We start from the raw sequence: 72,089 nt of genomic DNA on the forward strand, positions 1-72,089 counted from the left end.
GCCATCTCCTCATATACCATATACATAGACACATATAAAATCACGCTACGAACAAGCTCATGGCCTCAAAATTCCCAACGGAGGTCTCGTTGACCGAGTCAACCTCCGACACCTTAATTCCAATTTCCCAACCCAAGCCCCAAAATGCATCTGAGTGCATTGGGAATCAAACTAGATATACACACAAGTTCTAAACGACCATCCGGACCTCTCGAAATCGATCAATTTCCAAAAATGGTCCGTTTACCCAGAAGTCAACTTTGAGTCAACTCTTTTTCCCTTTAAGCTCAAACTTCACAAAAGGTCGCCCGAACCAAACCTAAACACCTCGGGAAGCATGTTAACGGTCCCCTCGAGTCAAAAGGGTCAGAAATGCAATAATGACCAAACGGGTCGTTACATAGTGCTGCTTATAGATTTATGTCATTGAATGATTATTCTATTTGTGAATCTAGAGATGCAGAATTTTTTTGGCATGTCTTTCCTTTGAAAAATAATGTGCCTAGTGATGTGAAATGCTTCTGCATCTGTGCCTGTTAATTCTCATGTTGTGTCTTCTTCTAATGTTGTTGACAATAAGCATGAAATTGAACTTAGAAGAAGTAAAAGACGTAGAATTGAGACTAGCTTTGGTCCTGATTTTATTACAGCTTTCTGGATTGAGAATTGTCATACTGATATTTCAAACGATGAATTAGTATCTCTCTACTTAATGGAAGAAGATCCTAAGACTTATGATAAAGCAATGAGGTCAATAGATGCTATGTTTTGGAAGGAGGCCCTTAAAAGTGAATTAGACTGTATAGTTTCTAATCACACTTGGGACTTGCATGATTTTCTTAAAGGTTCTAGACCCATAAGTAGCAAGTGGATATTTAAAAAGAAATTGAGACCTGATGGTACAATTGATAAATATAAGGCTAGACTTGTAATTAGGGGCTTTAACCAAAACCAAGGTGTTGATTACTTTGATACCTATTTTCCTGTGACTAAAATAGCGACCATTAGAACTCTTATTTCCTTAGTCGCTATTCATAGTTTTGTGGTAAACCAAATGGATGTTAAAACGGCTTTTCTAAATGATGATTTAGAGGAAGAGATCTATATGACTCAACCTAAAGGTTTTGTCGTCCCAGGACAGGAAGATAAAGTATGCAAATTTAGAAAGTCCTTGTATGGCCTAAAGCAGGCACTTTAGCAGTCGTATGAAAAGTTTAATGGCACATTAGTGGCTGATGGTTTTGTTGTGAATGCGTCTGATACCTGTATTTATTCGAAAATGATAAGATCAGATTGTGTGATTATATGTTTATATGTGGATAACATGTTAATCTTTTCCCCTAATGTGAATGTTGTCAATGAGACTAAGAATTTTTTGTCTTCTAAGTTTGAACTGAAAGAATTTGGAGAAGCATATGTGATTTTAAGAATTAAAATCCAAAGAACTGTTAATGGTTTTTCTTTGTGTCAGTCTCATTACATTGAGAAGATGTTGAAGAAGTTTGATTGTTTTGGCATTGCTCCAGTAAGAACTCCTTATGATCCTAGCATACACTTGAAAAAGAATAAAGAATCCAGTGTTTCTCAAATTGAATATGCTAAAATGATTCGGAGTGTAATGTTTTATACTCGGCCTGATATAGCTTATGTTGTTAGTAGATTGAGTAGATATACTCATAATCCCAGTAGTGAAAATTGGAATGCTCTTCATCGTTTGTTAAGGTATTTGAGAGGTACTATGGATTGGTGTTTGCATTTTAATAAATTTCTTGTTGTTTTAGAAGGTTTTTGTAATGCAAACTGGGTAACTAACAATGATGAAGTTAGCTCCACTAGTGGCTATGTGTTTAAATTGGGTGCAGGTGCTAGTTCATGAAAGTCTTCAAAATAGACTTGTATAGCACGTTCTACCATGGAATCTGAGCTTATTGCTTTTGGAAGCTGAGTGGTTGAGCAATCTTTTGGCAGATGTGTCAATGTGGAGAAGACAAGCTTTCACCAGTCTCTTTAAATTGTGACTCACAAGCGGCAATTGAAGTTGCAAGGAACAGTGCATACAATGAAAAAATGTGACATATTCGCATCAGACATGATGCAGTTAAACAGTTGTTGAAACTTGATGTCAATTTCGTTGGAATATGTAAAGTCCGAAAAAAAAATTGACGGATCCTTTAACCAAGGGTTTAGCAAGGAAAATAATCCTTGAAACGTCGAGGGGGATGGGGTTAAAGCCTGTGGATTGAGGTAATATGATGGATACCCTTTTGTGGTCAAACGAAGACATATAGGCCATCAATATACACAAAATTTCTTATCCCTATGGCGTGTAGTAGTGTTTATAAGGTTGAGCTTTTTTACTCTTAATGATTCCATAGCCTTAAGGTGGTCTATGTTGAGATAGACTTGATGGAATCACCTACGTGATTTAAAGGTGTGGTCGCCATTTATGAAAGACTTAGGCCATCTTTCTAGAGCACTCACTAGACCCAAGATGTTGTGCATGACCATAAAAGCACTTTTGTGAGTATCGCAGAGTTTGCATAAAACTAAGGATATAGTATGTGTTATGGAAGTCTGAACTGATGTCCATTTAGTTCAATAGTACTTCAATTTTTGGATATTTATTTTTGCCTCATTTCACTACGTGTTAATTCAAATCGAAAGATATTAACACTTAAGTACATGTTCCTTCTCTTTGCCAAGAAATTGTTCATGTCCTTTATCTTTGCATTAGTGGGGGATTGTGAGTATTATGTAGAGTAATGTTTTTGTTGGTAATGAAAAGTCAAAGTTCCTTGTATGCTATTTTGTCTTTCACTTGTCTTTTGTCCTCATGAATGCAAAATGTCCCTCATAGATGGTGGAAAATCCTTCTTTCCACTTAATAATGAAAAGTCCTTTATTGGGTTGGTAAATGGGCTAGAATAAGAGAGTAGCCTCACACACATGAGAATTGGGCTTCGTAGGCAAAATGGGTTGATTTGCTCCTCGCGCGAAGTATACGTGAGGCCCAATTCAAATCTAGTTTTGCAAAATATTATTTTTGCTATTATGAGCTTACCCGAAGTTGTCCAAATACACTTACCAAATTATTGTCTAAATTCATCCCTTAAAATTAATGGACAGTCAAATCCTACTATTCTCGTCATAATATCCCTAATTTGTTGGCTGACAGTATTTCCCCATTACACAAGATTAATTGGCTGATATTATTTCCTTAATTAATTCGTTTTAACGAGTAGCCGTTTTTTTATCTTGGTCTTTACTACCCAAACGTTGTCATCCACCTATATGTATCTGTTGAGATTTCTTTTGTGCAATCATCCCAAAAAAAATACTATCTTTCTTTCTTCTTCTCCGAATAGTTTCTAGGCAATATTTTTGTGCAATCTCCAAACATTCAACTACAAGTGCACGTATTTGGAAGTGACTGTGGAACCTTGAGGTGCGTGCGGCTACAATGATTTGCATCACTGTCGGGCCGAAATCGCTTTAAAGGAAGTGACTTGCCACGACACAGTTTTATGATAAGTTATTTACTGTTTTAAATTTCTAGTTTGAATCAATATTGTACTACTTTTTACTAACAATAACCACTACACAAAATTAATTGGCTGATATTATATCCTTAATTAAGTCATTTTAACGTGTAGCCATTTTTTATCTTGGTCTTTACTACCCAAACGTTATCATCCACCAATATGTATCAGTTGAGATTTCTTTTGTGCAATCATCCCAAAAAATACTATCTTTCTTTCTTCTTCTCCGAATAGTTTCTGGGCAATATTTTTGTGCAATCTCCAAACATTCAACTACGAGTGCACGTGTTTGGAAGTGACTGTGGCACCTTGAGGAGCGAGTGCACGTGTTTGGAAGTATCTTCACTTCTTTCATCCCCTTGTCAATTTCACCACCTACAAAAAAATGATAAGGAAAAATGATTTAGAAAAGCTTTCATAAAAGAATTTAATCTCTACAATGCATACATACTAATGATGACAAGAGTAGAAATAAGGAAACGACTAAACCCTAAAAGCTCTCTTCTCCCTCTTCTCTTTGGAGAAACATGGCAACTTGAGTTTCATGGAAAACTTGGCCTCTCCGCAACCTCCCATGGTTGTGGGAGAGACAATTCGTAACAATAATCCTCAAGCATCATATGCTGCAAGCCTAAAACCCAAACCAAACTTGCAATCTTTACCAAAAACCAAGCTGAAACCTATCAAATATATTCATGGACAGCCTACTGTTCAATTTACTTTGAAGGAGGTAGAACAGTACAGTTCACGATTAAGGAAGGCTTACATCAAGCTATCATCCTAAAATTCTCATATGGTCATCCCGATATGCCTGAACTTCGCAATATTATTCCTAAGAAACTAGGCGCGCATGGAAACTGTATTATAGGCTGGCTTACTTATAGGCATATCCTGGTAAGGTTCACTTTATATTAAGATTACTTTATGGCTATTTTGGTTGATTAGCTCCATACATAGTAATGGACAAGATTATATGTATCGAGTTTTCCCTTAGACTCTATGATTTAAACCTAATGAGGAATCCTCTAGGACTTTGACAAATGCTAAGGATGATGCAAAGAAAGCTACAAGACAGTAGTGTGCTACAGAGAAGCCTAGTGCTATGCAAACCGATAATAAGTTTGCAGCACTAGAAGAGAGGGAAGTTGATCCTGAAGCTGTTGTGGAGCTTGTTGATGTTGACCAAGGTGATTTTGGTAAACAATGAGTTACAACTGAAGTTCCAGTTAGGTAGAACAACACTGATGCACCTCAACTATTAGTGGAAAATCCTGAAAGGCCATTGAATATTAATGCTCCTATTTACATTCCTAGTAAGAAGAGGCATTCAACTGGTAATACTAAGCAATGGGTGGCAAATACTTTTTATAAACCAGTTGAACAAATGGAAACCATTTCTGAAAATCCAGTTGAATATATGGTAACTACTAACCAATAATGTGAAACGGTCCCTTCAACTACTTATGCTGCTGATGTTGTCAGTGGTGGGGAGAGGAGATTGTGGAGTGAACAAATGGAAGAGAATGTTGAAGATAGAGAAATTCAAGGAATTAAAGAGGTGGGCCAACAGCAGTCTAGTGAGTCAATCACGTCTTCACAACAAGTACACAACATGTTTAAAGTAGTTGATGCAAATGAGATGAGCAAGGATAATGCAGTGGCTAACACTATACACAATCAAGAGATTCAGCATACTCAAGGTTTGAACAAAGTGCAGAACAATGCAGAGGTATTAGTTCCTGTTGGCAGTGTTAATGCAAACAGTCAAGAGGTGAATAATTTTCCCGATGCAACACCAGGGAAATCAGTCCATGAATAATTTTAATTTCCCGATGCAACACCAGGGAAATCAGTCCACTCACAACAGGAGATTGCACAGAGTAATGAGGAAGGGGATGTTGAACTTGAAGCAATAGTTGTGAGGAATTATGCATCTCCAAGTGGTGCAGATATGCAGATCAGGCCACCTGATAATTATCCTGGAAATTTAAGCAGCAAAAAGAAGCCAGATAGTGGTTTAAAACAAGCACAATCAAGTGCCAAGATGACTGCACCAGCATAGATTGCACAGCAGTAGGAAAATGGCGGTAGTGCAAGTGTTAAATCTGGTGCTACTAAATAGCCTGTGCACCATGAAAATGCTTCTAATAAAAAGAAGCAAAAGCAGGTTGCTAGTTCACATGCAAATACTTGGAAATTGCAAGTAGCGATATATGGGAATAGTAAGAATGACCTGGATGAGGAATCTACACAGTACTCTCAACAACAAAAATCACGAACACAACAGCAACAAATAGGCAACACAGCATCATGGAACAATAAGTGCCTAGAACTTGCTATGATTATTTGGTTTACTAACTAAACCTAGTTTGTGGTCTCCTAGAGAACTACTCTACGTGGCATAAGAATCAAGTAACTAGTGAGAACTTGAGGTCCTATAATATGATATTGGCTAAAGGTAACAACAAAGACAAGGAAGATAGCCAATCAAAATCATATGACATAGAAGTAGCTGCTGGAGAATGTTTCATATAGTATCTTAGCATTTTCTTTCAAGTATTTTATATTCCTGCTTATACAAATTTGTGGATTTATTGATATATAATAAGTACTTGGGACTGCTACCAGCAAAATGCAGAAATTCAGAATGTTGGCAAGTATCTGTGCCTCAACTGGAAAAGGAAAAAACGGCAAGAAAGAAACAGTTTTGCAGCAGTTGCTTTCAGGAGCATAAGAGGTTGTGCAAGCATAAAAGTCACAGAAGCTGGTTTTTGGTTATTCTATGATCAAAATCTAGTTAAGTCTTAAAATTTCCAGAATTATAATTAGATTTAATAATCCATTAGCAATTTGTAGCACCAATTTAAGTCATCATTGAAGACTTAAGTTGGTCGTTAGTTTAATTCTTTCATTTTTTATTAACCTTTTTGGCTACATTTGTAAGGACCTTTGAAGTTGTTCCGAGAAAAATTTATAAAATTAGCCCTAGGCACCAAAGTTCCTATTGGACTTTTTTTTTCAGAAAAAAAAAGAGGGAGAGATATTGCTACTATAAATCTTAAACAGGAATACGACAAAGACAAGGACAACACGTCAATTTCACATAAGTAGCATAAATGAATAGAACCAAAGAACCATACTCTATGTTTGTAATGATGGTATGCCCAGGAAATTCCTATTCTTTCTGCATACCTATTTGACTTTTAAACAAAATTGTCTATGTTGTGCAAGTCTTTTATGCAAGGAAATTTACACACAGCAGAGGTGGTGCAGCTGGTTTTTTTAGTTTGCAGGATAGGAGAAATGTAAATACTATTTATATGCAGGTTACTCATAAAAATTGGAAAGCATGCAACTGCAGCTATTTTAAAACTGCAGAACTGCAGGTTGCATATATGGATAGGATACAGGCTGATCACAGCCAGATTTGTCAACTACTTGGTGCACTAAGGATGCAGACTTGGGACATTAATTAGCTGATTATTACATAAGGAAAACAACACAAGCAACATAGGACATTGCAGAAGAGATGGCTATAGAGAAAATGCAACTGAGCTATGCACCAAGGGGCCAAACTTCGGACACCACTTAGCTGACAATATATACAACAACACACAAATGTGCATGCAACTTATCAGCAACTTTTTTTCCAAGCTTTAGTTTAATTTTACCACGTTCATTGTATAGCAATTTGTAGAACCAATATAAGTCAGCTATATCGCAACAGAGAAGAAGTCAGACTAACCTTAATTGTTGCTAGCTGCTTGTGGTGTAGACGTAGCTTCTCCCGGTGAAGCAGCACACAATGCTACTAGCATGTCTGGACTAATTAATCCTGCACGTTGGAGTTTTTCAACTACTTTTGCAGTAATGTCTGCAGTAACTTCTGCTCGCATAGTTCTCTTTTGTTCCTCCATTTGTTCCTCCATTTGTTCCTCCATTTTTTGGATCCTTTCTTGCATTTCTTGCACTACATCATTTGTGGCATTTGAAGTTGGTTCAAAAGTTCCAGCTTTTCCTTTCAAAGAAGTCTTTGTAACCCCCCGTCCATATAGTCTTAGACGTCCCGGATGTTCTGGACCCATAACGGCTGAGTATGTATCAACAGGCTGACTACCATCTATGCCTAGTTGTGTTTCAATTTCCTCCATTTCAACCTAACAAAGAAAATCCAACAACCGCATTCAAGTAAACAAAAACTAACAATAAATAATTTATTTCAATAAAAACTTGCAATACGTAATATACATACAATTTTACTAGTTGTGTCTTCATTTGACTCCTTGTACAAGCGCCTGGGTTTCCTTGCTCTTGTTTCCACAAAGATCTCCTTAAGTGATACATTTCCCTTGGTTTTTTCCTAGTCACATCAAAATGGATATTAAAAATCGCTTAAAATGACAAGTTAAGACTTAATAAAAAAATAAGAGAACACACCAATTTATTGCGGACTACAGCGAAACTTTTTTTACCGACTATGTGCGGATTCAACAACTTCTTCCGATTCTCAGTATTTGTTTTAGACATTTTCTGCAAATAAATAAATCAATTAAATGTATTAACTATAAAAATAACCAGTAAAAACTATTACAGCCACAACCAAGCTCAAAATAGACAGTTATTCGCATACAACATCAGCATAGAAAGCTAGTAAGTCAATTTTATCCTAAAACAACTAAACAGTAAGAGCAGTTTTCCTTTTTTTTTTCCCCTCAAAAGGCCACTGGGATGGCTCATTCCAATTGAAATTTTTTTTTCAAGTAATCAAATACTGTGTTGTAATCTGAAAACTGCAGCATCTATATCATGATATGTAGCTTGTTAGGATAAATCCATTCCAGCTGGTTATATAACATCGAAATCTTAATACCACCACTAGATCAATCCTACAAATTATCAGATAATCCACTCAAAACCAATGTGTTATCTACATGTAAAAACTCAAAAGATCTGTACAAGATTGAATTGTTGAAATGTAGTCTCTCAATCAGATGCACCTTTCCTGATGAATGTTCTCCTGATCACCATCCTGGTTTCTAGTGTTGACATTTCTCTATTCATCTTCTTTGTACTAGATTTTAGGATCTTAAGCTTTTCCCAAATCCCATACACAATGTGGCTAGGAATGGTCTGTCTCCAGGAAAATTGGATTGCTTCTTTGAGAGGACATTGTTTCAGCGATACATTTAATAATCTGGATGGTTTTGGGTGAAACTGCTTGATTATGTCAAGATTAATAATAGTAGAGTATGATGGCTATCCAGATTGAGAAGTCTTTTTGCAGCAGTTTCCTTGATATTTCATACAAATACTATTTCTTTTTCTATACTATTTATAATATCTGGCAGTCCTTTAAAAAAATCCAAGATTTCTCTCTTTCTACATAGACTGTCTTCCTATGTGATTTTTGTTCCATCCTCAAGCAAAAAATACATTCACAGAACAAGTGGTCTCTTGTTTCCGCCAACTATATCTATGACACATAAAGATTGCAACAGAGACAAGAAGATAAGAAGAGAAATTACAAGAAAAAAGAAAGCAGTAGCAGTAGTGATACTGCAATAGAGAAGAGAAAGGTAAAAAAAACCTACAACGACAGCCATATAGCAGCAAAGAAAGAGAAGACAGAGAGACAGAAGAGCACTTGCACCAGAGAAGACAGAGAGACAGAAGAGCACTTGCACCAGAGAAGACAAATGTATTCTGGAAATATATTTTACCTGGAATTTCTTAGACTTCCAATATTCGAGGAGCTCTTTAAATTGACATTCCGGAATATGACCTGACCTTTTTGCCATTATGATTTCATCAGTGACTTTTGGTTTGTAACAAAGTTTCTTCAAGTCACTTTTATGCCTTCTCCAAGCAGCATGAATTGCTTTCAAAGTCCACTTTTTGCCAGCTTCAGGAATATCATATTTCTCCTACAATTTTGTGTCATTTTGTTAGCAAAAACAACACTTTTAACAGATACTTAAATATTGAAACCTTCAAACCTTGGTATATGTCCATAAATCATCTTTTGTGTCCATTTTCCTCCAATCAAGTATATCAAATGGGCAAAGGGTCGCAGTCCTCGCTAATGTACCGAGGAAGCTACCAAACGCTATTACAACATCTTCAGTGGGACCAATAGGTTGATTGAGCCTATTCAGTAGGATCAATTTACGCTCATGTCGGCTATGCACCCTATGCATTTGCGTTCTACCTCTTTTTCTTTTATGAGTCGAAAGGCCTAAAGTTAAAAGAAAATACAAGAAATTAGAAGTCATGGATGAATTTCATAAGTTCGTAAGCTATGTGTTACCTTCTTCAGATTGTTCATTTGTGGGAGGAATTGTAGAATCGACAGGCTGTTGCTCCTCGACGGGCTGCTGCATCTCAATGGGCTGTTACTCCTCTACATGTTGCTCTTCTACAAGTTGCTCATTTTGGTTAGATTGTGGTGCTACTGGCTGCTGTTCTCCAATTAATTCTAGCAGGTGCTCTCTCTCTGACCTTATAGCTTGAACAGTTTCGTTTGTGGTTAATAACTGCCGTTTTTTATTTGCTAAGGATAACAATGAACCCGTTTTAGCATATGTTCTGCTTTGAGCTCTTTTGTTTCTTTTTGAAGGCCCTTGTTGACTCATGACTATCAAGATCTGTGTAAATCTAAGACTGAAAAGTGAGAAAATCTGGAGGACAAAAATAATAAGCATGATACATATTATTAAAAATCTGATATAATACATGATGAAGATTCTGCAGGATATCCTTGTACCAACAAGACACATATGGTTTAACCTCAAATGGCAAGTATTCCTTGACTAACAGCTATCTTGCATTACTAGGCGACAGACAAAAAATAGGAGAAGCTTAGCTGATATGGAGCAAAGTCTTGTTGCCAAAGCATAGAATACTAATGTATCTAGCTACGAAGCAAAGACTGCTTACAAGGGCCAGACTGATGATAATGGGGATTGCATGTGAGAAAAATCTCGAAAGAGAACTTACTGAAGAATATAATCATATACTACTGTTAGAAGAACAATTCTGGAAATTAAAGTCGCGCATTTCTTGGCTGATCAAAGGTGACGCTAACAGTCGCTTTTTTCACATGTCCACACTACAACGTCGTAGGAAAAATCGTATTACGGCCCTTAAAGATAGTGGGGGAAACTGGTGTTATGACCACACACAAATCAAAAATACTATAACCACTTACTTTCACCAACTATACACTACTGACCATATCTCCTCACCCAAAGTCGATCCCTCCGAGTCATTCACTGGCCTAACCAGTGAGGATGCTAACCATATTAATCGTGCTCTTTCCAACAATGAGGTACGTCATGCTTTACATTCATTTAAACCCCTTAAAGTCCTGGGCCCGGATGACTGCACCCTCTGTTCTTTCAAAAATACTGGAATGAAACTGGTTCCTCTACTCTAACCTTCTGTCAGAAAGTTAGCAAGCTTTATCCAGACTTAGCTGGGGATAACAATGCAACTGCAGCAGGTTCACTAAATTCTACAGAAGGTCAACACCAAACACTGGAGCAAGTTTAAAAGAGAAGTACTGGCAGCAAGCCATGGAGCTGTGCTATATCACACTTGGCAAGCTAGAAATGCCAAGATATTCAAGGGACAAGATATAAATATAGAGTTTACAATTCAACAGCTAAAGCTGGAGTGATAGCAAGAATAAGTAAGTATAGAAGTCAGAAAATAGCAAGGCAATGTACTGGTTTTTTTGGACAGAACTTGTAACTAGAAATTGAGGCTATGTTCTGCTTAACACCATCTGGGAGTTGAGGGAACTAGTTCTTCTTAGGGGTAACTATGAAATCTATTGGTATGATAATATTTCCAATGTATTGCCAAAAAAAAAAAAAGTTTATGCAGGAGCAAAAGCTTAATGAGTTTTTTGGATGATTTAATGAATGAGGAATATGCTCAATACATAAGTTGAGAGCAGCTTGGCATGAAGTTTGAGTCAACAGAAGATAAAAACATGAAAAAGTTCAAAGGTCAAATTAAAGATAGACCAAATATTTTGAAGTCCAACATAATTATAACAAAGGAAAGGAAAAATTCTCTGCGCATCTGTTTACGCAGAAGAAAAGAGATATCGTTTATCAATAACATCATAACAAAGTTTTGCTTCTTGTTCCTAGATTTGAAGGAAAATAACTGAGAGATAGAGTGAAAGACTAGAACCTGAATTTTTGTTGGACTCTTGTGAAGTTACAGATTCCTCAGAGATATTGCAGAAATATGGATACTACATATGAATATAAGAAAAACAGAATTAATAAGTTTCTCATTAATAAAAATAATTTTCTCAAAATGACTATACGAAAGAAAGATTACATAATGTATCATACAGTTTGTGCACTAATTTAGAGACAAACATGAAGATAAGCACATTAACAGAAAGAGAATAAGAGATAGTAAACGGAGTCCAATTTTCAATTCACATCATTATAAAAGGGAATTTATTATTAACTACAAAAATTGATGAAGGGTATATATTTGTACAAGTTCAAAATATCCTTTGTCAATCATCAGGCTCCATCCAATCCCAATCGGTATCATCGAAGTCAGCCTCCTCTTCCGATGTTTCCATAGATACATCTTGTGAATGTTGTGCAAGGGAAGACACATCAATGATATCAACAGGGAGATCTTCTCTCGACCATCTGACATCGACATCGAGTAATCTTTCTGATGAGTCAATGTCATCATTAGGCTCCCTCCAAAATGTTTCTTCAATATTAGGACAATTCTCTTCATCTAATTCATATAAATCAACTGGGACTTTATTTCTTGCATAATAAACCCCTTTCTCAATTGGATCCTCCACATAAAAAACTTGATGCACTTGAGATGCTAGTACAAAAGGGTCTCCGTGCTGCATTTTTTATTGAAGTATACCCGAGTCAACCCATAGCCATCGACTTCATTATGAAACCAATCACATCTAAATAGTACAACACTAAAACAACCCCAATAATAAATCTCAATGATATCTTGAATAACTCCATAATAGGTAACCATTCCATCAACGGGATTTTGGTCTCTAGCACTAGCAAAACTATCAGTTGTTGCTGACAAACTCACTCCACTATTTTGAGTCTTGCATGAGGCATCCCGTTTCATCGTATGAAATTGGTATCCATTGATGAAATATCCAGTATATCTTCTGGCCACTACATTAGGCCCATAAGATAGCCATATTATATGATTAGGCACTTCAACTTTTTTAACTTTCTCTTTTAACCAATCACCAAATTCTCGACTATGAATTCGTGCTTTTGCCCATGCATTTCCTCTACCACGTTTATCAATTATACTCTTATGTTCCCTGCAAGCATGTATGTTATATTAATCATTAGGTATATAAAAATGAAATTTAAAACACATTATCATAATAAATAAAGTTCAAAATTCAAATGACTATTTTTTCTTACTTGGTAAACGTCTCTACTTGTTCATCTCCAGTATTGAACAAAGCATACCGATGTGCTTCAACCCACTGATGACTATCCATGTCAAATGTCTTGCCTTTCCTTTTCTTCTTACTTCCAATTGGATGGCCTGTCTTAGGAAATATATGTGAAAAATCATTTCCCTTTTTTGAACATCTTCATCCTCGGTCTGATACCTACTAAATCTTGTCTTCACCCCATCATGTAGGTATCTTGAACAAAAGGTCAAACACTCTTCGGCCAGAAAACTCTCCACTATTGATCCTTCTGGATTAGATCGATTCCGAACGAACCCCTTGTACTTACACATGTTTCTCTCATTGGGATACATCCAACGCAAATGAACCGGACCCCCAAGCTTAATTTCATCTACTAAATGGATAGGCAAATGTGTCATTATATCAAAAAAGGTTGGAGGAAAAATCTTTTCAAGGTCACATACTATATCTATGATTTCAACCTTCATTTTATCAAGATCTCTTCTTCTTATAACCTTACTACATATGGTTCTAAAATAATTCCCCAACCTAATCAAGGCCAAAGACACATTCTTGGGTAATACTTTTCTAACCGCAACTTGAAGCAAGTACTGCATTATGAAATGGGCATCATGGATCTTATATCCTGATACTTTCATCTCCTCCATTTGCACACGACGTGATATATTAGAGGCACACCCTTTTGGTAATTTGACATTTTTTAAAACAGTGCAAAACAACCTTTTCTCCTCTGGTTTCATAGAGAAACAAGCTTTAGCCTGATGAATTTTACCATTCTTATCATCTTTTAATGGTTGAAGCTCCTTGCGTATCCCCATCTCGTGCAAGTCATAGCGAGAATTTACATGATCTTTGGACTTTCCAGGTACATCTAACAAAGTCCCAAGCAAACTATCACATATATTCTTCTCTATGTGCATCACGTCAAGATTGTGCCTCAATTTGTTATGTGCCCAATATGACAATTTAAAAAATATGGATCTTTTCTTCCATGGACCATCACTCTTCCGAGCCCTTTTCTTTCGGCCCTTCCCAAAGACATTATTGAATTCACGTAGCTCTTCAAGCACTTCTATGCCTGATAAGGGAGTAGGTGCAGTTTTATGCTCCTCTTTACCATCAAATGATTTCTTATCTCTTCGGAATGGATGATCAGGAGGTAAAAATGCTCGATGACCCAAGTAACACATCTTACGACTATGTTTGAGATATTGAGAGCAAGTATCATAATTACAGGTGGGGCATGCCCATTTCCCCTTGGTGCTCTATCCGAAATGCATTGCTAGTGCTGGAAAATCACTAACTGTCCACAATAAAGCTGCACACATTAGAAATGTTTGGTTAGTTTCAGCATCATATGTTTCCACTCCCATTTCCCATAGTTCCTTCAACTCTTCAATTAGTGGTTGTAGGAACACATCTATATCATTTCCAGGAGATGATGGACCTGGAATGATCATTGACAACATTATATACTCCGGCTTCATGCAAATCCATGGTGGCAAATTATAGTTCATTAACATAACTGGCCATGTACTATGGGAAATGCTCATGGTTCGGAATGGATTGAAACCATCACTTGAAAGACCCAATCGAACATTACGAGGATCTTTAGAGAAATCCAAGTGCAATGAATCAAAATCCTTCCAAGCTTCCCCATCAGCAGGATGTCTTAAATTCCCATCTTTGGGTCGTTCAGTAGCATGCCATCTCATGGCTACAGATGTTTTAGAACACATAAATATCCTCTGAAGCCTAGGCTTTAAAGGGAAGTACCTTAAAACCTTTGCTGGGATTTTAGTGTTCTTATTAGTCAAATCATCACGAACATTCTTCCATCTAGAAGAACCATACACAGAGCAATTATCTATCTTCGCATTGTCATTCCAAAATAGCATGTCGTTAGGGCATGCATGAATTTTCTCATAACCAAGACCCAAATCTTTTATCACCTTTTTTGCCTTGTTGAAAGACTCGGGTAGTTGAGCAAATGGAAATGCCTCTTTTATCAAGTCTAACAAGTTTGAAAAGGCTACATTACTCAACCCGTGAATGCATTTAAACAAGTACAACTGAATGGTGAAACTCAACTTAGAAAAATTCTTACACCCCGGGAACAACTCTTGTTTCCCTTCCTCAACTAATTTGAAAAATCTCTTTGCATCTCCAGATGGTCCCTCTCTCACTCCTTCATGCCTCAGATCACCTTCTACATTCCTAAAAGTATCATAAAGTAGTCCATCGATATCGTCATGCATGTCGGAAGTTTCATCATCATTGGTTGGATGCGGCATATTTGTTGAAGAAAACCCTTCCCCATGGAAAACCCATTTGGTGTATCCATTAACAAATCCATTACCAAACAAGTGATTCTCCACCACTGTTCGAGTATGCCAATACCGATTAAAACACCTTTTACAAGGGCATAGTATTTCATTTCCTTGAGAAGCTCGTTCAAATGCCTTATCAAGAAAATACTTCACTCCACGATCATACTCATTGGTGGATCTTCGGAGATCCATCCAACTTTTATCTATAGTATCCATTGAATATCCTACATGCCACGAGCATAACATCAAAATCAAAATTCAAATAGCAAATTTCAGCAGAAATGCATACAAAAAGAGAAAAGTATCAATTTCCCCATCAACCCAATGTTTTGCTTTGAAGAATGATCCAAGAAAAAGAACAATTCCATGGTTAGACTACATAGAGATCACATTTTTATCAAATCCACAAACAAATGCAAAAGATTTTTTTTCCCACAAACATTTAGTTCTCTGGTTTGAAGAATGATCCAAGAAAACCGGAAAAAAAAAAATCCACAGCTAGACTACATAAAGATCACATATTTATCATATCCAGAAACTAAAATCCACAAACAAATGCAGAACATATTTTCTTTCTACAAAAACCCAGACTTTCAAGAATGATTCAACAAAATGGAAGAAACACAACAATTCCATTGCTAGACTACATAAAGTTCCCATTTTTATCAAACCCACAAACAAAAACATGCAAATGCAGAAGAACCTTTAAAATCCACAAACAAAAACTTGCAAATGCAGAAGAACCTTTCTTTCCTTAAAAATCCAGTTCTCAACTTTGAAGGATGATCCCAAGAAAATGGAAGTAAAAACAACTCAACAACTAGACTACATAAAGATCACATTTTATCACGCCCATAAACTAAAATCCACAAACAAATGCAGAAGATTTTTTGTTTCCACAAAAACCCAGTTCACAAATTTCAACAATGATCCAAGAAAATGAAAGAAAAAGGTAAATTCTACAGCTACACTACTTAGATATCCCACTTTGTTTTCACATCCAGAAACTAAAATTCACAAACAAATGCAGTAGATATTTTGTTTCCGCAAAAAAAAAAAAAAAAAAACGAACCCACAGTTCACAGATTCAAGAAACTGTAAGCAAATCAACAATTCCATAGCTAGACTACGTAAAGTTAACATTTTTATCACACCAAGAAACTAAAAATCCACAAACAAACTCATAGAATTTCTGATTTTTAAAAATACTACAACAATAATACATGTCAAGAGGGGAAACTTAAATTTCATGGAGCAAACCTGTAGATGCAAAAACCAAGAAGACTAATTAGCTGAAGAAAAGGATGAATTTTGCTAGAGAAACTTCAACTGAGAATAAATTAGTGTCATTGCTAGAGAAAACCCATATTGTTAAAAGCTTCAACTGAGAAAGAAATATTTCATGGTATGTTTCAGTGATATGTTTATTCATATACGGTATATTTTTTTGTCATTATTTTTTATTAAAAAATGGGGGTTTTGGCGGGTCCAATAGAATAAGTGGAGGGAAAATAATGGGGGGAAATATTGGGGGAACTAAACTGTCCCAATAGCTAAATTTTCTTATATGACTGTTGCAATAGAATCATCTATTGCAACGGTTCCAATACCCGTTACTAAATGTACGTCTATAGCATCGGTTATCTGACTAACGCGACTGTTTAATTTTATAAATGTGTTGTTAGGTCAAAGTGTCTTTGCAACGGTTAAAACCGATGCAACATATATTCTATTGCAACAGTTGAGTAACTGTTGCTAAAAACCCGTTGCTATAGGCCTATTTTCTAGTAGTGTTTAAAGGAAGTGACTTGCCATGACACGGTTTTGTGATAAGCTATTTACTGTTTTAAATTTCTGGTTTGAATCAATATTGTACTTTGTTTTACTAGCAATAACCACTACACCATGTGGCAAACAGATGGAAAAAAAATTGCTAGCCAGCAAAATATTTGATTGAATCTTTACGTGGACTTCGATGATACTCTATACATTGAAAAGAATCGATTTGTTTAAAAATAAAATCCTCAATTCAACTTCATCCTCTGACAGACAACAATTCAAGTCTCGTCTGAGCAAATTAGGAAAATATATTGAAACAAACTTCCGAAAAGCTTGTAACTCATATGGTTTTAATGTTAATACATACGTAAATTAGAATTATTAATCAAAATTCAATTGTATATTAAGTTCTAATTTGTAGATTAATTGATATGATTCCCTGAAAATTAAAAATTACCACATTACATGGTCGTACACTATGGAACAGATAATTGCCATACCAAAAAAAGTTAAACTGTCACTTACCTGGTTTGGGAAGAGAAATAGACAACGAAATTCGGATTCGGCATAACGATTCTGAAAGCATGGTTTGTGCGCGGCTTTTTTGTTTTAGTGTTTAATTAGTAAGGTAATTAGGTTATTAAGAAGGATATTTAGGTAATTTAACATTTAAGTTTAAGAGTTCATGTTTTTAATGTAGTACTAGTCTCTATAGACGTGCATTGCCACGTGGCCTTTAGAAATTTTCATTTATTAGAAATTTTGTGTAAAAGATAGTAAATCTTAACTGGATTAATATTTTAAAAAAACATGTAGTCGAACTATGCAATAGTAATATAAACGTGCTTTGCACGCTATTTCCTGTCATTCTCTCTCATCGCAAAAAATATTAGATAATATTATTTCTATTTATATACATTTATTTCATGAGGTACGAAAATGTTAGTATAATATAAGATTGTATCCACTTAATACTTCTTTGAAATTGGTTTTGTTGATAACTAAGATAATCCAATATTAAGGATTAAGTGACCATATATTAATTAACTGTCATTTAAAAATATAAAAGTGTTGAAAATCATTTATAAATAATCTCTTTTTTTGTAGGTTAAGTATTATAAATATTAAAATTACTACTAACAAACAAAAACAATTTAGAAAGTCGCCAGCTAAGCTATTCTCAAAAGCAAAGAAGAAAGTGGAAGATGGCAAAACCATTGGCATTCAGACTTGAAGTTGATTTTTGCCACCATAAGCTTAATAAAGGTAATTAGGAAAATTAGAATTATCTTTAGAATGCAGGTGCTAAGAAACTTAATAGATAAAAAAAGCAAGCAGTAAATCTAAAATATTCAACCCGAAATAAACATGACCATTATGGTTAGAAGCGGACCAAAAGCTTGGCTGCATGGTAGACTTGTGATGGTTTGGGATTCTCCAAAATAGGTTATAGTTGACGTGATAGCAAAAATTCTTTATTTAATTAGTTTGGAATTTCAGAAGTATAATTTGTTTAAAACTCTACTTTTAACTTAAATTTTTATTTACTAAAACAACCAATAGAAATATGGCAGAAGTAGACAAGAGGGTATATAAGTCATTTAATATTTGAAAAATATTTTGATCAACCAACATTTATATTCACGCTTTTAAAATAATATAGATAGATAGATAGATAGATAGATGTTTTTAAACTAATGCATGCATATCACAAGTTCTCAGTAATGTTCAGAGTTTCAAGTTGCTTTCTTCCCTACTACTCTAATGTTCAGAGTTTCAGGTTGCCTTCTTCCCTACTACTCTTTACTTTATTGCTTTTACTTACATGGTCTTGCCTTACATACTCGGTACATTTATCCGTACTTATGTCCTATTGATGGGACACTGTGTTTCATGCCCGCAGGACCAGATAGCCAGCAGGAGGATCTTCTTGGTAGGCGGCCCCAGATTAACGTTGTTGGTCACACTCTGCTCTTTCAGGAGTTGCTTTTGTGATGACCCAAATCATGGATCGTGCGGACACCTACACAACCCCACCTGGTGGGCGAACCCTTCCCAAACTGAACCCTCTAATTTCACACTCTTAAAAATAATAAGCTAGCCACTTCCAACAAGCTTACAATAAAAGAACAGAAAATAACAAAAAAAAATACTTTATTAAATACACCAATCCGAAAACCGGGTCTAGACTCGTACAAGAGCGTTCTAAATTTACAACTTGAGATGAAATACAACCTTAACTAAGTACAACTTCTATTGGAGTGAGAAATAGCAGAAATCTTGTAATGAACTCGGTGAGATCCTCGAGAGCTATCAGAATCTCAGATATCAACCTGTAACAACTCCACACCTAAGAAGGGTGTAGCCAGAGTAGTATCAGTACAACACACGTACTGCTAAGCATCATAGGCCGACAATGATTAGTACAACATATATAATAAGTAGAAATCAATAATTGGGCAAGACAGGAGCCAACAAGGAAGTCATACAATCAACACACGAATCACAAAACCTATTATACGAGAGTCTTACTATGCTCAGATCATATCCCTATCCAAATTCTCTACATGGATATATATGCTAATCTCGCCTAGATGTCTTCTATACAACCGACAATCAATGTACACGTCGCAATCATGAGTAAACAGGATAAGAGGAAAAAACCATGATAAGGTAAATGCAGTGCATATGAATGTGATGAAATGCAATGTAATGGCCAGTATCTTAACCTGTAAACACATGCTCTAGACGGAATCTCGACGTCTAGGCAGTCATGACCCGCGGGGGACCCATGGCGTTAATGTACCACTCGCTCCGGAATAGATCTCGGATCACGAGCACACATACCTTTCTCTCCGGAACAGACCTCGGATCACGGATACAAATACCTTCCGCTCCGGAACAGACCTCGGATCACTGATTCATATCATACTTTCCTCAAAAGTGTCACAATTTTCTTCCATAGTTGCCATAAATCTTTCATCAATCAATTTTGAACCATTTCCATCATGTATGAATGAATGAATGCAATAATGCTAAATCAATGTAGTCAATGCCAGTGAACATACTATGGGAGTCATAAACACTGTAAGCAAATCAAGACTTGTAATAGTCACTACAACCATGGGAATGGAATCAACAATGTAGTACAATCACTATAGAGAATCTATCATATCACCTCACTTCCAAACATAACAAGTACACCATAAGCTATAATGCGTAAAATAACGGCGACAAGCCCACATAATCAGAAATCATACCAACCTAAGAATATATTCGTCCCAACATCATGTCTGAAGACCAAATCATGCTTTCTCCCGTCAATACTACACATACATATGTTAAACTAATCAAGTCTAACTAAGTAAGTCGTAGCCTACCTTGTAGCCAAACAAGTGCCACGAACGTCCACTTGAACTCCACCTTCTTTTTTTGGGGAATTTACCGAGGAAAAAGAGGTCTACCAAGATAATTAGATCATGTAAGTAACACGTAGGGAATTATTCAGTTTACTACAACTCTAAAAGGATTTGAAGAAACCCAAGGGCTAACGCCCCATGTGCACAAGAGCAAAATCAGAACTTTTCCTTTGAACTAGCTTACTAGGTCTTCCAATGATTAATAACCTAACTTTCATAGTTATCTAACCACATATAAGCTATCAATTCCCTTTTATTCCCAAAACCCCCAATTTCAAGAAGAACCCTACACTAACCCATTTTAGAAATCCAAAATAAGATTAGAGATAAAAGTAAGAAAATGTTTTCCCCAAGCTAAGCATAACTCATTAACCTCAAACAACCTAGGGTCTTACAAGTCGCAAGGTTTTTCCCATAACCCTCAATCCTAAGCATGGAGATTCAACAATAGAAGATAAGGGACATGAATGAAAGAAGTGAGATAAAGTTGCCTTACCCTTTCCAATGACCATTGATTTGCTCTGGAAATTCTCTCTAGCTAGCTCTAGAAGAGTATAGGTGTAAAACAAGGTACAATCCCGAAATGGAGAAATATAAACTAGGTCAAATTCAGTGATTTTCGCGGAGGCAAACGGAGAATCGCTAAGGCTACCTACTTCAGCGAAGAAAGGATCCGCTAAGGTGAACTCACTTAAATTGCCAATTCTTACTGAAGCAGATGAAGTATAGCGGATGCGGGCCAGCAAGAGCGGCCCGACGAATGCTGGTGCGGAACAACTGAACCCATAAGTCCTGAGTTGATTTAATTACCTTTTCAACTCGGCTTTAGGCCACCCTTACCCGTAACCCCATGCGTTACAATTATCGGTGCGAACTCAAATAAGGGGTATTTAGGGAAATGAATGAGGAAGTCCGTAACGACCAAACGTGTCGTTACATTAGATACCAATTAACCAAACCCATCGGGACCCGAACCAATGGCTCGACTAGACTAGAACCAGTGACTCGACTAAGTCATAAATCATATTCTAGAACTAATGCAAATCAACGAAACTTTGAAAAAAGATGCATTTACCTCCGATGTTGACTTCGGCTAAACTTCTTCATTTCTTAACTTAAGAACTTTCAATTTTGCTAAAACTGATCCGAAACTCCCTTGATTGCCTTGATAACCGCGCCACTCAACCCTGCAAGTCATAAATACCAAGATGAAGCTATGAGAAGGGAATTTTAGGAAAAACAACCATAAAAGCTCAAAATGATCAAGCAGGTCGTAACAATGGGTAAGCTAAATTTATGTCAAAATTATAGTTTTTACCTTCGGAGCTCGGGATTGGGTTTTGGGTTGACTTTTTGGAACCCAGACATTAGTATAGGAATATGGGTTTCCATGGATTCACATTCTTACATAGATATCGTATTTGAACAGATTATGATCGTTCGGAAGCTCAAAGTAAGGGCAAGGCCATGGATTGACTCTTCGAACTTCAGATTTAAGGCAAGTTGAGACTTACTAGACTCTTTATAAAGTGCTTGTGTTGGCTAATTTAATTAAGGGGCGTAATGGAGAATTGAGGGTCTTGTACTCATGAGGTGACGAGCACTTGTGCGGGTACCGATGTCATGTTATAGGTAATTAATGAAAATAGAATAAACTTGTGAAGTAAAGAATTTCAAGCTTATAGAAATTGGTTAGTAGTGTTAAATCTACTTGTTTGGTATGGCTGTCGATGATATCGGTTTGTGATAGCCATGTTTGTTTAATATTTGTGATATAGATTCAGGATGCATTCATCATTCCACTTCTCGTCCAAATCATTAAAAAGGAATTATATTTGGCATTGATATGATACTATGCAATTTCTTGTTGTACACATATCCATTTCATACATTATATGATATCATGGGCATGCTATTGATGAATCATAAGGAATGGTCCGTAGAGACCCAATTGAATATGGTACTTGGTTGGAGTGATGATGATATGCTAGCGCATCAGCTGGATGCCCGATGTGATCTAGGAGATCTAGGATTCTGGGTAAGTATATGGACCTCATGAATGCCCATGGATCACATGAAACCTACCACAGGAGCATGTGTATACTGGTGCATATTGGTCATTGCATTACATTACATTGCATTACATACCATCCTTACTTTATTGCATTACCATTATGTCGCTTTTATGTGAATTATTGGAAATAACTAAGCTTTATGACTTGATTAAAGTGTGGACTTCCTAATCTTAATTGCCTACGTGCTTATCAACTGTATAATTTGTTACTAACAAAGTGTGGAGGTGAGTATCGGAAGGACCAACCCTTGTCAACGCTTCATACCCTTTAACTCAATAGGCCAATAATATGAACAGGCATATTAATGCTTCCATAATAACCATTTAATACCTATTATAGGAACCAAAATCATCCTAGTAGCTACCGATATAATAATATTAGCCGGCACATGAGAAAGCACATTCAGTTGATTTTGATTCCATGCACCTGGTGAGAACTCTGAGGTGTTTATCATTAAACTGATTTATTCCCATGTTACTTTATTTTTTTAAATCAAACTTGGTGTTTTCCAAGTAATGGTTTCATTTGTTTCTTTTTTTCTTGTTTTGTTCTTTCTGATAGCAAGTTTTGGTTAGTTTCTGTAAGACTATTTTGATTTTAATAAATTGTCACCAACTGTTTAGTGGACTTTGCTATAAAAAAATAAAAAAATAAAAAGAGCCTACCTTTGCAGAGTACAGATGAGAACTCGAGATCCCTCACCTTCCCTATTTCTCCTTCACCTCTAAGAAAAGAAAAGCGAAAAATTCTGAATGACAAATGGAAGATCAAAATCAGTAAGTTATATGTTTCAAAAAAAAAGTGGAAGACTAAAATCAGTTTTGGATATATTTGTGACCTATGTGTTGCTCCACCAGTAGATACTTTCGGAACATGATAAAGCTAAAGATGTGAACATGTTAAACGTACTACCAAGACTATAACTGAAAGAATTCCAATGATAACCAAGCTTCATAAGCTGAAGTTTTTGCTAACCAAGAATTTTGAACTGTAGATACTTAATTTAAGGGGACCGACCTTTCATATTAAAGAAACGGAACGTCATCACCAAACAAGACTCCTTTGATTTGTTGTTCTTATAAATTATTTGCATATGTCAAAGAAACAACAGATATATGATTTAACCAAGGTGATCACATAGATAAAGGAAAAGAAACTATCTTTTTGTCTCACTAGTAGATAAGCATAGTGGCTCATAAGACTTAGAAAAGAACAACTCGTAACGTCAAGGCTGAAAAAAATATGTGTAGACTTCATTACTCCAAATAAAATGAGTTGGGCATATCGTCAATCATCTAGCTGCATAGACCACTTCAATGGTTATTATTAACATTCACATTTAAAAAGAAAAGAAGAGAAAATGATAGAACTTGATAGTAATGTGTGTGTGTGTGTGTGTGTGTTTGGGTCATGTGTCGTCTTTTTTTTGTGACTCATATATACACAGAAGTCTCGCCGTGGATAAAAAGGAAAAGAAATCAAAACTAAAGAGAACAGAGAATATGCTGATTAGAAAGAACTATATGCTTACATTTTGTGGTTATCTAAAATTCTATTTTGCTCCAAACAACTATATGAGATTAGTCATTGCATTTCAAATGAATATCCATGTTACCGTCCTTTGTATAATTAATAATTGTACATCTATACATAAATGTGGTGTTTCAACTTGCCGAGACAAAATTATCCATCAAAGTGGATGTACCAAGAACTGTTAATTCACTAACAAAGAAGATGGGAGGGCACAGATGCAACATAGATGATAGACCCAACATACTAACCGACCAATTATTAAATATCAGGTTATGTGCTTAGTTACAACCTGGCCCCTAATTGCAAAACAGAACAAAATATATAGGAGTTGCAATCAATCCATAACCTCAAATTCCAATCCCAAAGGACTCAACCAGTCAGAGTCATCTATATGAATCTTCTTTATATCTTCCTCACAAAGTCTCACACCTTCAACTAATGCATCGAGGAAAACAAATACTAACACATTATTCACATAGACCAAAATCCTACTATTGATGTGCCAACGGCACCACACACTCCCCATACTGTTCTTTAATTAATAATACTTTAAATTACCTAAACATCCTTCTTATTAATTTAAATATCCTACTTACTAAAAAAACCAAATTTATTTGAAGGGGTAATTTTAGATTAGTAATATTGGCTCTTATTTTATATTTGGACGTCAACCATTTCTACTGTTGGCTAGGTTTTTAAACGAGAAAAAAACTTGTCTATAAAAGGCTATAAAAAATGTATTATCGAGTTCTCATGTGCAGTTCCTCGACCATTTGGCTCCCAGTACACTGTGGGTTAATATTTTTTCATGTTATATTTAGTCTGAGTTAGTTATATTATGTTACTACCATTCTTCAGTAATATTCTGCCACGACCCATTTTACTAGGACGCGCGGCCACCTACCATTCCCACTGGAATAGGCGAACCCTTATCCCAATATAACCAATTTAAGTGAAGGCGGAAGAATTAAATATAGAATAAGTCTCAAATCATCCATATAAGATAAAGTGCGGAAATACTAAATACAACCCCAAAGATCTGGTCTAATTCATACAAGAGCACTAACTAAATACTACAAGTTTGAAAGATGATAAAATCTCATAATAGTACTGTCTTGAAGTAAGAGTAAGACAAATAAGTAAAGGAAATAACATCCAGGCAGCGGCCGTCATCGTGCTCACCCTGGAATGACTCTACAGTAGCCTCGCCAATCAACTACGAGGGAAAAGAGTGGAACCTGTCTAGTACTCTGCATCCATAAAAGAATGCAGCAAGTGTAGATCAGTACAGAGCCACAGTACTGGTAGGTATCATAGGCCGACTAAGAATAGCTAACATAATTCAGACAATAAAGCAAGATAGGCAGATAAATCAACAAGTATAAGCCAAACATAATCAGAATCAAGTACACGTCATCACCTAAGTAGAGCATCTAATCCCAGATGTGCCAAGTCTCAATATGTCCAATCCGAATCCAACATCACAAGTAAAAACGCCAAATCATCTCAATATAAGCCGTGATGCAATGCAATGCAATAATGTATGAATGTAATGCAATCCCATGCAAATGCTATGTACACATGTACTCTGGATGGAAATATCGATATATCGGTAGCACAACCCAAGGTGACTCGCGAAGTCTAAGTGTCACTCGTCCCCGATCTTTGCCCAACAGACAGACGAGACCCTGGATCTTTACCCACGGAGGGTTTTCACCTGCAGAGTTCATGCACTCACTCAATCAACGATTTCGGTACTACCATTGGATATCAGACTCTCACGTCACTCTCATTTAAAAACTGAGCCCAGTTCATCACAGTGTTTCATCAAGTACCAACAATGTATCAACAGTATATCATGAGAATGAGAGTGCATGCAATGCATGTATCATTATCAATAATCAGATCAATATCACAAGTACAAACAATGGGTATGCCAACAACATATCAATGTCACAAGTATCAACATGGGTACGCCAACAATATATATATATATATATCACAAGTACCAACGTGGGTACGCCAACAATATCATGAAAGACTACATAAGTCATATGAAACTCTATCCTCGTATCAACGTTAACCCGTAAGATACTATAATATCACAATCAAGATAGAACAACAGATCCCAATATCTACTCACAACACGTGGCATCAAGCCAACACAATAGAACAAATAAGTCACAACACAACGGGGTGGCTAACCCCAATCACGCAACAGGGCCCAACTTAAGACAATATCCAACCCAACTTCATACCCGAAAGTTTACATGCTTTCTCCAACAATATCATCTAAATATATGCTTTGCTACTTGAAATCTCTCCAAGGGTAAGCCATAACCTACCTGGATGGCCGAACAGCAAACACTAATCAATCACTCTTTTGCCTTGCCCTTCCGCTGAGCCTCAAGATCAAAGAAGTCTAGGCATATTCAAAAGCTAGATTAGAAATTATGAAGAACAATACTGATATTTCTATCATTCAATTTAGGTCAAATCCAACCCTGGAATTTGGGGAAACAGGGCCCACAAGGTCAAAACGAGAACTCGGGGGTAAGATATCAAATTAAACACTAGGTGATTAAAACCCATCAACCAATTGCTAAATTAATTCAAAGATCCACCAATTTTGAAATTCAAGTAAAACCCCCAATTTTGGGTATAAACCTTAACTCTTAGATTCAATGATTCAACACTAATATTGGAAGATATATGATTAACAATCTTAGATTCATCAAAATCTAGCATAAACTCCACTAATTTCATCATTAATGAGCCTAGGTGCGCAGCCTCTTCTGAACCGGAACAAGAAAGAGCTAATAACCACTGCTTGTGAACAGCTCTCCTCAACTTAAGGCGCACCTACTCTTACTAGAAGTCTAGTCTCTCTCAGGTCCTATAAATCCATCAAACCCACTTCTAATCTTCCATTACTAAGGGCTAACAAGGAAAGGGAAAGAGGAATCTATGATGATTAAGAACAAGGAATTAGTAAAGGGATTAGCAAGACTTACCACCAAGAGCTTTCTCCAATAATCTTCTACAATGGTCCCGAACAGCTCAATTTTCGAAATGGGCATAAATGATAAACTAAGGGATTATTTAATACACACATAATGAAATAACAGGCCCGTTACCGCCACGGCATCATCGAGACCACCATGGCGGCACCGCCCCAGCGCCACACCAGATCGCCCCGACGGTCTAGGCAAAATACAACAGGCCGCCCCAGCGCTCATTCCACCGCTACGGCGGTGCTGCTGGGACGGCACTGGTACCACTTTGGCGGATACCAGATACTAGATTCCTAATATTTTTTTAAGTCTCAACCGAAATCCCGAGGCCATCTGCTCACAAACCACATACACAGACCCACATAAAAACAAGCTATGAACGCACTCATGGCCTCGGAATTTCCAACGGAGGTCTCGTTGACCGAGTCTACCCCCGATACCTCATAACCAATTTCCCAACCACAGTCCCAAAATACATCCGAGTTCATTGGGAATCGAACCAGATATACACACAAGTTCTAAACGACCATTTGAACCTCTCGGAATCGATAGATTTCTGAAAAAGGTCTATTTACCCAAAAGTCAACTTTGAGTCATCTCTTTTTCGCTTAACGTTCATATTTCACAAAAAGTCACCTGAATCAAGCCTGGACACCTCGGGAAGCGTGTCAACGGTCCCCTTGGGTCAACAGTTAGCTAACCAAGCTTGGGAAAGGGTCAAAAGGCCCAAAAACACAATAACGACCAAATGGGTCGTTACATCAGATACCAATTTAACAATCGCTCGTCCTCGAGCGGCAAGGAAGAGAGGACGGAAAATGTTAGAATCGGCAATAACTGAAGATTATCGGCCACCCATGTCAAACTTCTCCTTATAGGAAATATTCTTTCCGAACAAAACTAAATCCCAATGAATGGTACTTCTCTAACACAAATACATAGAAAACCGGATGAACATTGGACAGATTTGGGGAAGAACTAACCCATAGAACAAGGGTTCAACAACGGGTAGTCTCAAACAGGCCTAAGCACATCGGCTCGCTTACCAGTCACGACTCTCTAAACATATCTCAAGCTCGAATTCTCATATCTCCATATTCGGGTTTCTCTCGTAATTGATCCTCAAATAAACGAATCTCTTACTCTAATCCTCCGATTTGATAAAATCGCAACTCTGAACGCAATTCAAAGGCCCCACAACTACTTCCCCAACCAATGCAATCCTCTAAAACATGGTCACAACCATCACCCATTCTGAACCGATGAAATACTCTAATTTAGCTAACCTTTCCTTCGCACTTACTAGAGTCGTTTCTCGTACTGCAATTCCTTAGAAATATAGGAACACACCTACCAAAATTCTGAACCCTTAACTTACTCTTGTCAGAAAGAATCATTTATTCACCTGAGCTTCTCTACGCAATTCCATCAAAACTGACCTTACTAACAGCCAACTTGGCTAGTTCCAAGTCTTCTTAAACCTTCAAATCACAATACAGGAACCATACCACTGATTATCTCGCCGAGCAAAGTCCGTCGGAACTCAACTGGTCACTATAAAGACATCTCGAACAACAGTTCCTCCTCAAATTTGTACTAAGCTCATTGCAATCCATTATTCTATCCAAGTAACTGTTCTTAGAAAATATCATCAAATCCACTAGGAAACCTTGACAAGGCTCGGTAAATCTGTCATACCTCAAATTTGAGCCGAAACGCATAGAATCTTTAAATATCTTCCTGAAAATATAACCATAGACCATTAAGCTTAACTCAAACCATGCTGACCCTGAATGAATACACAATCTCGAATACCACCAATAATCATTAGAACTGACTCCGAATTTCGAAACCAATCACAGCCATACCACGCATAACAAATCCTATCTATCACTTTAGACTCCACAAGCTGAGTCCTATACCGGTTATCAACTTAGCACCGAAGAACTATACCTTACGATTCCAACTTCATGTTTCTCAACCTTTATCCAATACGCAAATCTTATACAACCCCGAACTTTCGACGCAAAACCTGAAGCCCCATATAGTATTTATGTAACCATCGAACCTCTCATAGTATCACCTCGATATGCTCGTAAATTCTCCAAAAGTATCCAATCTTACACTGCCGCTCGAAATCTCACACAATTACCCCCAAGTCCATAATAACCAAAAGCTCTTACCCAAACTGTCCTATCAATATTACTTACAATCATATTGTATTACCACGAGTAGGGTCTCCCCTCGAAAATATACTCCAGCATCACATAATAGGTATCCCACTGAATCGTCCTAGCCCGAATTGCCTTACTCAATTTTCGAATTGTATACCGAACTTAACTCAGTTAACCCATCATCATTTATTCTATCATCTCATATACCCATGTTTAATAATCCCTTACTCAAACCCTTAACATTTTTAGTCCTCAAAGAATCGCCTCGTATCTCAATTATCGAATCTGAATACCTCTAACCACTTGCACGACTATCCATTTTTATTCAATCACCCAAGCCGAGTAATAACACACTAGTAGAGGGATCTAGCCAATAGCACAATGAATACCAGGCTCCCATCCTCAGTCCACCATTAATCTCTATCAGTTTATGACATATTCGAACATACAACCCATCCATAAACTCTTAAGCCCACTCTACACTGTACACTGCAACCAACCCCCGCATCATTAACTCTTGCTTCAATGATTTTCTTTCTGCCCTTAACCTCGTAGACACCCATTAACCTCATAGGTTACACCCCTTACTATACGTCATGATATAATGCCCCTGCTGTCCAACACAACTCAGGTACTCATGTTACCTCACCTCAATCTTATGAACCTCAATCTCCTGAACCCGATAGTAAGATGCCTCATTGTGACCCTTCAGTCCTCGTATTTCATTTCGAATCACTTTTTATCACTCTCTACCAATAACACTCGATCCCCTAAACTAATCATCCCTCTAAGTTGATCGAACCACGACAATATCAATGCTACTCCTCAATTCTAAGTGAAACAACCAGTAGAATTCCAAGTTATTATCTCATCGCATACGCCCATTTTTGAAATCCTTTCCATCAGTCAATTACTAACTCTGCAGAAGTATAACACCCAGTCAAATTTACCAATCAACGATGTGCCCATAAAATTCACTTAAAAATTAATTATTCCTTTAACATCAAGTAACTTATATCAAGAATAACCTTAGTACCAGTCGCAACCTTATCCTGACAACCGTGTCAGATACCAATTTTTCCTTTCCTAATATCACGAAAAGTACTCATATCCAAGATATTCTAAGAAGTCTTACATCGCTACACACTTGCACAAAAGCTTCCTTCATGTCCTTATTGTCAACTTCTTTTCTTTATTACCCGCGATCATAATACGTTTGCCCACATTCGTTGCTCATCACTGAACTTACACTTGTTCTCACCTACCAAGTCTAATAATCTACCGTTACTGAATCGTCGACCTGCGATTGGTTCACCAGTGTCACGCACACCATCATAAAGCCTTGACAAAGCTAAAGTCAAACTGATCATGTCATCGAGAAACTCATTAATGTTAAGCCATAAATGCACTCTGTCACTTCCGAGCAACCCAACGGTGAAACATGGAGACCCTGTAACCCTCTGAACTACCTTCTCATTTCTCACAAACTTTCACAATAAACGAGTCTAATCGTGAATCCACACAATCGAATCCTTGGGACATAACTAAAAACTGAACTTGATCACATTCCGAATCAGAATAACATATCTCACACCCAAACCACAACACGTCATATATCAACCAATCGCATAAGAATTTAAGGGTGAGTGTCCACCCTCCGCGGTTGATTAAGATAAGAAAATTCAGATACCAATTGGAATCGACTAGATACCAATTTGAATAAAGTCGCATGAGAAAATGAAATAATTTGAAGTTTTCTAAATGTCGTATAGCCTCTCGCAGATAAGTACTGAGCTCATCGTACCGATCCATAAGACTCTACTAGACACGCTCTTGAATTTGATCGGGTAACCTAGGGCTCTGATACCAACTTGTCATGACCCATTATACTAGGAAGCGCGGGCACCTACCATTCCCACCGCAATCGGCGAACCCTTATCTTAATATAACCAATTTAAGTGAAGGCGGAAGAATTAAATATAGAATAAGTCTCAAATCATCCATATAAGATAAAGTGCGAAAATACTAAATACAACCCCATAGATCTGGTCTAATTCATACAATAGTACTAACTAAATTGTCACGAACCAACCCGCCATGACTGGAACCCAACTAAATCCTAGTGGGCGAACCAACACACAAGATCTCTATTCATTCAAGTCTGATTTTAGATTAAACAAGTCAAACGATTATACTCATTCACGCATCAAATAAACTGGTTAAGTCATGCCATAAAATACTAAAACAAGTGTGGAAGTCTAACTATTCCATATTCCCCAAAATTCGAAAGACATCGTACATGACTCTAAGCCAAAACACGTCTAAGAACTGAAATCTATCTAATGAATATCCATAATGTCTAGAAAAAAAAAAGATATCATAAGTAGAAGATCCTCGGGCGGCCTGGCATGAGAAGAAACCCCAAAATCTATCAGCAAATCTCCTCCACGCTAGATGTGAGGACGAGTAGCTGTCTCTATATCAAAATCTGCACTCAAAGAATGCATCAAGGTAGTATCAGTACAAACACTATGTACCGGTAAACATCATAGGCCGACTAAGATTAGTATCATGCATATCATATGAAATCAATAAAATAAACAAGACAGTCAATCATACGTGAATATCAATGCATCACAAGAAGTCAACCACAGACAAACAATACAAATCACCGAATCGCCAAGAATCACCAACACGTTAACTACCACGGAGATAAAAGTACACTATGCCTCCACTCACTGTACACACATACTATCTGATGTCATAGCTCAGTAGTCATGACCTGCAGGGGACCCATGGTGTCCATGTATCACTAGTTCCGGAACACTCCTCGAACCCAAGCATAACCTCGGCTCCCGAACGAATCTTGGACGCGGGATATAATGATAAACCACTCATTTTCCGAACTAACTTCGAACCAATGAGCCCATCATCTAGGCCATATATGTTCCTTGTGGTACCTTTCACAGAATAGTGTTTCTTACCTTCTCAATATCCATATTCACCTCGTCATTTCATGTCACAATGCCCTCGAGAAGACTACATTAACTTCTCATCACAATACAACCACTGCAGATTAAATCACACAGGAATAATGGCATGAAGCCAACACCACATTCAATCACAAACACATAGGAGCTTAACCACACAATATCATGCAACGAATACTAGACATGCTTTCTCCTAATGATCTCACAAACATACATTCAACTAAACAAAGTCTAACTAAAGTAAACTGTAACCTACCTCAAAGCAAAGCTGGAACAATGCAAGTCACTCTGCTACAGCCTTTCCTTTCCTTTCCTCAAAGCCTCAGAACGCTCAAAGTCTAGAAATAGGGGACCCAATGAGTTATAATACTCAATCACAAGTTCCAACGCAAGAATACCCATCCCTTACCCCATTCTAAGGGTTGGATGATTTTCTAGGTGATAAACAACCTATTTAAACCCTTAGTAATCATTAATCATCAATTTATAACAACATTCAATCAATATTCCCTTACAAGAAGTTTTCCATGGCAAAGACACCATTTTTATAGAACTCTAGGTCTTCAATCACTTAGTTTATGTCTCTAAATGTTCAATTTATGATCAAGAACAACTAACCAATGCATTTAGATGATAACTAAGCGATAATAATCATAACCCAACAAGTTTTGAAGTTCCATTAATATTCTAGGGTTTTCTAATTCAATTTCACCATTGAAGACCCAATGATTATCATCATGAATGGGAAAGGAATGATAGAATGGAAGCAATGGAAGCAATGGAACTTACCTCAAAAGATTGTCTTGCCCTAGCTTGGAAATTCTCTCAAAGTGTTTGTTGGGAAGTGTGTTGGGGTGTTATGAATGAGAAAATAAAACTAAGGCATTTAAAACCCCGCTACTGCCTCCCGTCTACTGCTGCGGCGGTCGCTATACCGCTGCAGCGGTCCCGCTATAGTGGTCAAGTGACCGCTATAGCGGTCCCCCACTCTATCGACTGACCGCTGTGGCGGTCAGTTTACCACTATAGCGGTACCTCCATAGCGGTCAACCTTCCGCCACAGCGGCCACCAAAGAAATGGTTGGCAGCTAGAAACGGTCGAGGCACCGCTACAACGATACCACCTCAGCGGTAAACCCACCGCTGTAGCAGTCCATTTTGGGCAGTGAGGTCGTTTTCTGTCTAGTTTCCCCCCCTATCACCCCACATTTCATCCAAGGCCTAAACACACAAAACGAAACATGCACACATACAAAAAGGCGCCCTACGAATCCACCCGCGGCCTCGGAATTCCTAATGGAGTCCTAAATTTCCATAATGACCAGAAGGGTCGTTACACAAGATACCAATTAAGACATCGTTCGTCCCCGAACGGACAAGAATGAGAATCTAGGGAGGAGTTACCTGATTCGGTGAAAAGCTGAGGGTATTTACTACGCATATCCGCATCTGTTTCCCAAGTCGCTTCTTCCACTGGTCGATTCTTCCACTGAACTATTACAGAGGATATTTCCTTGGACCTCAACTTGTGGACATCCCTGTCTAGGATAGCAGTGGGATCTTCCTCATATGAAAGATTTTCATCTAACAACACTGAATCCCAACAAATAATAATATGGGAACCATCACAGTGGTACCTCTTCAACTTCGACACATAGAACACCGGATGAACGCTCGATAACCCCGGAGGTAAAGCCAACTTGTAAGCCACCTCCCCCACATGTTTGAGAATCTCAAACGGACCAATGAACCTCGAGCTAAGCTTGCCCTTTTTCCCAAACCTTATCACACCCTTCATGGGTGAGACCTTCAATAGCACTTGCTCCCCTTCCTCGAACTCAAAATCTCGGACCTTGCGGTCCGCATACTCTTTCTGCCTATTCTGCGCTGCCAACGGCTTGGCTTGAATCACCTTCAATTTCTCTAGGGACTCTCTCAGAAGATCAGTGCCCCAAGGCCTCACCTCAAACGCATCGAACCACCCAATAGGAGACCTACACCTCCTCCCATACAACGCCTCAAACAGAGCTATATCAATACTCGAGTGATAGCTATTATTGTAGGCAAATTCGGCTAAGGGCAAGAACTGATCCTAATGCCCACCGAAATCTATCACACACGCACGCAGCATATCCTTCAGAACCTGAATAGTCCGCTCAGACTGCCCGTCAGTCTGAGGATAGAAGGCGGTGCTAAGATCTAACTTCGTACCCAACTCCTTATGTAAACACTCCCAAAACCTGGATGTGAACGTGGTGCCCCTGTCGGATACGATGGAAATAGGAACCCTGTGGAGTCTAAGTACCTCCAGAATGTAAACCTTAGCCAACTTCTCTGCATCATAAGTTATCTTTATCGGAATGAAGTGGGCAGACTTAGTCAACCTATCAACAATAACCTAGATGGAGTCAAACTTCCCTAATGTCTTTCGAAGGCCCACTACAAAATCCATGGCTATTATTTCCCACTTCCATTCTACAATGGGCATTCTTGGCAATGTACCCTCAGGTTTCTGATGCTCATACTTCACCTGTTGGCAATTTAAGCACTGCGCGATGAACTCCACAATATCCCGCTTCATCCTAGTCCACCAGTAATGTTGCCTCAAATCACGATGCATCTTAGTGGCACCAGGGTGGATAGAATACCTCGAACTATGAGCCTCTGTCAGAATGGTCTTAATCAAGTCACCCACACGTGGCACACACACTCGTCCTTTGATTCGCAGCACGCCCTCCTTATCAATCACAGTCTCCTTGGCCTCGCCACGCAACACCTTATCTCGTATTTTACATAGCTTAGCATCTTCGAACTGCTTAGCCTTAATCTGCTCTAAAAATGATGACCAAGCCTTAACACAAGCCAACACCTTGCCTGTATTAAAGATATCCAGCCTCATAAAACTGTTAGCCAGAGTATGCACCTCTATAGCCAACGGACGCTCAGAAGAAATTAAACGAGCCAGACTTCCCATACTAGCCAACTTCCGGCTCAATGCATCAACTACCACATTAGCCTTACCAGTGTGATACAAAATGGTGATGTCATAGTCCTTCAGTAGTTCCATCCACCTCCGTTGTCTAGAGTTCAGATCTTTCTAAGTGAACACATGCTGTAAACTGCGATGGTCTGTGTACACCTCATAATCGACACCATACAAGTAATGCCTCCAGATTTTCAATGCAAAGACCACCGCTGCCAACTCTAGATCATGAGTAGGATAGTTCTTCTCCTGCACCTTCAACTGCCGAGAAGCATAACCAATCACCTTCTTTTCCTGCATCAAAACAGCACCCAAACCAGAACGTGAAGCATCACAATAAACAATAAAATCCTTGCCCTCAACGGGCAATGCTAGAATCGATGCTGTAATCAACAATGTTTTGAGATTTTGAAAGCCCTCCTCACACTCGTCGGACCACTGAAACAGTACCTCCTTCTGAGTCAAACGGGTCATATGAGAAGCAATAGAAGCAAACCCTTTCACAAACCGACGATAGTAGCTAGCCAGACCCACAAAACTATGGATCTCGGTCACTGATGTGGGTCTAGCCCATTCGTTGACTGCCTGAATTTTGTGAGGATCCACCATAATACGCTCTTTCGAAATCACATACCCCAAGAAAGATACGGAAGCCATCCAGAATTCACACTTGGAGAATTTAGCATACAATTTTTTCTCCCGTAATACTCCAAGGGCAATCCTCAAATGTTTCTCATGCTCTTCCTTACTTCTAGAGTACACCAAGATATCATCAATGAACACTATGACGAATGAGTCTAGGTAGGTCTTGAACACACTGTTCATCAAATCCATGAATAAGGTTGGGGCATTTGTAAGCCCAAAAGACATAACCAAGAATTCATAGTGCCCATACCTGGTCCGATATGCAGTTTTAGGAACATCCTCTGCCCGAATCTTCAACTGATGGTACCCTGATCTCAAATCGATCTTAGAGAACACAGAAGCTCCCTGTAACTGATCAAACAATTCAGTAATACGGGGAATGGGATACTTGTTTCAAACAGTTACCTTATTCAGCTGTCGGCAATCAATACGCATACGCATAAACCCATCCTTCTTCTTAACAAACATCATAGGAACACCCCACGGAGAGGCACTCAGGCGAATAAACCCCTTACTCAGAAGATTTTACGACTGTTCTTTCAATTCCCTGAGTTCCGCTAGTGCTATCCTATAAGGCGGAATAGAGATAAGATGAATCCCTGGGTCTAAATCAATCATGAAGTCAATATCACGATCTGGTGGCATACCAGGCAAGTCCACGGGGAACACATCCGCAAACTCGTGTACCACTGGAACCGAATCGAGGGATGGAATATCTGCACTGGTATCACGGATATGTGCCAGATAGGCTAAACACCCCTTCTCTACCAGCTTCCTAGAACAGACAAAGGATATTACTTTCTTAGGGAGGGGACTAAGGTTATCCTTCCACTCGAGTCTAGGTGTCTCGGGCATGGCTAGTGTAACAGTCTTAGAGTGGCAGTCAAGTATAGCATAATGCGGGGACAACTAACTCATACCCAAAATAACATCGAAATCTACCAGGTCTAAAATCATCAAATCCGCCCAAGTACTATACCCCATAAAAGAAATTGCACACGCAGGGTAAACGCTATTCACTACCACAGAATCCCCAATAGGAGTAGACACAAAAATAGAGGTATTAAGAGTATCACACATCATATCCAGGCCCACAGTAAAATAGGTAGATACATAGGAAAAAGTAGAACCCGGATCAAACAAAACGAACGCCATACAGTTGTAAACGGAAATAGTAACTGTGATAACTGCATCGGAGGCCTCAGCCTCGGGTCTACCTGAAAAGGCATACAAATGACCGCGCCCCCCTGTCGCATGCGTACCACCGCGATTACCATTACCAGTCTGAGCCCGCCCCTGCCGGGATGCTAACCGCCTCTTCCTGCCTGAGGACCGCCTCGGTTAGGCTGGGCACCACCCCTACCCGCGGTGTGGCCATCCCGCCCTGCCGGTGCGCGATCCTTAACCCCTCGATATGGTGCATATGGAGCTCGGGGAGCCTGATACCGAGTTCCCTGCCCACTCTGTCTAAATCTGGGGCAATATCTCTTAGTATGCCCTATCTCACCACACTCGAAGTAAGCACGGTCTAGCGGAGGCTGCTGAACAGAAGATGATGAAGCAGTATAGCCTCCCTGCTGATCGGAAGCCTGATAATTTACCCCTGAAGGGCCCCCAACTGATACTTGTATCGCGAACTGAACCGGACGCCCGAATAAACCTGTGAACTCTGACCCCTCGAGAAAGAGTTGCTGAACGTCCCCCCCCCCCCCCCTACGGGCCTTCTTCTCTACATGTTTTTCCTGACTCTCCTGCCTAATACTCTTAATGGTACGGACGTGCTCCACTACCTCCTGAAATGAAGCCCTAGTGGCTACAAGCTGAAGAGTTGATAACTGAAGTCAAGTGTTCAACCCCTTCACAAACCGTCGTATCCTCTCCCCCTCAGTGGGCAGCAACTGAATAGTACATCGGGATAGGGAGTGGAAACTGGACTCATACACAGCAACTGACGAGTTCCCCTGATCAATAGTAGCAAACTCATCCTTCCTTCGGTCCCTCAGAGTATGCGGAACGTACTTGTCCAAAAACATAGAGTAAAACTGGACCCAAGTCAACGGAGGAAACCCAGCTGGCCTACATTCCACATAAGCCCTCCACCAAAGCTTGGCATCACCCAAGAAATAGAACATCACAAACTCTACCCAGTACTTATCCACGGTCCCCATCTTATGGAACTACTCATGACAGTCGATGATGAACTCATATCCGTCCTCCGACTCAGTACCATAAAACACATGAGGCTTCATTTTTGTGAACCTCCAGAACATATCATGTTCCTCACCAGTCATCACTGGCCCTGCAATAGGCCTCGGGAAGGCCTCAAAACCCAAAACCTCATCCAAGCGAGGCACCACTGCCGCTGCGTGCGGTACCCCCAGAGCCTGTGCTCTGTCCGGATTTAGAGCCGGTGCCCTTGCGCCCCTAGCTGCTGGACTCACTAGTATAGCTGTGGCCTGTGCTAACCCACGCAACAGAATCAGCACTTGTGCCATCGCATCTGGTACACCCTGAGCAGCTACAGCTCCTGGTGGGACTAGCACTGCTACTGGTTGGGCTGGTGCGGCTGCAACTCCCACTACCTCGTTAGGGACCACTGGAGGCACGGGGTCAACCACAAGGATGCCACCCCCAGCTAGGGCCGCCCCTCTGCCAGCTCCTCTGCCCCCACCTCTTCCTCTAGTTGCTGCCGCGCGTGTTCTCGCTATTCGCGAGTGAATGAAGGATAGTCAGATACCAATTTGAATCAACAGATACCAATTAGAATCAAGTAGCACGAAAGAAGAAAGAAAAAAGAGTTTTCCTAGTGTCCAGCAGCCTCCCGAACATAAGTACAAACGTCCCCGTACCGATCTGCAGGACTCTGCTAGACATGTCCTGGTACAATGAGATCGACGAACCTAAGGCTCTGATGCCATCTTTGTCAAGACCCAACCCGCCATGACTGCCACCCAACTAAATCCTAGTGGGCGAACCAACACACAAGATCTCTATTCATTCAAGTCTTATTTTAGATTAAACAAGTCAAATGATTATACTCATTCACGCATTAAAAAAACTGGTTAAGTCATGCCATAAAATACTAAAACAAGTGCAGAAGTCTAAGTATTACAAATTCCGAAAGTCATCGTACAGGACTTTAAGCACAAACACATCTAAGAACTTAAATATATCTAATGAATATCCATAATGTCCAGCAAACAAAAGACAGCATAAGTAGAAGATCCTCGGGCGGCCTGGCATGAGAAGAAGCTTATCCCAAAATCTGTCAGCAAATCTCCTCCACGCTAGATGTGAGGAGGAGTAGCGGTCTCTATATCAAAATCTGCACTCAAATAATACAGCAAGGTAGTATCAATACAAACTCTATGTACCGGTAAGCATCATAGGCCGACTAAGATTAGTATCATGCATATCATATGAAATCAATAAAATAAACAAGCCAGTCAATCATACACGAATATCAATGCATCACAACAAGTCAACCACAGACAAACAATACAAATCACCGGATTGCCAAGAATCACAAACACGTTAACTACCACGTAGATAAAAGTATACTATACCCCCACTCACTGTACACACATGCTATCTGATGTCATAGCTCAGTAGTCATGACCTGCAGGGGACCCATGGTGTCCATGTACCACTCATTCCGGAACACTCCTCGGACCCGAGCACAACCTCCGCTATGGAACGAACCTCGGATGCATGATATAACGATAAACCTCTCATTTTCGGAACTAACCTCGGATCACGAGCCCATCATCTAGGCCACATAATTTCCTTGTCATACCTTTCACAGAACAGTGTTTCTTACCTTCTCAATATCCATATTCACTTCGTCATTTCATGTCACAATACCCTCGAGCTCGAGAAGACTATATTAACTTCTCGTCACAATATAACCACTGCAGATTAAATCACACAGGAATAATGGCATGAAGCCTACACCACGTTCAATCAGAAACACATAGGAGCTTAACTACACAATATCATGTAATGAATACTAGACATGCTTTCTCCTAATGAAATCATAAACATACATTCAACTAAACAAAGTCTAACTCAAGTAAACTATAACATACCTCAAAGCAGAGCTGGAACAATGCAAGTCACTCTGCTACAGCCTTTCCTTTCCTCAAAGCCTCAGAATGCTCAAAGTCTAGAAATACGGGACCCAATGAGTTATAATACTCAATCACAAGTTCCAACACAAGAATACCCTTCCCTTACCCCATTCCAAGGGTTGGATGATTTTCTAGGTGATAAACAACCTATTTAAACCCTTAGTAATCATTAATCGTCAATTTATAACAACATTCTATCAATATTCCCTTACAAGCAGCTTTCTATGGCAAAGACACCATTTTTATAGAACCGTAGGTCTCCAATCACTAGTTTGTGTCTCTAAATGTTCAATTTATGATCAAGAACAACTAACTAACGCATTTAGATGATAACTAAGCGATAATAATCATAACCCAACAAGTTTAGAAGTTCCTATAATATTCTAGGGTTTTCTAATTCAATTTCACCATTAAAGACCCATGAGGATGATTATAATCATGAAGGGGAAAGGAATGATCGAATGGAAGCAATGGAACTTACCTCAAAAGATTATCTTGCCCTAGCTTGGAAATTCTATCAAAGTGTTTGTTGGGAAGTGTGTTGGAGTGTTATGAATGAGAAAATAAAACTAAGGCATTTAAAACCCGGCTACTGCCTCCCATCGACTGCTGCTGCGGTCGCTACTCCGCTGTAGCGGTCCCGCTATAGCGGTCCCCCACTTTATCGACTAGCGGACGGTTCACCGCTATAGCGGTACCGCCATAGCGGTCAACCTTCCGCCACAGCGGCCACCAAAGAAATGGTTGGTCGTTGGAAGCGTTCGGGGCACCGCTACAGTGGTAAACCCACCGCTGTAGCGATCCATTTTGGGCAGTGAGGTCGTTTTCTGTCCAGTTTTCCCCCTATCACCCCACATTTCATCCAAGGCCTTAACACACAAAACGAAACATGCACACATACAAAAAGACGCCCTACGAATTCACCCGCGGCCTCGGAATTCCCAATGGAGTCCTAAATTTCCATAACGAACAGAAGGGTCGTTACATAAATACTACAAGTCTGAAAGATGATAAAGTCTCATAATACAACCGTCTTGAAGTAAGAGTAAGACAAGTAAGCAAAGGAAAGAACATTCGGGTAGCGGTCGTCATTATACTCACCCTGGAATGACTTTATAGACCCCTCGCCAATCAACTACAAGGGAAAAGAGTGGAACCTGTCTAATACTCCATAAAAGAATGCAGCAAGTGCAGATCAGTACAAAGCAACAGTACTGGTAGGTATCATAGGCCGACTAAGTATAACTAACATAATTCAGACAATAAAGCAAGATAGGTAGATAAATCAACAAGTATGAGCCATACATAATCAGAATCAAGTACACGTCATCACCTTTGTAGAGCATCCAATCCCAAATGTGCCAAGTCTCAATATGTACAATCCAAATCGAACATCACAAGTAAAAACAGCAAATCATCACAATATAAGCCATGATGCAATGCAATGCAATAATGTATGAATGCAATGCAATGCCATGCAAATGTTATGTACACATGTACTCCAGACGGAAATATCGATATCTCGGTAGCACAACCTAAGGTGACTCGCCAAGTCTAAGTGCCACTCATCTCGGATCTTTGCGCAGCAGACAGATGAGACCCCGAATCTTTGCCCATGGGTATTTCTCACTGGCACCACCCTGGGGGACCCGCGGAGTCCATCCACTCTGTCAATCCATGATTCTGGTACTAACAGCGGATATCGAACTCTCACGTCACTCTCATTTAAAAATCGAGCTCAACTCATCACAGTGTTTCATCAAGTACCAACAATGTATCAACAGTATATCATGGGAATGAGAGTGCGTGCAATGCATATATCATTATCAATAATCATATCAATATCACAAGTACCAACAATGGGTGCACCAACAACATATCAATGTCACAAGTACCAACATGGGTATGCCAACAATATATATGTGTCACAAGTACCAATGTGGGTGCGCTAACAATATCATGAAAGACTGCACAAGTCATATAGAATTCTATCCTCGTATCAACGTCAACCCGTAAGATACTATAATATCACAATCAAGATGGAACAGTAGATCCCAATATCTACTCACAACACGTGGCATCAACCCAACACAATAGAACAAACAAGTCACAACACAATGGGGTGGCTAACCCCAATCACGCAATAGGGCCCAACCTAAGACAATATCTAGCCTAACTTCATACCCGAAGGTTTACATGCTTTCTCCAATAATATCATCTAAATATATGCTTCGCTACACCAAATCTCACTAAGAGTAAGCCATAACCTACCTGGATGGCCGTACAGAAAACACCAATCAATCACTCTTTTGCCATGCCCTTCCGCTGAGCCTCAAGATCAAAGAAGTCTAGGCATATTCGAAATCTAGATTAGAAATTATGAAGAACGATACTAATATTTCTATCATTCTATTTAGGTCAAATCCAACCCGAGAATTTAGGGAAACGGGGCCCACAAGGTCAAAATGGGAAACTCGGGGTCAAGATATCAAATTAAACACTAGGTGATCAAGACCCATAGATTAATTGCTAAATTAACTCAAAGATCCACTAATTTCAAAATTCAAGTAAAACCCCCAATTTTGGGTATAAACCCTAACTCTTAGATTCAATGATTCAACACTAATATTGAAAGATATATGATTAACAACCTTAGATTCATCAAAATCTAGCATAAACTCCATCAATTTCATCATTAATGAGCCTACATATAAATCCATCAAACGCACTTCTAATCTTCCATTACTAAGGGCTAACAAGGAAAGGGAAAGAGGAATCTATGATGATTAGGAACAAGGAATTAGTATAGAGAATAGGAAGACTTACCACTAAGAGCTTTCTCTAATAATCTTTTAAAACAGTCCCCAAGAACTCAATTTTTGAAATGGGAATAAATGATAGACTAAGGGCTTATTTAATACACACTTAATGAAATAATAGGCCTGTTACCACCACGGCGTCATCGGTACCGCCATGGCCGCACCGCCTCAGCGCCACACTAGACTACCCCAGCGGTTATTCCACCGCTACGGCGGTGCATCAAAGACGGCACTGGTGCCGCTTTGGTTGACACCAGATACCATATTCCCAATATTTTTCTAAGTCTCAATCGAAATCCCAAACCACTACCGAGGCCATTTGCTCACAAAACACATTCACAGACCTACATAAAGACATGCTACGAACGCACTCGTGGCCTTGGAATTTCCAACGGAGGTCTCGTTGACCGAGTCAATCCCCGATACCTCATAACCAAATTCCTAACCCAAGTCTCAAAATGCATCCGAGTGCATTAGGAACCGAACTAGATATACCCACAAGTTCTAAACGACCATCCGGACCTCTCAAAATCGACGAATTTTCGAAAACGGTCCTTTACCCAAAAGTCAACTTTGAGTCAACTCTTTTTCGCTTAACGCTCATATTTCACAAAAAATTGCCAGAATCAAGCCTGGATACCGCAGGAAGCGTGTCAATGGTCCCCTAGGGTCAAAAGTGAGCTAAACAAGCTCGGGAAAGGGTTAAAAGGCCCAAAAATGCAATAACGACCAAACGGGTCCTTACATATTCCTTGTTGACCAAACTCCATAAAAAGCGTTACACATATCATGAAATTTTAACTTTGTTAAGATCCGTTTTGATAGAATCTGCTAAAAGTTTACAGAAAACATGAAAGGAACATATGTCGGGCTTATCGTCTATAAGGAAGTGAAATATTCTTCCTCACATGTTTATGCCTCATGAATGAAAAAAATCAATTAAAGTTTGAATGTTCATCTTTGTATGTTATCCAATCATCTTGATGTCTTTTAGCAAACAATTCACCACATGATGATTCACATTGATCATTCAAATAAACTTGTAACTTATTCTTTTATGCAGAATTATTTATTCAAAGCATTGTTTTAATTATACTAATATTATTTTACAAAATCACATATTTAACATGATTTGGCATATGCGTGCCGAGAAACTAGCATTAGTTAAAGTGCAGTGAAAATTAAGGTTTTAATGGGGTCGGGAATCGATGAGCAGTCACTGACCAATTATGACGTAACATTTCATGAGGTGATCAAATTAGAAGTTAAATCTTTTGATAACTATTTTAATAAAGTAAAATAATTAACTTGCTATTATAAGTTAAAGTTTATTGACAATGCCAAAAAATCTTAACGGTATATAACTTAAATCCTAATCAAAATAATGCTTCTACCGCATTCATTGGAATTTACTTGGGTGTTTTGACAGTTTAGAACAAGTCACGTGAAGCCATGCAACTTTCTTGCATATCTTTAGGATTATCTCTTTGGGACATTATGAAAATATCAATCTTTTTTAGCACTTGTTTCTCTCACATGCGAGCATAATAGCCTACTTTATTTTCTACAAATTCATATTAAGGTAACAAACCAAAAAATACATGTTAAGTCTATTTAATTTGTCCATTTAAGAAATGGATAACCTGATTGGTGAAATAGATTGTAGATCAAAGTCAGATGGAATAGTGATGGGAATTCTAAGATGCGCAATGGACAAAGCACATGAAAAGGTGCAGTCCGAAGCTGGATCGATCGACTTTCTTCATGAGAGATCAAAGTTTTATGAATTGGCAGTAATCCTTGTGGAATCAGGCCTAAGCATTGTTCAGCAAGAGACGAATATTCTTGAAAGCAATCGCGAAAAAGTCATATCAGACTTAACAGAAATGAGGCATTGGCTCTTGGGAAGGATTAACGTAATGAAGCTCTTAATCAATGAGAAAGATAGAGAATTAACAGAGAGGACAGAAAATGAATTAAAGCTCAGACTGGTTTTGGAATCTAAAGAAAAAGAAGTCATTTTTCTTCGTGATAAGTTGGAGAATCAGAGAACGATGAGTGAGGGCTCCCTAGATTTGGGGTTACTACTCAAGAACAATGAAGCTAAAGAAAGTGACTCAAAATCTGATTCAGAACTTCTCAATGAGGAAAGATTCCAAGAAGATGATTTCTATGGAAGTTACAACCATATTCCTAAAATAAAGCCAATGACTGATTCATTGAGGCCTGAACAGAACAAAGTGATTGAACAAATGAGTTCTGATATAGATATTTTAAAAGAAACCTTGGATTTTGCATTTGGGAAAAGGGATAATGGTGAGATGGTTCCTGTAGAGAAGCAATGGAGGTGTACAATTGAGAAAGATATATTATTTGTCTTGATAAGATTTTTTATTAATGATATTAAACAAAGGTTTGAAATAGAGTTGAGGAACTTTTTAGGTGGTCAAATTCCAGTGGGATTTTCAAATAAGAACTTGTCAAAATTCATCAGTGAGATGACAACGTTATGCCAGGAACTAGAGGCCTTTTATAGTAGATATAATGAGGACAACAAAACTACTAGTAGCAATCAAGATTTATTAGGCCCTTTGAAAAAACTAAAACGAACGTGTAGTGAGCCTTTGCCAAAAGTTGATCAGGAGGACCAAGAAGTTGGTGGAAGTAACTATGTCGCTAAGCTGATTAAGAATCATGAATATGTTATAAAGAAGCAATTAGAAGATCGAAATGTTATGAAAAAGGAAGTAATTGAAGAGGAGAAATCCACATTACACAAGAAAGACAAGGAACTTGATTTCTTGAACAGAATGATAAAACATGTCATCACAAGATTGGACGATATAAGCTCATTGAATGTTAAGTCAGTCGATAAAGAATATGTGAAATGGGAAGAGAAATTTACTATGGAAAATTTATCCAGGTCTTTCATGGGAGATAAATTGGTAACTAGTGATTGTGCTTGCGAAATCATAAAAGATGAGGTGGGATCACTAAAAGAAGAAGTGGATAATTTAAATTTGCAGATATTAATCTTGGAAGAGATTCATTTGACCCTTTATGAAGGTTTGTTCAAGGACCAAAGTGTGGCTTGTTTTAAGTCAATTCAAAACACTAAAAGCACTAGTACTTTATTGCTACGCCAATTTGTTGCAGAAGATGGGAATTCAGAAACATTTGTTAAAGATATTCTAGATGGCAGCATCATACCAGAGACTATAGGGAGCCTATTGAAAGAGGATGTCTACGAGGTTTTCTTCGTGGAAATGTTTAAGGCATGGAAGGAGGAAAGCGATGATTTTGATATGGAGGTTCACATAAGGGAAGAATTCTACAATTGTATCATGGCTGAAGCTGTGAAAGATGAAATTTCAGAATATTTGAATTCAGCTAAAAATAAGAAGGTGGAATTTGATGGAACTGAGGAAAGTATGATTCAAAAACTTGATTCTTTGTTAAAATCTCTCGAGTCAGAGGAAAATCTGATGGTCAAAGCAAGTTCCGAGATAGAAGAACACAATGTGTGCCATGAACAAGAAATCTTGGAATGTGAAGGGGTTGAGGAGCGTGAGACTATTGAATGGTTGTTGAATGATGATGAGAGCACTTTCAGTTCTATGAACGAAAAACTAGTGATCGCAATGAAACAACTATCTACAAGCAAAGAATTGTTGTTGGATTTGGAGCAAAGTCTTGGCTTTTCACCTGATGTGTTATCAAAAAGTAGTGATGATTGTCTTCTATACACAAATACTAGTCTTGTGGTTGAAATGGAAAAATCATCACAAGAGTCCATTGCACAAGTAGAAGACAGCAAAGTGGCACTTCTCAATGTATCAGATTTTCATCAAGTGATTCAAAAATTTGAGGTCAATGTAGTTAAAAATCTAGTCATGAAATCGTCGAGGTATTCAACATTTTTCCATCTGAAATCTTGTTTTCAACAACCTCATAACAGCTAGGGACTAATTAGAATGACATTACCTCCTTCCAGGATAGAGGAACTGAAACATCAATTTCACAACTTAATTGTTGAACCGGTTTCCTTAATAAAGAAAAGGAAACTACTTTACAAGAAGGCTTTCTTAGCAAGATGTCAGAATCTAAAATTGGCTGAAACTGAGGTATATATAATTTACTAATTAGAAAATTAAATTGACATATCTAAGCATCTTGCTAATACCATGAAATTGATGTTTGTACAGGTGGATTTGCTGGGGAATCAGGTGGAGGCACTTTTGCATCTTCTTGAAAATATATACATGATACTAGATCAAAATTCAACTATTTTGTCTTGCCATTTTCAGGTCACCAACAATCTAAACATAACATTATTTATATGTTTATATGAACACCTTTATTTCGATCTAAGAGTAATGGCTCTTTTTTCTTCTTTTCCTTCCTTTAATATTTATGAACGACACATATACTTAGGTATAAACTAATGTACTTATGCACGTGCATACTAATGTATTTTATATCTATATTCATTGTTTTTATTACTTATTTATTTCTTAATATTGCAGGTGTTTGACATCTTAAAGCTCATCAAAGACGAATTAGCTCATGGAGTTGCTTGTGCTTCTTCTTCTTCTTAGGATGTAAAATCTAATAATTAATTTTTGTATAATATATTGATTTGCTTATATGTACGTAAAAAATATTCATAGCTCCCACAAGAAAAACGCCAAACGGTGCAATTTTTCGAGTTTAGCACATTATATAACTACATTGTATCATATAGTATTTACATTTATATCCTAGGTTTTAGCTTAATCTCTTTGTATGCATAAGCATTAAATATATCACCACACTCCTTTCACCATCTAAAAATATACATTTATACGTAATTAGCGGATCTCCTATGTCTTCTTGCTATCTTCTTCAAATCTAACTTTAACTACTACTCCCTCCGTCCCAAAAAGATTGTCTTGGGCCTCATTTGTTTTAATTAAAATTAAGACGTCTGAATCTGAATGCACATCTGAATGATTAAGATGTTGTATCTAGATCTGAACAATGAATGATTAAGATTATTTATTTTCGAACATTTGGATGTGCACAATATATTTATTTAAACATAACAAATATACAATTCAAATAAAAAGTAACTACAAATTAGAAAATAAATATAATTTTAATAAAATAAAAACAAAAAATTTATGTTTGCTAGTGATGGTGGAGATGCTTTATAGTGGTGTTGGTTGGTGCTAATGGCTAGTAATAGTGGTGGTGATAGTTGTGATTGTGGAGGTGGTTGGTGTTGTAGTGACTGAAGTGATGGCGGCGATAGTGGCGGTGGTTGTGATGGGGAGTTGGTTGATGTTAGTAGTTGGTGGTAGTGGCTGAAGAATATGTGGTGGTTGACGATGGTATTGGTAGTAGTTGGCGTTGGTGCTAGTTGTGATAGGGTGGGGGTGGGTAGATGGGTGAAGAGCAGGTAGGTTAGGGTGGGTGGAGAGTAGGTAGGTTGGGGGTCAGTGGAGAGTAGGTGGTTGGGTAGGTAGGTGGATGGTAGGTAGGTGGGGGTGGGGTGGAGGGGCGGGGGTTGGGAGGGTGGGGTAGTGATTGTTGATAGTGGTGGTTCTGGTTGTGATGACAGAGATGGTTAGTGGTGGGGTGGTGATTCGTGGGGTACGGTGGGGGTGGAGAGTTGGTGGGTGGTGGGATGGGGTTGGAAGAGTGGGGTGGTTGGGAGGGTGAGGGTGGAGCTGGTGGTTGTGGATAGAGTGGTGGTAAAAATTATTCATACCTCTTAATGATATTAAGACTTTGTTCAAGATCTTAATGATTAAAACCTATTCAGACCAAATAAGTGTTTAAATCTTAATGTAAACAAATGCACTTAATGGCCTAAAGTCTAAACCATTCAAATTCAGACCTCCAGTAAGTGCAAACAAATGAGGCCTTAGTTACTATTTGGACATTGAAAGGATATTTTCTTTAACCATTATTTTTTCAAATACTTTCTAAATATTTTGAATTGTTAACTATTGTAACTTATAGTACTTTTTATATAGTATCTAAAGATTCTATGTCCGAATTCACACCGAAAATTAGTTAGTTTGACCCTTGTAATCTGAATCATGACAATCTTTTGGAACGGAGGAAGTAGTATTTATCTCTCTCTAGGATTTTCTCTCTTGATTCTCTCTAGAATGTTAACTAATTCTACTATCCTATACTACCATCAGACCCACCTGACCAAACCAATGAAACATTGACAACTAAGACACACACACCCCCCCCCCCCCCCCCACCATAATTCAGAACAATTGGACTCATCAGAGACATCTATGCGGACATTTTTGAAACCATCAAGGCGACTGCAACAGCTCAGCAAACAAAAATCCCTTCCCAAAATTGCGACCCTCCGATAACACTACTCAGATCCACAAACAAAATCTCATCCCTCCTCAACCTAAAATTTCTACCAATTTTGACCTACCCCAATCCAAATCCCCCCCAAAATACAGACCTCGATCAAGCTAATCCTCACCACATCCAATCCCAAATTAGTAAATAATTACCTAATACCAACCTTTCCAAACAAGCTATTAACACCGTTAACAACTAAGTAGGGACAAACAACGATGGTGGTAACAAGGATATGGATAAGAATGGCAAACATTTGGTGTCTAAATCGAATTTTACAGCCACTGTCCAAGCTAAACTCCTTTATATACTAGTGAAGATGCTTTTGTTGGAGATATTGGAGGTTGACGCTTGGACTGATGATATAGAAAGTTTGTTAGTTAGTTAGCTAATTGTCATTATAGTCGGTTAGTTAAAGGAGGTTAGAGTTAGATCAATTAGTTTAGATGAGAAGCTATATATAAGTAGGTGTAGCTAGGTATTTTGTATTCTGTATCATTCCAATTCAATCAATATACAAAATTTCCTAACCGACTCTCTCATTTTCTCTTCAGCTCATATTTGAGAATTGACTCCTCTATGAATAGAGTCTCTTGCATGCATATGAATTTCATCATGGTATCAGAGCTAGAAGCATCGTGAATACTTGAAGATCGTTAGGGTTACCGATACAGATAAGTGATAATCGTGAATCCTTCGACCATTGATAAATTACAGTTGAATTTTAGGTCAAATTGATGAAGAAGACAACGATGGCAATTGAAGAAACTACCTCCACAACAAGCAACTCGAACACAACAACAACCATAGATCATCATCCATTGTATCTGTAAGAATGCGATACTCTAGGTAGCAATCTAATCTCTTTCAATTGACTGGTCCGGAAAATTATGCGGTCTGGAGTAGATCGATGAGACTTGGATTCGTAGGATTATGCGGTCTGGAGTAGATCGATGAGACATGGATTCGTAGGAAAGAGTAAGTTAGGGTTTTTAGATGGAAGGGATACTAAAGACAAAATTGCAGAATCTCTGCACGAACAGCGGGAAAATTGTAACGCCATAGTTCTATCATAGATAATGAATGTTGTGAATAAGGAATTGTTGAGTGGAATTATGTACGCATGTAGTCCACAAAAGGTTTGGATAGGTTTGAAGGAGATATTGGATAAAATTGATCGTTCTAGAATCTTCCATTTACATACAGAGATAACTCGTTTGACACATGGCACATCTTGTATATCGAGCTATTTCCCGAAGATGAAGGAAATATGGGAGGAACTTGAAGCTCGCATGCTATGTCCTGGCTGCCAATGTCCAGAATCTAAGAAGTATGTCAAGCATTTTGAGTACCAAAGAGTATTTCAGTTTATAATGGGATTGAATGAGTCATATGGACAATGTAGAAGCCAGCTATTGATGATGACACCAACACCTAACTTGAACAAGGTCTATTCAATGATGATTTCACAAGAGAGTACGAAATCTCTGGGGAGAACAGTGCATGTGGGAGAGATGATTGAAGGATTAACATTGTTAAGTAATAGAGTGACTGGTAATCATAGGAACACTGCAATCATTTCAGGGATACAGGAAATAATATCAAACCTAAGAAGAACGGAGATCTATGTTGTGAATATTGTAGAATGAGAGGTCATAACAGGGAGAACTGCTGGAATACATGGATATACTGAAGAGTTTAAGGGAAGAAGGAAACCACGTGGATACATTCAAAAATCAAGTGGTTATAATAAGCCATCAGCAGCAAATTGTTACGCCTCTCATTTTCATCGCAGAAGAGTCCTTAGCATATTGGTGGTTTATACCCTTAGTATAGAGATCCGTACCCGAGCTATCGAGATATTAAGTGCCTTACCTCACATGTACCGAAGTACAACTATATGTTCCTTGCAATACGACAAGATTAGAAGTTAAACGAATCGAATCGACGCAAGTTGGAACGACTCAGGAAAACCTACAGAAACCAGTCTTCTTCGACGGGCCATCGACACGTCGACGAGACATCATTTTATGTCATCGATATGTGACAGCCCCTGAAATTTCAGGTCGACGGAGCACGTCGACGAGCCGTCAACCCATCCGTCAACCTACATCGCTAGAGCTTTTTTGTTCCACCAATATATATATATATATATATATATATATATATATATATATATATAACCTCACGTTTTAATTCCTTATTTTTCATATTCCAAACCAAAGAAAACCTTAACATATTTCCTCCCAACATTTTCCATCAAATTAGTGAAGTTTTACCAGGATCCGAGCCCCGTGAACCGGAGCTAGTGAAAGGAAAGTTGTTCCTAGGGTTCCATTGAAGTTGTTGAGTTTGAGAGTTGGAGTTGAAGTTTGATTTTTGGTGTTCTAGTCCCTTCAAGGTATGTATATGATTCTTACCTTTGTGTTTGAGTTAATTATCAAGAGTTTTAGTAGTTTAAGGTAAAGGAGATGGTGTTGCGGAGGCATAAAGTAGTTTGTTGCTATGGTTGCCTTGTGGGATGATTTTGATTAGATTTTTGGAGAGATTTTTGCTTGTATATGTTGTCATATGATATTATTGTTGTTGTTGAAGTTGTTGTTGGTGTTTGGGTTGAATTGGAAATTGAGCGATTGTTAAGTTTACAAAGGAGATGTTGTCCGACATTCGTTAAGTTTCTTTCGTACTTGAATTGGATAGTAAGTGATGTAAATGGTCTAATTGTGGCATATGCCGTCTTGATTGTAGACTTACGAATTCAGGAAGTAGACGACGGGTGATTAGATACGCTTCAAGGTATGGTAAGGCTGCCCTTTCTTTTATTTTGGTATGATCCTTATGATATGAGCGAGCGAACGAATGAACGAGCTTCCATATTACTCAACTCTTAGAATCATTAGGAGTACTTTAGTCTTTGATGATCCTATACCTTTTTTTATGATTGTTCCTTCTGTTCTTGGGTCCTGAAATTTCGTATATTAATGATGTTAGCTCAAAAGATGTCTATCGAAGGTAGTACGACCTTATGTCACTCCAAGAGTTCTAGTTACTCATTGTACTTATGTATTGCATTTCATTATACATATGCACATTGACCCATGACCAGAAAGGGTTATATACGCGTATATTATATGTATTGGGGGTATGGAAAAAGGGATAGGCGTTATATACGCATTACCACCTAATCAGTTGGTGCACAGTGATGATGATGATAATGGCCGCAGAGAGGCCGATGGGATATGATATATGGATCGTGTTGTACGTTCCTCAGCACTAACTTATGATATATGGATCGGGTTATACGTTCCTCAGGACTAACAGTTATATTATGACCTATGCATATCATACGCCCTCAGAGGCACTTTAAGCTATACAAAGTTATGCAAATACTCCCAGATGGTTAGTCACAAATGCATTCAGATATTGAGATTAGCTTTCATGTTTCAGATGTCTTTCATGATTCTTATGTACTTGTTGTTATTATGCTTTACATACTCGGTACATTATCCATACTGACTCCCCTATTACTCGGGAGGGCTGCGTTCATGCTCGCAGGTTCAGGCAGACAGACAGGCAGTCCAACTCAATAGGATTTCCACTAAGGGGTAGTCAGTGCGCTCAACTTGGTCTGAAGCTGCGGTCCATTTTTGGTATGCTATTTTTGACATGTATATATGGGTATGACGGGGCCCTGTCCTATTCTTTCTACAGTTTTATACTCTATTAGAGGTCTGTAGACAGTTATTTGTAGATGATATGTGGTGTAGCCTTGTCGGCTCCTATTATTTTGTGTACAGTATATGTAGCAGCCTGGCCGGCTTGCACTATTCTTTTCAATTTATATATATATATGCACAGATGGTTGAGAGTCCTTGATGTATAGTTCTTGGCGTTATTCTTGTATGAGTCAGTATAGTTCAGTTATAAGTCATATATGGACCACCCTGTTATTCAATAATATCCAGGTATGAGTATAAGGATGTATGGTTAGTAGGTCAGGTGCTTGTCATGACTCACCGGTGTGGGTCGCGACAGAAGTGGAATCAGAGCAGTTCCGTCCTAGGGTTGTCTACAGACCATGTCTAATAGAGTCTTATTTATGGGTGTGTTGTGCACCACACTTATAGATATGAGGCTACATGGCATTTAGGATGTTGTCATTTTTTCTCTCTTAGATCGTGCGATAGAGTTGTGTGCTAAGAGTTCGCCTTCTAATGATTTGTTCTGATTTCAGCGATGCCTCCAAAGAAAGCTACAGCTGCCCAGAAGGGCAAGAGAGTTGCTGGTGAGGCTACTAGTCATATTCAGCGGATTACCAGGGCTCGGGGCGAGTTTCAGAGTGATACCCCAGCTCCAGCACCTGCCCTAGTGATTCCAGTCCCTCTGCTAGTGTTACATCTTGGAAATTTCCCCCGCTAGCGTACAGTGATTAAGCCAATGAAGGGTATGACGTATATGGTGTTTTGACGAGGGACAAGATCCTTTAGACTGGTATTGAGGTGTTAAACAATCGTTAAGAAGGTTCCATAAGGGTCGGAGATGAAGCGAAGTGATGGAAATGAGATTCAGTGAACTGGTGGATTATACGGACCGTATAATGCTTTTACGGTCGTATAATGAACCGTAGAAGAGTCACAGAGTGAGGTTGCTGAAAGGTGGGTTTTACGGTCTATTATACGGACCGTATAAAATTATGCGGACCGTATAAAATTATACGGCCCGTATAATGCACCGTCAAATTGACACAGAAAAGGGTAATCACTGGAGCAGTTTTACGGTCGATTATACGGACCGTATAATGGACCGTATAATGATGTCGGGACAGATTTCAACTTTATAAAATAATGATCCAAGTCCATTTTATTTATTTCCCCTTCTCTCTCCACGACCCAATCTTTCTCTAGAACATTCCAAAACACTTCCAATACAAGAATACAAGTGAAAATCAAGATCAATAACACTTAAATCCATGAAATCAAGAGTGTGAAACTCACCAAAGTTCATCTATACCAAGAAATTGCAAAGGAAGTGAAATATGGTTATTAGTATAAAAGAGTATTGCTACTCAAGACTTGTTCCACCATCATCTAAGGTATGTTTTATGACTTTATCATGTTATTTAAGGTATTACGAAACTAAGAAGCTTGAATTGTAGAAAGACATGGGAAATGGGTCTTGAATGGGTGAATAGTGTCACCATTGAATGATAGTGGAATGGAATCATAAAAGTGCGTGTTGTGATTGTGAATACGTTATAAATGATGTTTATATCATGAAACAAGTATTAAATGCGCGAAAACACAATAATGAGTTATAAGGACAAATGTGGGGAAATTAGAGAAAAATGGTGGAATGTGGTGAATATATAAATGATGGTTGTTGATTGTAATATTATGGATGTTGTTGAGAACGTTGGGAGTTGATATGGACTATGGGAAAAGTAGCATAAGTAAAGGAAGTGCTGCCCAACTTTCTCTAGAAATAGTGACGTATTCCTTAAGTCGACTAACTAACGTTAATACGGATTATTTCGTGAAGGTAGCGACGTGACATTAAAGAGAGCAAGCGAACGATAGCTCAGCTAAACGACAAAGGTATGTGAGGCTAGTCCTTTCCTTCTAATGGCATGAATCCTATAGCCTAAGTTCCTTTCCTCTCTAGGAGTTCCTATATTCCGGAAATCTAAAAGCCTATATCCATAAACGTCTATGTAAGATAAGAGATATGATATGATGATGCCATATTGATAATGATGTTATTTATTGCTTACACTCACCTTATGTATTAATTCCTTCAAGGTGAGGTAGAATGTCAATCATTGCTCCATAATGAAATCGGGGGATCACGACCTTACGTCACCCCGATAGAGTATAGTTGATCTTGAGCTTTATGCATGTACTATAATGATATGAGCATGTTATTATAATATCACACCGCGCCTAGTTGGCCGGGCAGTCACCGCTAAGGCGGGCAGCTATACGGATACACCATGACCATTTAGCATGGGCAGACACCACTAGTGGGCGGCATGAGATGGTACCCCGGACGCGGGAGGCCTGGACGCGGGCTATTGTTATTGATTATCACACCGTTCCGATATGGACAGGCAGTTTACATATTATGCATATATGATATGATGATGAGTATGAGTAAGATAGCATGCATTACTTCTCTTATGATTGTCACTCAGATCCAGATGTTTCATATTGATGTCCTCATTATATTATTGTTGTCTTTCTTCATTGTTCATGCCTCTCATACTCAGTACAATATTCGTACTGACGTCCATTTTCTTTGGATGTTGTGTTCATGCCCACAGGTAGACAGGGAGGTGAGCTTGATCCAGATTCTTAGTAGCTTTCAGCTGATTGAGAGCACTCCATTGTTCGGAGGTTCTTGTGATTCTCCTTTTGGTATATATGCATATTTTGGGCACGGCAGTTATGATTTTTTCATGTAAGTTACATTTATATATGATGATTCATTTTCCCCATATACAATTCATGATGCCTCTGCTCTGTTTGCCAAAGAACTATCCAATTGCCAAGGAAATGGTTGCTTATGTAAATTAAATCTCAAATACAGATGGAACACACTGCATGTGAATTGCCTAAGTGCGTATCCGCTAACATCCTAGCTTCGATTTTCTTTTTTATCATTAGAAGGATCCGATTCCCGAAGAGGGTGAAGGAGATATTTCCTGACTTACGGTGTTTCTTACTTCAGTACGCTCTTGAAGGTGTTGTGTGCTTTCCCTATCTCCTCTTGTGGAAGAACCTATGCTTATTCACGTATTAGATTTTAATATCCGAAAGTTTATTCACTCTGTAATTATTTTTCTGTTGGCATTTGACATTTAAATTGAACACAATTTTCATTCAATATTTTTTTGAGTATAGTTAACTATGATGACTTATCTTTTCAATTTTCCATTATTAGGATTCTGCATGTTGACTTAGAAAACTGCACTTCCCTTTGTTTTATTGTCCGGTGCTTTTTGGTATATTTGAAAAAAAAATCTTGAGAATGACTATGATATATGTCATTCGTGAAATTGAGGGTTTTACATGCATATATATACCACTAGAAGTTAAACTTCGGATGTAATTTTAATCAATTTTTCAAGCTTTTACATGAACTTATGTATTTATACTCTTAATATTCACGATTTTAATGAGATTTATTAATGACGCGCGAAGCACCGGCATTTCCATAGTTTACCAATATAAGAAGGGCCAAAAATATTATTAACCCAAAAAAAGCTCTGCGCACTTTCTATCTCATAGAACTTCTCAATTTTGAAAATCACCAGAGACTTCACTTTGCATGAATTAAGAGTGTAATGTTATTGATCAAACAATTGTCATCCACGGCCTTACTCAAGAATCAAGATTTGAATTAGAACAAAACGCTGGCTCAGATATTCACAAGAAGTTTTGGTTTAATTAATCTTTAAACCAAATTTAGTAATCCAAAATTTAAACAAAAGGTTAGAGAAATCTTATATTAGTAATTTGCTTTACATAGATCGGTCAGCAATCGCTCTTTACATAGATCGGTAAGCAATCACTCTATCCCAAGTAACATTATTATGATTGCACAACCATCAATCTGGGAAAATGAGAGCTGCAATTGAGCATTGGGCACCCCATCAGGCCATGATAATGGTGTAATTTTTGCCAGTTGTCCCTTTTACCGCAGTTGTTTAATAAATGACCATCTTCTCATTCTCGTGCAACTTATGAATCTTCATTCACTGTTTAAAATTCTCTTTTGAGCAAACTAAATGATTTATGAGAAAACACTAAATAACAATAAATTATTGCAAATATTAGATCGGAGTCTTGTTCTGTCTATATGTTTAGTATGTTAGTAGAGGCTCGTAGATAAGCAGTGTGGGTTAGATGGTTCACAAGATGCTATTATGTGTATATATTATTTTGATGGCCGAGAGGCAAATGTATATAAAGCATTTATGTTTCCATATAAAATATGATTTTCCTACAATTAGTGTATAAAGTTGGTAAAAGAGCATTAAGTGAGTAGTAACTCGAGTGGTGCTCGGTGGCTAGCCCCGGGTACCCGTCGCGGCCCCTAGCTGGGTCGTGACAGAAGTGGTATCAGAGCGGTTCAGTCTTAGGAAGTGTCTACGAGCCGTGTCTAGTAGAGTCTTGTTTATGGTGTGTTGCGCGCCACGCTAATAGACAAGAGGCTACAGGGCATTTAGGAAAATGACCATCCTTCTTCTTATGAAATCGTGCGATAGATCCATGCGTAAGATTTTATCCTCCCTAATAGGGAAAAGCTACAGCCGCCCAGAAGGGCAAAGCTACGACAAAAAGGCGGGTAGAACGAGAGCTTCCGATGAATGTAGGGGAAGGCGAATCACAAAACGAGGCCTTACCCGATGTAGAGGAGCAAGGAGGGGCTTCAGCCCCAATTCCTCCACTAGTTGCTTCGGGTTAACAAGTGACCGAAGCTATTCATTTATTGACGCAGTTGGTTGCCGCCCAGGCACAGCGGCAGAATGCGGGCCCGAGTGATCGTTCAGCTAGTACGAGAGCCCGTGATTTTATGACCTTAAATCCCCCGGAATTCTTTGGGTCGAAGCCGGATGAAGATTCGCAAAACTTCATTGATGAGATATTGAGGACCTTAAAGATTATTCATGCCTCTGAGACCGAATCCGTGGAGTTGGCTTCTTATAGACTCCGCGATGTAGCAGTATTATGGTACAACAATTGGATGGCATCAAGGGGAGAAAATGTGCCTCCTCCGGTATGGCAAGAGTTCGTGAATGCCTTTATTCGTCACTATTTGCCACCCGAGGTCCGCCGAGCTAGAGTGGACAGGTTTTTGAATCTAAAGCAAGGAAGCATGAGTGCCCGAGAGTATAGTATGAAATTCAATTCTTTGGCTAGATATGCTCCAACTATGGTGGCCGATATGGGAGACCGGGTCTATAGGTTTGTGAGTGGTTTGGGGCCACATCTATTTAGAGAATGTTTGACGGCCTCTTTGCTAGACGGGATGGATATTTCCCAAATACAGGCCCATGCTCAGAATCTTGAGGAACGACAACAACCGCAAATAAGTGATCGTGATAATGATCGAAAACAAGGTAAGAGGGCTAGATCTATGAGAGCGAGCAGTGAATATAGAGGGGGACCGAGACAGATGCATTCTAGGCACTCAGGTCAGTCAGCGACCAGTGCGCCACCCAGATTCTCAGATAGGAGGTTTGATCGTTCTTTTCAGTCAGGATAGGGCCAGAGTTCGAGGGCCTCAGATTCTCAGTTTAGGGGAGATTTTAGTCAGCGGAGACCTCCGGTACCGCGGTGTAGCCAGTGCGGTAGATTGCATTCCGGACAGTGTCGTCAGGGTTCGGATGCTTGTTATGCCTGCGGGCAAGTTGGCCATGTGATGAGGGATTGCCCTTCAGCGAGAGGTAGAGCTGGGACTCAGCCTACAGGATCAGCAGCTGGGTCTTCTTCAGTACGCCCGACAGCACAGACTTCTCAGACTATAGCAGGTAGAGGCAGAGGCAGAGGGGGAGTATCTACTTCAGGAGCTGTTCAGCCCCGCGTATATGCTTTAGCTGGGCGACAAGACCTTGAATCCTCCCCAGATGTTGTCACAGGTACATTGACTATATTTTCCCGTGACGTATATGCTTTGATCGATCTGGGTTTTACTTTCTCTTATGTTACATCGTATGTTGCTGATTGTATTGGGGTGAGACCTGAGCCAATTAAACTTTTCGAGGTATTCACTCCGGTTGGTGATCCCGTAATAGCGAGGCAAGTATATAAGAATTGTGTAGTTGTTATATGTGATCGCCAGACAAAAGCCGATTTGATTGAGCTGGAAATGATAGATTTTGATGTAATTATGGGTATGGATTGGTTGGCCTCGTGTTACACCAATGTTGATTGCCGGATGAAAATGGTTCGATTTCAATTTCTGGGAGAGCCCGTACTTGAATGGAAGGGTAATACGGCATCTCCAAAGGGTAGATTTATTTCCTACCTTAAGGTAAGAAAGATGATAGCTAAAGTCTATATTTATCATCTAGTTCGGGTTCATGACACCGAGGCAAAGCCGCCAACTCTCCAATCTGTTCCAGTAGTGAATGAATTCCCAGATGTATTTCCAGATGAACTTCCAGGTCTTCCTCCTGAAAGGGAAATTGATTTCACTATTGATGTATTGTCGGACACTGAGCCCATTTCTATTCCTCCTTATCGAATGGCTCCGGCAGAATTGAAAGAGCTAAAGACATAGTTGAAGGATTTGCTTAAAAAGGGGTTCATAAGGCCCAGTTCATCGCCGTGGGGAGCACCGATCTTATTTGTGAGAAAGAAGGACGGATCTCTACGGATGTGCATCGATTATAGACGGCTAAATAAGGTAACAATAAAGAATAGATATCCCCTCCCCAGAATTGATGATTTGTTTGATCAACTGCAGGGTGCCAAGTGGTTCTCCAAGATAGATTTGAGATCTGGTTATCATCAAGTAAGAATTAGAGAAGAAGATATTCCCAAAACAGCCTTCAGAATGAGGTATGGCCACTATGAGTTCTGCGTTATGTCGTTTGGGTTGACGAATGCCCCGACAGTGTTCATGAATTTAATGAATAATGTATTTAGGCCATTTTTGGATCTCTTCGTGATAGTATTTATTGATGATATTCTAGTGTATTCTCGCACAGAATCAGAACATGCAGATCATCTAAGGATTGTTCTTGGCATTCTTCGAGCTCGAGAATTATATGCGAAATTTTCAAAGTGCGAGTTTTGGCTAAACTCTGTGACATTTCTGGGCCATGTTATTTCAAATGATGGCATTCGAGTCGACACTCAGAAAATTGAAGTCGTGAAGACTTGGCCAAGGCCTACGACGCCCACAGAAGTTCATAGTTTTCTGGGTTTGGCAGGCTATTATAGAAGATTTGTAGAGTGTTTCTCATCCATTTCAGCCCCATTAACGAAGCTAACCCAGAAGTCGGAAAACTTCCAGTGGAGCGACGCTTGTGAGCGTAGTTTTCAAGAATTGAAAGATATATTAACTTCAGCTCCAGTGTTAACACTTCCAGAAGGGCTAGATGGCTATGTTGTATATTGTGATGATTCCGGTATGGGACTAGGTTGTGTATTAATGCAGCATGGCAGAGTTATTGCATACGCTTAGAGACAGTTGCGGAAACATGAACAGAATTATCCAACTCATGATCTCGAATTGGTCGCGGTTATTCATGCCTTAAAAATATGGAGGCATTATTTGTATGGTGTGCGTGTTGATATCTACACAAATCACAAAAGTCTCCAACATATTTTCAAACAGAAAGAGTTGAACCTGCGGCAAAGGCGGTGGTTAGAATTGTTGAAAGACTATGATGTGAACATTTTGTACCACCCCGGCAAAGCAAACGTAGTAGCCGATGCACTTAGCCGCCGATCAATGGGCAGTCTATGTGAAGTTTCTCCGGAAAAGAAAGAGATGGATCGTGAGCTCCGCCAACTAGCTAATCTGGGAGTACGTGTGATGGATTCGGGTGATGCAGGGATCAGCATTAATGACCCCACAGTGTCATCTTTGAATATAGAAGTGACGGAACGGCAATATGAGGATTCTCAGTTAATCCATTACCGAGACCTATCTCGTGAAAAGGAGAAGTCCCCATTTGAAGTTTCCATAGATGGGATCCTTAGATATCGAGGCAGGCTATGTGTACCGGACGTGGCAAATTTGTGCCAACGGATTTTAGAGGAAGCACACTATTCTCGGTATTCTATTCATCCTGGTGCGACCAAAATGTATCATGACCTCAAATTGATATATTGGTGGGATGGCATGAAGAGGGACATAGCAGATTTTGTAGCACAATGTCCAAATTTCCAACAAGTGAAGGTCGAACATCAAAAGCCAGGGGGCTTGTTGCAAACAATGGAAATTCCTACGAGGAAATGGGAAATAATTAATATGGATTTTATCGTGGGATTACCCCGTTCACGAGGGAAGTATGATTCTATATGGGTGATCGTGGACAGACTCACGAAATCCGCTCATTTTCTCCCAGTTAGAACCACGTATTCAGCGGAAGATTATGCCAGGTTGTATCTCAAGGAAATTATGCGACTTCATGGTATTCCATTGTCTATTATTACTGATATAGGAGCACAGTTTACGGCCAAGTTTTGGAAGTCCTTTCCAGAAGGTCTAGGTACTCAAGTTAAGCTCAGCACGGCGTTTCATCCACAGACCGACGGACAAGCCGAGCGTACTATTCAGACCTTGGAGGATATGCTATGAGCATGTGTGCTGGATTTTGGTGGTAGTTGGGATGAGCATTTGCCCCTTATTGAATTTGCTTACAACAATAGCTACCATTCCGGTATTCAAATGGCTCCATATGAAGCTTTATATGGAAGGAAGTGTAGATCTCCAATAGGATGGTTTGAAATAGGAGAGGCACAATTAATAGGCCCCGACTTGATTTAACAAGCGGTCGAAAAAGGTAAAATCATCCGAGATCGGTTGTTGACAGCCCAAAGTCGTCAAAAGTCTTATGCAGACAATCGCCGACGAGACTTGGAATTTCAGGCCAATGATTGGGTATTCTTGAAAGTATCGCCAATGAAAGGGGTAATGAGATTTGGTAGAAAGGGGAAGTTGAGCCCAAGATATATTGGACCATATAGAATTATCCGTAAAGTGGGCCGTGTAGCCTATGAATTAGACTTGCCTTCGGAACTTGAATCAGTGCACCCAATTTTTCATGTATCGATGCTCCGCAAGTGTATCGGAGATCCCTCAAAGATTGTCCCGATAGAGGATTTGCAAGTGACAGAGAAGCTAACATACGAAGAAGTGCCTGTTGCCATTCTAGATAGGCAAGCGTGAAGGCTTCGGAATAAAGAGGTAGCATCAGTCAAAGTTTTATGGCGGAACCACAATCGGGAAGAAATGACTTGGGAGGCGGAAGAGAAGATGAAATCCAAGTATCCACATCTATTCCCATCTCCAGAAAAGGTTCATGGTGAAACGTCGACAAGATGAGGTATGTATGCTTTACTTTTACTCTTTTGGTCGCGTGTGGCCATAGATATGTTGATATTGTGATGTAGCCCTGTGAGGCGATGATATTATGGGTTGTTGTGATAGGTTGGTAGTGCCAAATTACAGGGGAAACTCTGGCAAAAGTTTTCTAGAATCCCGAGTGTTTAACATTCGGGGACGAATGTTCCAAAGGGGGGAAGAATGTTACACTTTGGAAATTTCCCCCGCTAGCGTACAGTGATTAGGCCAATGAAGGGTATGACGTATATGGTGTTTTGACGAGGGACAACGTACTTTAGACTGGTATTGAGGTGTTAAACAATCGTTAAGAAGGTTCCATAAGGGTCGGAGATGAAGCGAAGTGATGGAAATGAGATTCAGTAAACTGGTGGATTATACGGTCGATTATACGGACCGTATAATGCTTTTACGGTTGTGTAATGAATCGTAGAAGAGTCATAGAGTGAGGTTGTTGAAAGGTGGGTTTTACGGTCTATTATACGGACCGTATAAAATTATATGGCCCGTATAATGCACCGTCAAATTGACACAGAAAAGGGTAATCAATGGAGCAGTTTTACAGTCGATTATACGGACCGTATAATGGACCGTATAATGATGTCGGGACAGATTTCAACTTTATAAAATAATGATCCAAGTCCATTTTATTTATTTCCCCTTCTCTCTCCACGACCCAATCTTTCTCTAGAACATTCCAAAACTCTTCCAATACAAGAATACAAGTGAAAATCAAGATCAATAACACCCAAATCCATGAAATCAAGAGTGTGAAACTCATCAAAGTTCATCTATACCAAGAAATTGCAAAGGAAGTGAAATAGGGTTTTTAGTATAAAAGAGTATTGCTACTCAAGACTTGTTCCACCATCATCTAAGGTATGTTTTATGACTTTATCATGTTATTTAAGGTATTAGGAAACTAAGAAGCTTGAATTGTAGAGAGACATGGGAAATGGGTCTTGAATGGGTGAATAGTGTCACCATTGAATGATAGTGGAATGGAATCATGAAAGTGACGTGTTGTGATTGTGAATACGTTATAAATGATGTTTATATCATGAAACAAGTATTAAATGCGCGAAAACACAATAATGAGTTTTAAGGACAAATGTGGGGAAATTAGAGAAAAATGGTGGAATGTGGTGAATATATAAATGATGGTTGTTGATTGTAATATTGTGGATGTTGTTGAGAACGTTGGGAGTTGATATGGACTATGGGAAAAGTAGCATAAGCAAAGGAAGTGCTGCCCAACTTTCTCTAGAAATAGTGACGTATTCCTTAAGTCGACTAACTAACGTTAATACGGATTCTTTCGTGAAGGTAGCGACGTGACAATAAAGAGAGCAAGCGAACGATAGCTCAGCTAAATGACAAAGGTATGTGAGGCTAGTCCTTTCCTTCTAATGGCATGAATCCTATAGCCTAAGTTCCTTTCCTCTCCAGGAGTTCCTATATTCCGGAAATCTAAAAGTCTATATCCATAAACGTCTATGTAAGATAAGAGATATGATATGATGATGCCATATTGATAATGATGTTATTTATTGCTTACACTCACCTTATGTATTAATTCCTTCAAGGTGAGGCAGAATGTCAATCATTGCTCCATAATGAAATCGGGGGATCACGACCTTACGTCACCCCGACAGAGTATAGTTGATCTTGAGCTTTATGCATGTACTATAATGATATGGGCATGTTATTATAATATTACACCGCGCCTAGTTGGCCGGGCAGTCACCGCTAAGGCGGGCAGCTATACGGATACACCATGACCATTTAGCATGGGCAGACACCACTAGTGGGCGGCATGAGATGGTACCCCGGACGCGGGAGGCCTGGACGCGGGCTATTGTTATTGATTATCACACCGTTCCGATATGGACGGGCAGTTTACATATTATGCATATATGATATGATGATGAGTATGAGTAAGATAGCATGCATTACTTCTCTTATGATTGTCACTCAGATCCAGATGTTTCATATTGATGTCCTCATTATATTATTGTTGTCTTTCTTCATTGTTCATGCCTCTCATACTCAGTACAATATTCGTACTGACGTCCGTTTTCTTTGGACGCTGTGTTCATGCCCACAGGTAGACAGGGAGGTGAGCTTGATCCAGATTCTTAGTAGCTGTCAGCTGATTGAGAGCACTCCATTGTTCGGAGGTGCTTGTGATTCTCCTTTTGGTATACATGCATATTTTGGGCACGGCGGAGTCTTGTTCCGTCTATATGCTTGGTATGTTAGTAGAGGCTCGTAGATACGCTGTGTGGGTTAGATGGTTCACAAGATGCTATTATGTGTATATATTATTTTGATGGTCGAGAGGCAAATGTATATAAAGCATTTATGTTTCCATATAAAATATGATTTTCCTACAATTAGTGTGTAAAGTTGGTTAAAGAGAATTAAGTGAGTAAGATGAGTAGTAGCTCGAGTGGTGCCCGGTGGCTAGCCCCGGGTACCCGTCGCGGCCCCTAGCTGGTTCGTGACAGCTAGATGCATCGGGTCAGGATATGTGAGATGTTATACAGTTGTTGACTAGATTGGTAACCGCTCAGGCTCTGCGTCAGGGAGTTAGTGTTGATCAGGCAGACCGAGCTAGTAGTGCGAGGGTTAAGAATTTTATTGGTCTAGATCCCACAGAATTCTCCGTGTTGAGACAGAATATGGACCCTCAGGACTTTATTGATAGCATGCAGAGGACACTAAGGATCATGCATGCTAATGAGGTTGAGTCAGTGGAGTTGGCTTCTTATAGACTCCGTGATGTTGCAGCGCAATAGCATCAGACATGGGAGCTATCTAGGGGAGAGGATGCCCCTCCGGCCGTTTGGCAAGAGTTTTCAGATGTCTTTATTCGTCATTAGTTACCGCCAGAGGTTCGGCGGGCCGAGCAGACATGTTTTTGCATATTCAGCAGGGCAGTATGAGTGTTCAGGAGTACAGTGTATACTTTGATTCATTGGCTATATATGCCCCAGCTATGGTGGCTGAGATAGAGGATCGAGTTCATCGTTTCTTGGCTAGTCTAGGGCCATATTTTATTGACGAGTATACGACAGCTGCGTTATAGCCAGGTATGGATATTTCCCGTATACAGGCATATGCACAGAATCTGGAGGATCATAAGCGTCAGCGGAGGACAGAGCGTGAGCGTGACCGGGGTTATGGTAAGAGGGCTAGATTTTTAGATATTGCTGGTAAGTTTAGAGGAGGACAGAGACAACAATATTTTCGGTATCCATTCCATTCAGCAGTGACTGTACCTCCGCAGTTTTCAGGCAAGAGGATTGATCGGTCTTCTTATTCCGGAGCGGGTCGGAGTTCCAGAGCTTTGAGTTCTCAATATAGGCCGGAGTCAGGATAGGTGAGACCACCTCTGCCACTGTATACCCAGTGTGGTATATTACACGCTGGACAGTGTCGGCTGGGAACAGATGCTTGTTATGCTTATAGCCAGCCAGGTTATAGGATGATGGAATGTCCGACGAGGGGTGGTGTAGGTATTGTCTAGCCTACAAGGTCCGTAACTAGCTCTTCTTCATTTGTATGCCCCCTTCAGGGCAAGGTTCTCAGACACCAACACGGCGCGGTAGAGGAAGGAGTGGAGCATCTAGTTCGAGCGGTCCTCAGAACCGCATCTATGCATTAGCTGTTAGACTGGATCGTGAGTCGTCTCCTGATGTTGTTATAGGTATATTATCAGCTTCCTCCTATGATGTATATGCACTGATTGACCTAGGTTACCTTATCATATGTTACTCTATTTGTTGCTGGAAAGTTTCGGAAAAAAACCTAAATCGATTAAACCTTTTAAGGTGTCTACGCCAGTTGGTGACCCAGTCATAGCTGGGCAAGTATATCAAGGTTGTGTAGTCATAGTTTGCAATCGCCACACCATAGCAGATTTGATTGAGTTATGCTAATGTTGATTGTAGAACGAAAATGGTTCGGTTCCAATTTCCAGACGATCCAGTTTTAGAGTGGAAGGGTAATGCTACTTCACCGAGGGGTAGGTTTATTTCCTACCTTAAGGAAATTAAGATGATCAGAAAAGGGTATATTTACCATTTGGTTCGGGTTCAGAATATGCAAGCAGAGTCACCGACCCTTCCATCTTGTCGCGACCCAGCCCCGTGGGCCGCGACTGGCGCCCTATTTGGACACCCCAAACAGACTTAGATACCGAATCGTCATGTTATAGCTTATCTAAAATCTAATATTCATTATTTTAAACAGACTGAAAACAATTATTACCTTAAGCGGTCGTGAGTACAAAATATCATAGCGGAACCAAAAGAGGCGGCGGAATACACATCGCCGAATATATGCACATATACAAACATACAGGCCATTTTGGCCGCATCCAAATCTGATAGATTGGCGGAATATACATCGCTAGATACATACACGTATACAGACAAATGGGCCGTTTTGGCCATAATAGCAAACGGGACCGCATTAAGACGCAGATCATAAACAAACGAACACACACATGACCCATGACCCATGACCCACGTATATGACTACAGGCCTCTACACATCATAACGAAAGCATAGGACGGGACAGGGCCCCGCCGTACCCCAAATAGTCAAATATACAGAAACAGATACATCACAAAAGATATATACCAACATATAGGCTCCGGATCAAAAGGAGCACTCTGTAATAGTAGAATGTGTGGCCTACACTAGCGGATCACGAACCTCTGTACCTGCGGGCATGAAACGCAACCCCCGAAGAAAGGGGGTCAGTACGAAAGATGTACTGAGTATGTAAAGCATAAAGTATAGAAATCCAAACCACAATTGAAGTGAAAGGTACAGAGAAAGAATACCGGATCAATATATCAAAACCTGTGCTGAAGACATATGTGCATAATGCAAACAGAAATCATGCATAAGGCTCAGGAACGTGGTCGTCACTCCGACGCTGGCGCCACAACACATCATACTCCAGAAAGTTTCAAATCTCCGTACAATCTCCGAACACATCATATCATTATACATATCATAACATCAAACATAACATATGCCATATCACATCATAACGCCGTATGCAAACGGAACCCGGCCCTATGGCGAGGTCTCGGGAACCGTAACACATCATACTGCCGAATATGTCATAGTACGCACGATCACAAAACCGGCCCGGGATCCGGCGAACGATATCATAGTAATATGCACGAGCGGAGTAGTGAGAGACTAAATGCAAGTTACATATAAAACATTTGTGAAGACTTGATATAATCATGTGACAACAAGTTAGGCAAACTAGTTTGAACAACTGAACAATATGAGGTCTGTCTCACAAAAGTACTTTTGAAATCGTATTTGTAGTTCAAAGTATATATTAGAATGTAATGGAGCAACTAAAACATTATTCTTTGGTAGCTAAAATCATAAGCAAAAGTTCTTTTTTTTTTTTGATATCATACAAAAATGAGTCAAATAGGACAGACGAAGGAGGTCTCGGGGCCAGTGGACCCACCTCGGTTCAAGTCGAGGTGGCGTACGTAATTTACAAATATTAGACTCTATAGAGTCATCCATGAAAGTTTCAAAGCGATTCGGTTACGTTTGTAAAAGTTACAGATGTTTGAACATTTCTTTCCAACAAAATACAAATGTTCTAATTCAATTTCACTGAATGAAATAGTACTAAAAGTAAACTCAGATTTCCATGAACAGAATATTCCTCGAGGCTCAAATCCAAACCTAGTACACCTAGGACATGCCAAAAGAAGGAAAGGTAGTGCTTTACATACCTTATTCGTGTTTTACGCTCGTCCGAACTCAACTCCCGTTTCCTCCAAAATCTACAATTGGTCATAATTACCAAATGTAAATTTCAAGCTTTTAGGAATTCAATCTTAATTCCATATTTGTCTACAGAAATTTCGGCAGCATTTCCCCTATAAATTCAACATCCCCGAGAATTATCTCGGCCATAATATCAACAACAACACCCACAACAATACCAACAACATCAACAATGACTACAAAACACATTCTAACACGACTAGTCTTCCTTTCCACATAGTGCAACAACTTCTATTCCAACTTCACACTTTCAAATTAATATCAACATTTACATATTCTTCTACTAATTTAAGATCATTCAAATACATTTCGGAAGCATTTCACATTATCCTACAAATTATACAAAAGTTTCACTAAAACCATAATTCACCCAAGATCTTCAATCTTCAACATAGACATTCACAACATATTTTCATCTTCTAGTTTCATGATTTACATTAGCATTCACATACTAATCACACTATCTCCCGTTAAGACAAAAGACCACATACAAGTCACATTAGCTTTTACAACACTTTCCAAAACAAGATTACAACTTCATTAAAATCATCATATTCTCATTTGCATCTTAGAATGCATATCAACAACAACTAAATTATTGCATAGAACTTAGTTCACATGTCACACTACACATACATATATATTCGGCCACTCCCCATATTTCCAACATCAATCACAATTATTAAACTCTCATTTCCAATATGAATTCCACAACAACCACTACTAGACTACCACATAGAATTAACTCATCTTTGTCTACACCACAACATACACACACGGCCACCTACATATATTCATCATGCAAACTTCCATATTTTCATGAACTTTAACCCTTTCTACATTCAACAACATAAACAAAACCTTCATGACATATAAAAAGGGATTAAATTTTACCTTTTCTCCTTAGCTTCTTCACTTGACAAATATGCTAAACCGACGAAACAAGCGACTTATCCTCCGAAATAACTACACAACGTCGTAGAGGACCCTTGAATTAGTGGAAATACCACAAGAAAATAATTTTTGGAACAAGATTTCAAGTAGTTAAATTATTGGGGTCTTGGCCGAATGGCCTCTTTTTCTTTGCTCTTCTTCTTTTGTTTTCTCCTTCTCAATTGTTTCTTGAAGCTTCAAAATGATAAGGACCCCTTTTAATATAATTGTCACATGGAATTTTTGGTGACATGGGCTTGGGCCATGTCATGGCCGGCCACCCTCTCTCCTTGGGCTTCATTTTTCTCTTATTATTTTTTTAATTTTTCTAGCCCAATTAACTATGGATCTCATTTGGTAATTCACGGAACAAATTTCCGAAATTCCAATTTTACCCTTGGCCTTCCTCCGTATTTTCGAATCAATATTTTCTTGAATATCACACATATATTAAATAAAATAAAAACATAGCCTTGTTTCTTACAAGTCAAAATTGTTTCAATTTTTTTTCGAATGCGCAAAAATACGGGATATAACACATCTGTTCTTGTGGTTAATGAATTTCCAGAGGTATTTCCAGATGAGCTTCAAGGTATTTTGCCAGAGCGGGAGATTGGTTTTACTATTGACCTATTACCAGATACTCAACCAATATCCATTCCTCCTTATAGAATGACACCTGCAGAATTGAAAGAATTGAAGGAACAATTGAAGGATATATTTGAGAAGGGCTTCATTAAACCCAGTACGTCGCCGTGGGGAGCACCGGTATTATTTGTAAGAAAGAAGTATGGCTCATTGCGAATGTGCATTGATTACAGGAAATTGAATAAAGTGACTGTAAAGAATAAGTATCCACTTCCGAGGATTGATGATTTATTCGACCAGCTGCAGGGAGCCAGATATTTTTAAAAGATAGATTTGAGATCGGGATATCATCAGGTTAGGGTGAAGGAAGAAGACATTCTGAAGACGACATTCAGGACTAGATATGGGCACTACGAGTTTCATGTTATGTCATTCGGGCTAACTAATGCTCCAACTGTATTCACGGACTTGATGAATTGTGTATTCAGACCCTTCTTAGATCTATTCGTGATTGTGTTCATAGATGATATTTTGGTTTATTCGTTGTCAGAGGCCGAGCATGCAGATCATCTACGTGCGATGCTTAGAGTTCTTCGAGACAAAGAGTTATATGCGAAATTTTCTAAGTATGAGTTCTGGTTGAACTCTGTGGCTTTTCTTGGTCACATTATTTCAAATGAAGGCATTAGGGTGGACACCCAAAAGATTGAGGCTGTGAGAAATTGGCCAAGGCCTATGACACTAATAGAGGTACACATTTTCTTGGGTCTGGCAGGATATTATAGGAGGTTCATGGAAGGATTTTCTTCTCTTTCAGCCCGTTGACCAAGCTGACTCAGAAATCAGCTATGTTCCTGTGGACGGATGCATGTGAGCGGAGTTTTCAGATACTGAAGGACAAGTTGACCTCAGCACCCATCTTGACTCTTCCAGAGGGAACAGATGGCTATGTGATTTATTGTGATGCTTTAGGTATTAGGTTAGGTTGTGTATTAATGCAACATGGTAAGGTTGTTGCTTATGCTTCTAGACAATTGAAGAAGCACGAGAAGAATTATCCAACCCATGATCTTGAGTTAACTATAGTGATTCATGCTTTGAAAATATAGAGGCACAATCTATACGGTGTCCACATTGATATCTATACCGACCATCAGAGCCTCCAGTACATCTTTAAGCATAAGGATTTCAACTTACGTCAAAGGCGATGGCTAGAGTTGTTGAAAGATTATGATGTTACAATTCTGTACCATCTTGGAAAGGCTAATGTAGTAGCCGATGCCCTTAGTCAATCCATGGGTAACCTATCATATTTGCAGCCAGAGAAGAGAGAACTAGCCTGTGAAGTTTGTCGGATAGCCAGTCTAGGAGTTCGATTGATAGACTCAGGTGATACAGGAATTACGATTTAGGATACAACGATGTCCTCTTTGGTAGCTGAGATAAAGGAGTGTCAGTACGAGGACCCTATTTTAGTTCATTATGGAGATACGGCGCCTCAAAAAGAAAAGATACCCTTTGTGATTGCAGGGGATGGAGTACTCAGGTATCGAGGTAGATTGTGCGTTCTTAATGTTGTAGGGCTTCGTCGGCAGGTTATGGGGAAAGCCTACTACTCCCGTTATTCTATTCACACGGGCACAACCAAGATGTATCATGATATCAAGGAAGTGTATTGGTGGGATGGTATGAAAAAGGACATAGCAGAGTTTGTCACTCAGTGTCCAAATTGCCAGCAAGTTAAGATAGAGCACTAGAAGCCCGGAGGTTTATTCCAGACTATTGAGATTCTAACATGGAAGTAGGATGTAATTAATATGGATTTCATTACAGGTTTTCCCCATACTCAGCAGAAGTATTAATTCAATATGGGTCGTAATTGATAGACTTACAAAGTCAGCTCAATTTCTACCTACTGAAACTACTTATTCAGCTGAGATTATGCGAAGCTCTACCTTAGAGAGATTGTGCGACTTCATGGGGTTCCTACAGCTATTATTTCAGATAGAGGGGCACAGTTCACAACTAACTTCTGGAGATCTTTTCAGAATGGATTGGGGACTCAGGTAAGAATTAGTACTGCATTTCATCCACAGACAGATGGACAAGCTGAGCGTACTATACAGACACTTGAGGATATGTTAAGAGCGTGTGTGATTGACTTCCGAGGTAGCTGGGATGATCATTTGCCTTTTATTGAGTTTGCATATAATAACAGTTACCATACTAGTATTCAGATGGCTCCTTTGAGGCTTTATATGGGTGGAGGTGTAGATCACCTATAGGGTGGTTTGATATTGGAGAGAATCAGCTAGTAAGCCCAGATTTAATACAGCAAGAAGTTGACAAAGTGAAAGTGATTGAAGAAAG

General features: G+C 39.0%; 3 protein-coding genes across 3 annotated transcripts in view; 2 read left to right on the forward strand and 1 right to left on the reverse strand.

The window, feature by feature from the left end:
• Positions 1-7,285: 7,285 nt before the first annotated feature.
• LOC132613006 (uncharacterized) lies at positions 7,286-9,919 on the reverse strand. Its single transcript, XM_060327069.1, has 7 exons — positions 9,847-9,919; positions 9,536-9,774; positions 9,327-9,463; positions 8,984-9,095; positions 7,977-8,069; positions 7,792-7,899; positions 7,286-7,696 (listed from the first exon to the last, which is right to left on the reverse strand). The coding sequence occupies exons 1-7, from the start codon at positions 9,917-9,919 to the stop codon at positions 7,286-7,288; spliced, it is 1,173 nt and encodes a 390-aa protein (XP_060183052.1).
• Positions 9,920-44,536: 34,617 nt separating this feature from the next.
• LOC132613007 (WPP domain-associated protein) lies at positions 44,537-47,500 on the forward strand. The gene is made up of 4 exons (XM_060327070.1): positions 44,537-46,809; positions 46,897-47,026; positions 47,108-47,209; positions 47,429-47,500. Exons 1-4 carry the CDS (start codon positions 44,537-44,539, stop codon positions 47,498-47,500), a joined length of 2,577 nt encoding a protein of 858 aa, XP_060183053.1.
• A 23,640-nt stretch (positions 47,501-71,140) lies between these two features.
• LOC132613008 (uncharacterized) overlaps positions 71,141-72,089 on the forward strand; it is a 5,967-nt gene continuing 5,018 nt past the window's right edge. The window contains exon 1 of the mRNA XM_060327071.1: positions 71,141-71,265. Coding sequence (XP_060183054.1) covers positions 71,141-71,265 — 125 coding nt within the window. The remainder of the gene's footprint in view (positions 71,266-72,089) is intronic.

The sequence above is a fragment of the Lycium barbarum genome, chromosome 10 (genome assembly GCF_019175385.1).
Source record: "Lycium barbarum isolate Lr01 chromosome 10, ASM1917538v2, whole genome shotgun sequence".
NCBI classification, from domain to species: domain Eukaryota; kingdom Viridiplantae; phylum Streptophyta; class Magnoliopsida; order Solanales; family Solanaceae; genus Lycium; species Lycium barbarum.

What these genes read in the sequence shown, in the direction of transcription:
- LOC132613006 (XM_060327069.1), bottom strand. Translation starts at nt 9,919, where the DNA reads ATGCAGCAGCCCGTCGAGGAGCAACAGCCTGTCGATTCTACAATTCCT. An exon ending in AAATGAACAATCTGAAGAAG is followed by an intron (nt 9,775 to 9,846) that starts GTAACACATAGC and finishes TTTTAACTTTAG; the next exon opens with GCCTTTCGACTCATAAAAGA. An exon ending in CTGTAGTCCGCAATAAATTG is followed by an intron (nt 7,900 to 7,976) that starts GTGTGTTCTCTT and finishes TGATGTGACTAG; the next exon opens with GAAAAAACCAAGGGAAATGT.
- LOC132613007 (XM_060327070.1), top strand. Translation starts at nt 44,537, where the DNA reads ATGGATAACCTGATTGGTGAAATAGATTGTAGATCAAAGTCAGATGGA. An exon ending in CTAGTCATGAAATCGTCGAG is followed by an intron (nt 46,810 to 46,896) that starts GTATTCAACATT and finishes ACCTCCTTCCAG; the next exon opens with GATAGAGGAACTGAAACATC. An exon ending in TAAAATTGGCTGAAACTGAG is followed by an intron (nt 47,027 to 47,107) that starts GTATATATAATT and finishes ATGTTTGTACAG; the next exon opens with GTGGATTTGCTGGGGAATCA.